The sequence below is a fragment of the Ovis aries genome, chromosome 5 (assembly GCF_016772045.2).
Source record: "Ovis aries strain OAR_USU_Benz2616 breed Rambouillet chromosome 5, ARS-UI_Ramb_v3.0, whole genome shotgun sequence".
In the NCBI taxonomy this organism is placed as follows: Eukaryota; Metazoa; Chordata; class Mammalia; order Artiodactyla; family Bovidae; genus Ovis; species Ovis aries.
Window position 1 is genome coordinate 93,786,678 of NC_056058.1, and position 72,089 is coordinate 93,858,766.

Below are 72,089 nucleotides of genomic sequence, written 5' to 3' on the forward strand. Positions count from 1 at the left end.
ATATGCCTGAGATTGCAAACTTCATCCACTTCAAATGCTCTGTCTTCATCTCATGAGAGATAAAGGCATTATTAGTTTAAATCTGGGAAATATAAGCCAGGATTACGGTAACTTAAACAGACCTTTTCAAGGCACTAACAAGAAAATAAACACTTTTCCTGAGGGATTTTAACTATGTGTCTATAGGTAGTACAAAGTTGTTTTGTTTTTTTAAAAAAAAAAAAGTGAAACCTTTGACATTGACAGATGTGTTTGCAAAGCTATGACTCCAGTATTACTAATTTACATGCATATATAAAGTTTTTTAAATTACATACCAAATCTGGAGATTTAAGAAATGCCTGTAAAAGAAAACATTTATTTAAGGTTCTCTGAATATGCCTTTTGTTTATTCAAAATGTCTTCAAGACTTGGGTGTCTGCTGGTAATTAATGATGAACTGAGTAAGCTACAGGATCTAAATCAGTCCTTTTTACCCATCTAATTTGCAGTAAATAATTGCAAAGCTTTGCTTAGAGGTAAATAACATTTTTTATTACCAAAAAGGGTTTTGCACACTGTTGTGTGATTCGTGTCTCTTTAGAAAATGGACTTCTCCAAAAGCAAATGAAAATAGGTGCCTCAGGTGACCAAAACCGAAAACCACTATTTCCATGTTTCATTACTCAAGATACAAGATGCAATTAAAGCAAAGTATTTTACAGTAAAATCTTGGTTTTGTATGTTTTTTAGAAGGAAAACACCTGCGGGGTAGAAATGACCAGTGATTTCTGTTTTTTAGTTCTTAAACCATTAAGTCAGGCAGTATGTATGAAAATGGAATTATAATAGACACATTTATGTCCAGAAAAGACCTTCTATTCCATAGTGTATTAGAACACATTGACATTTTTCATATCCTATTCCTTTATCTTAAGTTTTGCAATATATTAAACTCATAAAAGATTTCAACTCCAACACCATACCTGGTCTTCGCTTAGGCTGATATAAGCAAGTACTTTCCATTTCACAGTAGCTTACATTTAGCAGAGTCTACAGTGCCTGGCAGTAAGCGCCAACAACAAGTTATTTAGGGATTATAAATCAGACCATCTCATCTTCTGTTGGCCCTGTCTCCTCCCGCCTTCAATCTTTCCCAGCATAAGAGTCTTTTCAAATGAGTCCATTCTTCAGTGGTTGGATGGCATCACCAACTCAATGGACATGAGTTTGAGTAAACTCCGGGAACTGGTGATGGACAGGGAGGCCTGGCGTGCTGCAGTCCATGGGGGTCACAAAGAGTCAGACACGACTGAGCAACTGAACTGAACTGAACTGAACTGAGACCAGACCAAATAAGAAACAGGAAGGGGAAGCATCCCCTACCGAAGGATCAATAGTTCTCAGGTTCAACTTTCAATGAAAGGTTTCTCCTAGACCTGAAAGCGCTCTGCTTTTTCAGAAGGGACACTGCTGGTCAGTGGCCTTGAAGAAATAGATGGCACCCTCTAATTAGAATTATATCAGGAGGGCTCTACGGAAGGTGTTTGTGGAGTTTTTGTTTTGTTTTTATATGTTTTTATTTGTTTTTATATAAAGAATATGAGCAGGCTGTATGAAAACCACAAGTCCAGACAGGACTAATGAAAGCCAGGCTTCCACTTCCCCCTGCAGAGTTGAGAGGAGGAAGCATCTTACTAGCACAGAGATGCAGAAGGCTGGTGGGAAAGAGGGCCACCTCCCTGGAGTTGAGCCCTTCGGCTGGAGGCTCAGCCTGAGGCTACCTGCAAGGGAGCCAGGGCAATAAAGACCCTCACGTGCGCTCTCCCCAGCCCCAGCTCTGATCTGCCCTCCTGGGAGTGCAGCTGAAGCTGGAGGACAGGGGAGCCTCGTGATGTGGCCGGACAGGTCAGCCCCTGGGCCAGCAGCTGCTGCTGCTGCTGCTGCTAAGTCGCTTCAGTCGTGTCCAACTCTGTGTGACCCCATAGATGGCAGCCCACCAGGCTCCGCCATCCCTGGGATTCTCCAGGCAAGAACACTGGAGTGGGTTGCCACTGCCTTCTCCAGTGCATGAAAGTGAAAAGTGAAACTGAAGTCACTCAGTCATGTCTGACTCTTAGCGACCCCATGGACTGCAGCCTACCAGGCTCCTCCGTCCATGGGATTTTCCAGGCAAGAGTACTGGAGTGGGGTGCCATTGCCTTCTCCGGGGCAAGCAGCAAGAGGGAGAAAGTTGGATGGAGAGGGGCCGTTCTGGCTCAGTCAGCACTCCAGGGGTTCACGGTTCAGTAGTTATCACTGTTCGCAGCAGCGTACGAATGACAAACGAGGGGGGAGCCGGGGTGTGGAGACCACGGGGCTTCAGTATACAATGTAAGAAGAAAAAGGAGCTTTAGTTCTCCACAGTAGGGAACCCCCCACCTGGGTGTACATTTCGGGGTCACACCTATAATGGAACATGTGGTGGCAGCAACTCCCTGAGGAAAACGTGAAGCAGCCGATCTTCACGAAAAGGAAGGAGTGAAATGAATTGAAGGGGCAAGAAGCATCTTCAGTGGGTGCCAGGCTGGCGCATCTCCACTTTAAAAATATTCACATTCAACAAAAGTTTGCAGATTACACATCACAGGAACCGACCAAGAGCCGAACCATTACAGCAGGTTAAGCTGCTCATTTTGCAGCCACGCTTTGATCTTATCAAAATTCTTATCCATCCAGCGTATGTTCTCCTCGATGGTTTCGATGGTTTGTTGAACACAACGGAGCTGAGACCCGTTTTCCTTCAAAGAGCTGAAGAATTCTTTTACCTTGTGGGGGAAAAATCAGGCTTTTAAAATTTTGTTCAGGTTACACAGATGTAAGTTCAGGCTAGTTAAAACTGAAGCCAGAATTCCAGCATTTGTCAAAATTCTACAGAGAAGGCAGGGCCAGGTGTCTGGATACGATTATGTACATAAACTTGAGCTCTGAAATGAGCTCATGCCTCATGATGTCAAGTGTTGTGTTTTTTTTTTTTTCTCTCTCTGCAGCTTTTTAAAATTTATTCACAGTTTCCAGATTCTAAAAGACTTCGGGGTTTACCATTTTATAATTAAGTTTTAATCTTGTGTATCTATTTTATGTGTCATCTGTGACATACACACTGATGCAAACTTAACATTTTTAAACGTGTCTGAAAAAAGCAGAATGTGCAGAATCTCTTCTTTGCCAAGCCAAACAGCTTCAGCCCCATAAAGTGCAGTCTTTCTCCATGGCCCTGGCCACATATGTTATTATAGAAACGCTGCAGGGAGCGGAGTTCTTAGCAAGTTATGGTGGTAATACCCCAAACCTTGCCAACTTTTTTCTCCTAATCCACAATTGATGCATTGTTCCCTCAAGATAAAATCCACACAGCATTCCCCACGGTTTTAGAGAGATAAGAGTTGCTTGGCTATCGCCTCGAAAATATCTGCTGTTGTTTCCCTTCTGGGTGTTTTATCCCCTTTAAGCTCACAGGAGGAATAGGTTGGCTTGGCAATAGCATTGACCATTATGCTACTCTCTCTCACTGTCAAGGGTTCTTAACCTTTTCCCATAAATTTTCACAGCATTAATCCATCAATTTTTGATTTTGCAGACAGGAAGCAAGTCTCAGCCAAAATGTTTTATTTATTCAGCATGGATTCCAGACAGTTAATTCCTTAAAAATCCATGTCATAATCATAAGTTTGGGGAGAGGAGGCGGGGAAGAATAGCCTTTTGAAAGATCAAATTCCAATTTTAAATGATTCAGGGTTGTTTTAAATTAAATCTCAGTAGAACTTTTCAGTGAGCTGAAGGCATGCCTTCCCACTATAACAACCTAGAGAACACCCCGCTTCACTGTCCTGCCTTAAATTGTAGCTCAACCAACTGTTTTTCTATCAGAATTCAAGATTAATTAATATGCTATTTTAAAAAATCACTCTGGGCAATATCCTGCAATGAACCATCAAGGAAAAGAATATGAAAAAGAAAATGTGTGTGGCTGAGTCACTTTGCTATGCAAGAAAAATTAACATTGTAAATCAACTATACTTCAATAAAATGTAAAAAATAAAAAAATCACTCTAGGCACTCTTCAGTCAAACCACATCAGCGGTTTTACTAATTGGGCAAATTAAATTAGTCCTAAAGAAGCTTACCACGATAGTACTAAAAGATACCTACAAGAGCTCTAAGAAAGCCCGTTGTTAACCCCTGCCCTTCAATTTTTCTGGACTCAGCTTTATCACTCGTATCTTCATCTGCCTTGGGAAATCCAGCATCTCAGCTGAGGACATAGATGATTCACCCTTGCCTCCTTGAGAACATTTGCTGTGCAATAAGCAGCCTGATACATGGGTAGAGTAAATGATTAGCTTCTCCAGGACTCAGATTGCTCGTCTGTAACACTGCAGAGCGATGGTGAGGACGCCATTGTGTAATGTGGGTTAAGTGCAGAACCGAAAGCCCAGAGGGTGTACCAGGGACTCACCCACATCCATTTCTTCATGAACATTGACTCTGATACTTACTCATTCCTCTGGCTTAATTACTGCACAAGACACTGAGGATGAGGCCATGAGTCAGGCAAACACCCTGTCCTCATGGAGCTTACAGTCTGCCAGAGGAGACAAGAAGTGAACTGGGATGACTCTGCACTGCAGTGGAGAAAAATAAGCCCAGGCCATGATCACAACTGGGGAGGAGGTGGCCTGCCTTTGACAAAGTGGTCTGCGGAGGTGATGACACTTGAGCTTGGGCCTCTACAGAATAAAACAAACCTTCCCAGACTAAAGCTGAGGACAGAGCAAGCCAGGAAGAAGAAGGAAAAAGTGCAGAGGCTTCGAGCCGGGAGAAACACCCGGTGGGGCCCAGGAGCAGAGGGAGGCTGAGTATCTAAGACAGTGTTCGGGAATGAGCCAGAGAGGTGGGCCGGGGCCGGGTCATCGCAGACTTACCCACATGGGAAGGAGGGGTTTGAGATGTCAAGAGCAACGGGCAAGAGTTCCAAGAAAACCAACCCAGTCCACCGTGGGTTGGTTTTCAGGATGGAAAATGGTTTGGCACTGGCCAAGCAGCAGGAGGAAGGCCAGTCAGGAGGTCATCACCGTAGACCCAGGTGAGAGATGAGAAAGGCTTGGCCGCGCTAAGAGCAGAGAGGCGCACAGAGAGGATGGACAAGCTGGAAGCAGAGCCAGCAGGACTCAGGAGGAACTGGAGGCGAGGGGAAGGGAGGGCTCAGGCTGGTGCCTGCATTTTAAATGTCAGCAGGACACATTCCATTCTGACGTCAGGCTCTTTCGTTTACATGTCCTGACGCAGGGGTTTTGCACCTGATGCTCCCTCTGCACACAACACCCGCCTCCTAGACGTCTCCATTTCCGTCTGCACCTGCTCACACGTCCACTCGTCACCCCACAGAACAGCATCATCCCTTACCCAGTCACTCACTCTCCTTCCCCTGCCTTATTCATCTTCGGGGCATATAACTACCCGACATAGGCTGACGTGTCCCTGACTGTCTGATTCTCCCGGTAGAATATCAGCTCTGTGAGGGCAGGGACTTTGTATATCCTATTTCATCACTGTAGCCCTGACACCTAAAACCGTAACTGCTGGCGAGTAAGAATGAAATACGTCTTGAATGAATTAATGAGATAATAAATGAATGATCACGCAGTAAATGAAATCTTTTGTTGCTACACATCGTCACAGCCCCTGGCTGGTTCTGCTGTCATCACACAGAGTATGTCTGCCATAGACCTCACTAGAAGCTCAAGCTTGAATTATTGTGTGCAAGTTAATTACAAGCCTGGGTGAAAAACTGAAGAAATAAGGGTTGTCACATTTCTTTTTCATTTTTCAAAGCAGTCTCTATCAAGCTAGATGATGGAACTACACAACTGAACCATTCCTAAAAAGGTGACTATTAGGCTCTCGGCTTTCACCTAAATGCAACAATTTTAAAGCCATGTAAAATGTGTCCTACAACTTTATTATAGAGAACACTGTTAGAGAAGAGCCAGGCTTCCCAGGTGGCTCAGTGGGTAAAGAATCTGCCTGCAATGCAGGAGTTGCAGGAGCTGAGGGCTCGACTCCTGGGTCGGGAAGATCCCCTGGAGCACAGCATGGCAACCCACTCAAGTATTCTTGCCTGGAGAATCCCACGGACAGAGGAGCCTACAGTCCATGGGGTCGCAAAGAGTCAGACACAGCTGAGGTGACAGCGCACACACTTGCACCACAACAAAACGAGCCATTAAGACTGAAAAGTCTGCTTTTGTGGAAAACTTACATGTTCCAAGGGTCTCTCTTGCCTGACAATGACTCATACTGTTTTCTCATCTTTCCTTGGCTGCTAGGAAGCTGTGATAAATGTAGGGTACAACTGCAATAAATTGTCCTCAGCATAAACCCCTCATACAATTACCTCTTTCTGAACATTATGCAGCTCTTTGTTAACATTGTTTTATATATAGACCTTACAAGTGGCCTAAAATCCTTTCTGAAAGTAGATAGTACATAAAGGAAGCAATGGGAAACCCTGAGCTTGAATAGTAGAGAACCTAGTTTCCAGACCGGCCTCTTTCAAAATAACTGGATGATCACTTCAGTCACTTATTCCTCCAATAATCACTTTTAACATCCTAAACAGGGATTAGATGTCTAAAGTAATTTTTTTTAAGCCCTAAAATTTCCAATGGCAGAGCTAAGACATCTATGTTTGGGGAGAGGCACAGCTTTCAATTATTTGTAACTGATTTTTTGCTAAAATCAAAACCACCATACTGAACAAAACACACATCCAGAAAGAATATGCACTCAGTGACAAAATTCATTTCTAACTCAGCAGGCCCTTCAAGTATTTTGCTGACCCCCTATTTATTAGGTAACTTATTAGCTGTCACTTGGTTTAAAAAGAAAGCGTTTTATTTTATTTTTTTTACCTCTTCGAGCCGTGCTCTTGTTGAAAACTGATTTGTTGTTCCCGTTACCATGTAGGCTATGGAACTTGAGCCCAGTTCAAACCTAGAAATAGAAATTGCAAAAATGTGTTATAAAGTATTTGCTCATTCCATATGTACTTTTAAGTGCCTCAACATATGTTATAGCAATCCACCAAACACTAGTTAGGCATGAAAAAGATAAGACATGATCCTTGGCTCCAAGGGGCTAAGATATAGTTGTAAAAAATAAACACGCCAGCCACTGAATAAAAGATAAAGTACCCAAAAGAAAATGACACAAGTAATAAGTGCTACTTACAAGGGCAGATGTAATGTGCAAGTACTAAATAGAAGACTTGGATTGAACTGTGCAGAAGAAGGCTTCATAGAGGTCACAGGGTACAGGAAGAGATTATTCCACGTGGCGTGAAAAACTTGACCACCCAGATCCACTAGTTAGCACTGAATCAGAGTTTCATATTTTCTAAGGATATTTTGGGTACCTCTACCTCCTATCTTCAATCAAAAGAATCCCTTTGGATAACCCCTGGTATCTGACAAACTCGGCTAAAACACAGCGAGGTTCAGGAATTTTTCCCAGTCACAGCACAGTTTTTGGCACGACTTACTTTTGCACAAGTTTGTTCCAGTTTTCCCTCAGAAACTGCCAGGCCAACAGATATCCCACTGGGTTTCTGCCAATAGCTCTAAGAATACCTGGAAACTCTTGAGTTTTTATTACATCTCCCTTAAAACTTTGGTCTAGTAGCCTAGAATGATTAAAAGACGTGTTAGCAATGAAGAGGCCCTGAGAAAGTTCTGAACTTTTTAATACAATGATTTGTGGAAAGAAAAAAAGCTGAGAAACTCACTATAGCTACATAATAATAAAAACTAACATTTATATTTATAACACCCCTTCTCATATAGTCTCTCTTTTTGCTCACAAGTGGCTAAATAAGGATACCAAGTATATATTTCTAAATGTGTTAAAGATACACAAATACACACTCCTCAAAATATTTTTCCTAACACTCGCTGCTCCCTAATTATTTACCATACACATTAGATGTGCGCCCTCCTGCATAAATGTTCCCAGCAGAAAACGTGGTTCCTGGCCAAGAAAACAAAAATAGGTGCCAGAAGGATCTGCTCTCATTTAGCCCCTCTTGGCTACATGACCATGAATGAATTACTCACCACTGAAGCTTTTCTTTATTTTGGCTGATACAGAGAGCAAATTCAATTTGGTTTTTCTCAGTACTGGACAATGATGACTGGTATTTACTATAAAGAAAATCCCATCCTTCGAGGGTCTGGGCCCCCACGGCAAACACTGCCAAGGTCACATCATTGGGCAGGCTGTGGAAAAGAACACAGCAGGAGAGAGGCTGGGATGAGGGAAGTGTGTTTGCATGCAGGAGACTTACTTATGAAGTGATAAACTGGCTCCACAATCAGAGACGTGTGCTTGGAAATATAAACCAAAATAACCTCTTTCCTTCAGTAACATTTTATGAAAGAGGCAAGAAAGAGTAACTGAGTTTGGTTTTAAGTAGCTTTCTCAAAAATACACTGTGAAATGCCACTTCTTTAAATACATCTGTTCCTAACATACTTGAATGATGCCAAGTGACTCAATAGTAGTCACTTTTCAAGACAAAAGAAAAAAAATTCAAACTAGACTTAAGATGAAGTCTATTAACAAAAGTCAGAACCCCAATAGGACCACTGTTTGTAGGCACTTCTGTAAATGGAAGTACGTATATTGTTAGCTTAGTATTTCTTGCATGGGATTTAAGCCACAAATATAAGAGGCCTTGGTCCCTGCCCCGTATCCCTCTGTGTCCCCTCCCCACCTGTCGGGAGCTTGAGAGGCCTGAAAAAGCTCCAGTAAGAGGCACTGCCTCTCTTCCTGCCCAGCACAGCTGTCTCAGTTCTAATAAGGTTTTGTACCCTTGTGTGTGTGTATGTGTGTGTGTGTGTGCGTGCACTCAGTCATGTCTGACTTTGCCAGGCTCCTCTGTCCATGGGATTATCCTGGCAAGAATACTGTAACAGGTTGCCATTTTCTACTCCAGGGGATCTTCCCAACCCAGGGATAGAACCTGTGTCTCTTGCGTCTCCTGCATTGGCAGGCAGGTTCTTTACCACTAGAGCCAGCTGAGAAGCCACCTTTGTATCCTTGAAGTGAAGTCAAAGTTGCTCAGTCGTGTCCGACTCTGCCACCCCATGTCACTCGTGTGAGAGTTGTGTCACACTTGCCACACAGTCCATGGAATTCCCCAAGGCAAGAATCCTGGAGTGGGTAGCCTTTCCCTGCTCCAGGGGATCTCCCCAACCCAGGGATCGAACCCAGGTCTCCTGCATTGCGGGTGGATTCTTCACCAGCTGAGCCACCAGGGAAGCCCAAGAATACAGGAGTGGGTAGCCTATCCCTTCTCCAGCAGATCTTCCCGACCCCAACAGAATCAGGGTCTCCTGCATTGCAGGCGAATTCTTTACCAACTGAGCTATCAAGGAAACTCAAAAGAAAGGATTATCTGGGGCCAAGTGAAAGTCGCACTCAGTTGTGTCCCGACTCTTTGTGACCCCATGGACTATACAGTTCATGGAACTCTCCTGGCCAGAATCCTGGAGTGGGTAACCTTTCCCTTAGCTCCAGGGATCAAACCCCAGTCTCCCACATCACAGGCAGATTCTTTATCAGCTGAGCCACAGGGAAGCCCTTTTGTATCCTTAGCTATACAAAAAACCCCAGTAAATATTCTAATCCCTTTCTAACTGTTCAGATATTTGACTTTTATGCATAGAAGTTTCCTCTTAGTATTTCTTCAAGCAGAAAGTTGAGAGGAGCATAGATAAATCTAAAAGAAAAAACATTATTTTCCCCGAAGAGCACCAGAAGAGTCTTATCTATACTTGTTTCTTGTTTGCCCCCAACATTGAGTCATGATGATAGAAAACAGAAAAGAAACCCCTTACATGAACAAACTAGTTGCTCAAGAAAAACAGACCTGAAGTTTCCCCCGGCTTCCTGCCACTGTCTGAAATAGCCTTCTGCCTTCTGCACGCAGGGCTGGTACTTGCGCACGCAGGCAAGGAGGAGCAGCTGACTCCGCAGCATTCGCTCCGAGACGGAGCCCTCATCTGTCCACGTCTGCTTGTCAATGAGGCCCCTCAGCAGCCTGATGAGAAAGGCCTGCGGGAAAGCCACACGCGTCACCAGTCATCTCGTGGTTTTTAGAACTCAGCACACCCTCGGGTGATGGGGATTGCTTCTTAAAGCTTAGGCCAACTCAGATTTTCAAAACCATGCGGTTCGGTTTCTATTTAATTATAAAAGGGGTCAAAAGCAAGAAATGATGAATGATTCGAGTATTTCCCTAACCATCTTATATACTTTGTCTACTTAAAATCAGGATGAGCTGCCACTTTCAAACCTCACTAAAAGAGACAGTCAATGTGACATTTTGAGAGCAAACTATACAACAAGACTTCATGACATTTTGCCAAAAGTAACGACTAAGTACCTGAGTACCTGAGTCCCAGAAAATCTTAAGAGCAACCACCACAACACAGAAGTAAAATGACATAAAGAATTAGCCACACGAGGAAATGGATAAGTGTCTAACAGTGCCATGCCTGTTTTCAGTGCCAAAATAAAACCAAAATCTTCACGGGTCAACTCAAATATGGAGATAATTGCAATTTTCTTCAAAATATATCAAGACATGTATAAAATATACACCATGGTAAGAAATCTTTTCCACACCCGCACCAAAGCAAACCAGTTATCTAAAACTATTCAATTTATTCCAGCCTTTTACCTTGAATTGAGTTTCCACTTCATTCATCTCTCTCTTCTCCATTAACTTATACATCGGTATCAGCTCATTCAAACCTTGAAACACTGGCATGATTTCAGTTTCATGCTTCAGGTACAAGGTTAAATCCAAGGCTTTCTCAATTGATAGCTTTCCAATGCTGGTCAAGAGACACTGGGGTTAGCAGTTTGAAAGAAAAATCCAGAAAATCAACTATTTGCTTCAAAAGTTATTTTAACAAGCTTCCAGCAAAATATTCAGTCAGATATAGACAACTCCTTACAGATAATGGCCTTTATACTCATAGCTTTCCTGTCACGTATAACATAACACGTGGCATGTTTGCACCGTGAAGGAACTTTCTCGAATAGTAGAGCTAACTACATACAACATATAATATAATGTAATATATTACATTAATATATTACATTATATTATATACCCACATATAATAGTAGAGCTCTACTGGTTGTGGTTAAGAGCAATGGCAGCAGGTCAGCATCTGTCCCTCTAGGAAACATCGAACCTTGCTGGACTGCCAGAGTGAAACGGGAACTGTGATCAAAGATCCCTCAGGAAGCTTCACCAGAGAGCGTGCCACTCAGTCACCAGTATGAGTCCCTGGAGTTAATACATCCTCATCTCCATTTCAAAAAGAAACTGAATATAAGAACAGACTTTTGGACTCTGTGGGAGAAGGCGAGGGTGGGATGATTTGAGAGAATAGCACTGAAACATGTATACGATCATATGTGAAACAGATGGCCAGTCCAGGTTCGATGCATGATACAGGGTGCTCAGCGATGGTGCACTGGGATGACCCAGAGGGATGGGACGGGGAGGGAGGTGGGAGAGGGGTTCGGGATGAGGGACACATATACACCCATGGCTGACTCATGTCAATGTATGGCAAAACCACTACAATACTGTAAAATAATTAGCTTCCAATTAAAATAAATTTTTAAAAATTTTTTACAAATTTAAAAAAACAACAACAAAACAAAAAGAAACTGAATATAGATCTAAAAAATTCGTCATTATAATGAGAGTTGGTCTTAAAAGCCTCAGGGAAAGGGTACGTGCGCACGTAAGTAAACACAGTGATTTAAGAGGTCGCACAGAGTCGGACACGACTGAAGCGACTTAGCAGCAGCAGCACTGTGGAGAGGAATATATTCAGGCAGGCAGAAATGGCTTCATAAGCAACCCCTATCTTTATCCCCCACTGCTTTCTGTCACCTTGAGAGGCCCCCCCAAAGGAAGAACTCAACATTTTAGAGCAGAGAGACATGGAGCTGAGAATTACAGTATTCTCTCCCACTTGGGGGATTCCTCTTGGACGTCACTTCTACCTAAAGAGTGAAGAAGTTTGAGTTTTAGGCATGGGGAAGATTTCCTGAAAAGCCAATGTTATGGGGCAAAAAAAAAGTGAACATTATCCTCTCCCACTCAAAGGTCATTTGGTTGGACCATGTCCTCTGAGCTGCATGCCAAAAAGATGCTGTGACGTCCAGGCATCCAGTTTGGGTAGCATGGCGATGGGACAGGGGAACCGCTCTCCTTTAGTCCAAGAAATGTAATGACGACAGCTCGGGTCTGGGTGACCTCAGTCTTCTAAGAAGCCTTCACCCAGCAGGGAGAAACCTGATCTGTTACATACAGCAAGGCCAGGAAAAGCTGCTGGGCTAGGCTTTAAGGGCCAGGCAAGAGGCTTCTCCGGGATGTTGGTCTCCTGGTTTTCTACACTTCTGCTTCCATCTGATCCAAGTAGTTAATGAAAAAGATTAAAATACAGATTCCTTTCTTTACCTCGGTCCTCAGCAGACACAGATAAGAGGTTAATCCTGAGGCTAAAAGCAACCCTGAATTGTTAGGAGAACTTGGGAGAAAACATCCTTCAATTTCTTACTGGCAATCAATCGATTTCATCTTTAGAAATCAGAGATTTGAATGATAACAGCAGCTTTCAGGAATAAACCAAGACTGTGAGGGGGGCTTGCATTACCTGACGAGCTGAAATGCATTGTTAATGAGACTGGCCCGATCATTACTGCTGATTGCCGTGTGTGTTCCTTTTAAAAGGCCAGTCAGAGAGTCCCATCCATCATCCTCATAGTGCACAATGTAATAGCCATTCATTCCGACATTAAATTTGATCCATTCCACCTCTTCTGGGAGGATGAGCACATCTAGAGCAAATAAAGTAAATCACAGCTCCGTTTTCTCTCTTGACTGGTAAAAGCTTTTCTGATCAGAGACTAAAGGCAGGCTTAATACTCAACAACTTTAATACTGAAATGAGTTTCATATCGAACGCACTGCTTGTAGAAACCAGAAAAGGCATCCCAATAGACAAAAGCCAATACTAGTTTAAGAGACGAATTTTGTGAGATCTATAGACTCATGAGAATGTAAATGTTTCAGGCCACATGTATGATACAACCCATCAAAGTTAAGGGCTTCCCTGGTGGCTCAGAGGTTAAAGTGTCTGCCTCTAATACAGGAAACCTGGGTTCGATCCCTGGGTTGAGAAGATCCCCTGGAGAAGGAAATGGCAACCCACTCCAGTATTCTTGCCTGGAGAATCCCATGGACGGAGGAGCCTGGTGGGCTACAGTCCATGGGGTCGCAAAGAGTCGGACACGACTGAGCGACTTCACTTAACTTATCAACGTTAAAGGCGGGGGCGATTTTCCCAAGTGTCTCTCGTCCTCAGCATTATATAACTCACCTGTTTTACTTCCTACCTGGCAAGATATTGGCCTTCTTTTTTGCAATCAGACAGTATTTTCAAACCTATATTCTTCACTAGAAATTGAAAGTCAGGGATCTGCTGAAGATGAAGTCTGACCCAATCGTTTTTGTTTTACCCAAGATAAATACCCAGGAAAACTGATTATCTAAATCCTATACATTTAAACAGTTTCTTCTTGAAGTAAGCTAGTTAGGTCCACAATAAATTACCTGTTCTTGTCTTCAGCAAAAAGCGCTGGACTGCGTCTGATTTGCTGGTAATGAATGTCAGTGGGATGTGCCACAGGAGCCTAAGAGAAAGGAAGACAGTTCACTTGCTGATTCAATGCAAGCAGTTCCTAAATCACCCACCATGTGCCAGGCACTGGCTTGTTTAAAGAAAGAGGGTATCCGAAACAGCTAGAGTTAATAGCTCAAAACATCCCAGCCCATTTCCAGCTTTGTGGGAGCTGCCAGTTTGGGTTTGATTCATTTTTCTTGGACTCCTTGAATAGAGCCAGGAATCTGGGCTCAAGGAAGCCCTGATAGTCTCATAGGGATCTCAGGGGGTGTGACTGTAAAAGTGAGACCACTAGATGTGGAGGAGTTGACAGCCTGTGCCTTCTACTAAATCATATACTCAGAAGAGCACAGCATCACTTCCATGGAATTCCTGCCAAGGATGCACAAGCTGAATCTGACTGTGAAAAAATAAAACCAGCAGAAAACCCAAATCAAAGGACATTCTTTAAAACAGCTATCCTCTACTCTTCAAAAATATCAAGGTCAAGAAAGACAGACTGAGGAGCTGGTTCAGAAATCAAAGAACTAAGGAGATATGACAAGTAATACAATCTGATCCTATATTAAATCCTGAACCAGGTTTTTTCTTTTTTTTTTTCTTTTGCTATAAAGACATGATTAGGACCACTGAGTAAAGTTGAATAAGGTTGATACATTTGATAATAGTATTGTATCATGTTCATTTCACAATATTGATAAAGGTTCTGTGATTATATAAATCAATTTTCTTCTTTTCAGAAAATACTACTTATGACAAATAGATGGGGAAATAGTGAAAACAGTAACCGATTTTATTTTCATAGACTGCAGACAGTGACTGCAGCCAGGAAGTTAAAAGACGCTTGCTCCTTGAAAGAAAAGCTATAACAAACCTAAACAGCATATTAAAAAGCAGAGACATCACTTTGCCAACAAAGATCCGTGTAGTAAAAGCTATGATTTTTCCAGTAGTCATGTACGGATGTGAGAGTTGAACCATAAAGAGGCTGAGTGCCGAAGAATTAATGCTTTTGAACTGTGGTGTTGGAGAAGACTCTTGAGAGTCCCTTGGACAGCAAGGGGATCAAACCAGTCAATCCTAAAGGAAATCAACCCTGAATATTCATTGGAAGGACTGATGCTAAAGCTGAAACTCCAACAATTTGGCCACCTGATGCTAAGAGCTAATTCACTGAAAAATACCCTGATGCTGGGAAAGATTGAAGGCAAAAGGAGAAGGGGGCAGCAGAGGATGAGATGGTTGGATGGCATCACCGACTCAATGGACATGAGTTTAGCAAACTCCAGTAGACAGTGAGGGCCAGGGAAGCACGGCGTGCTGCAGTTTATGAGGTCACAGGGCTGGACACGACTTAGCAACTGAACAACATACTGAAGTATTTCAGGTGAAGAGGAATCATGCCTCCAACTTACTCTCAAACAGTTAAAAATAAGTTTGCCATATATACAGAGAGAAATAAAGATCATACTTTTGGAATTGTTTGATATTTTAGGTTATATATAGACATATAAAATAAATGTGGTGAAGAATTAACACATATCTGGGCCAAGATTATACAGGAATTCTTTGCTCTCCTTATAACTTCTCCAGAGGTCTGAAATTATCTCAAAAAAAAAAAAAGATTTTTTTTAACAGTGTCCATCCAGAGACTGAGTGACTTCACTTTCACTTTTCACTTTCATGCATTGGAGAAGGAAATGGCAACCCACTCCAGTGTTCTTGCCTGGAGAATCCCAGGGACGGGGGAGCCTGGTGGGCTGCCATCTATGGGGTCGCACAGAGTCGGACACGACTGAAGCGACTTAGCAGCAGCAGCGTCAGTCAAGTTGCAGTGTCTCATTTCCAGCGATGCCCTCTGTAGTGTTAAGCTGACAAACAGGTTTGGGGATCCAAATCAGACTGGCAAAGAAGAGAATCAAGTCTCTTGCATTTCCCGGAAATCACCTGAATGTTTATGTCCTCAGCTCCAACCCTACCGACAGGCACTGTTGTAATTTAGCGACAAATGCTCAGAGCTGACTTCAATCCAGTAACTGAAAATTACCATCATGTCTAACTACAAACCATGAGAATGTTTAAGTAATTATAGATCATCTTTATCCTTTTGAAAAGATGGTGGTGTGTAAGTCAGCTTCATAGGGTATTTAGGTTTGATTAATGTGTTTTGCAACAAAGGGAAGGGCACCAGTTCAAGAACAAGGGTTCATCCTACCAGGCAGACGTCACTACCGAGGCAACAGATGAGTTTCTGCCTGTGAACCTTACCCAGTTTCTGGGGCATCAGCCACGCCTTTCACATAGTACTCTTGCTTCACGTGGGCGTTTCTGCCTCTCACGGTGATGGTTATCAGGGGAAAACCCTTCTGCAGCGTCCAGGTGTTCATCATGGTTTTCACATCAAGGCCTTCCCGTCGCCAGTGCTGGTTTATGCGAAAAAGGCAGATACGTGAACTACTTGGACCCACCTCTAAGAAGAGAACCCAAGCTTGAGCTTGCAGGGGCTGCAGCCAGTGAAGCTCTCCTCTGTCCCTTCCGCTGCTCCCAGCCCGCAGCCCGCTCCCTTCCCCTGCTGGCTCCAGCCATAGCATATCCACCAGAGCACCAACTAGTCGCTTTTCATTCTCTCCCTTTCTTCTGTCTTAAAAACAGGTATCACAGCTGGATCTCCTGGGCAGACCTTGGGTTTGGCATTGGGCACAAAAGCAGGCATGTGTATGAAGGCAGGGAGAGAAAGGACACAAAGTGGCCAGGTGTGCAACACCTCCGTAAGGATGCTGTCTATCCAACAAGCAAGGTGGGGGGAAAAGGGCTGTATTGAGAGCCCGTACTTCCCAAGTGATAAAACCAACATGGCCCACAACCCAACAGCCAGCCATTAACTCAAACGAGCATTTACTCTTTGATACTAAAAAAGCTTTCAAATAATATTTAAGAGCTAATGAAAGGATAAAACATTCCACAGGACACATCTAGAAACTATGGAATAAATCTGTCTCTAAAAGCAAAACAGCCAAGAAAATAAAAATCGAGTGGATATAATTCTGTTGAATCTCCAGGCTCACACTAAGTTACCTGTGAAAATATTCCACAAGGCCAGATAAACAGAGACTCAGGCTGCTTTGTGATTCAGGTGTTATGAATTCTTTATAGCTTAGCAGTTAGAGACATGAGTTAGATCTCAATTCAAATCCCTGCTCTGCAATTTACTAATCATATGCCTTTGGATTTCATTTCCCCAGCTGTAAAAATAGGGGTAATAGCATTTGCTCATAGGCTTATTGTGAAGAATAAAGCAGATTATACACATAAGTGCTTCACACGTGCCTGACACATCGTAAGTGCCTGAGAATGCTCACGCCATCTTTTTTTTTTTTTTTTTTTTTCACAAATGAAGGGCTATGGAAACAATTGACACAGCCTGATGGATATAGTTCTAATCTATCACAGAAGCACATCATAAATCTACTGCTTTCCAGAGAGTGAAGCTGAAGAAATTAATATCAGTGAGATAATGTTACCAAAGATGGCTGGAAAACTTCCTTGTATAGAGAGACTTAAGAAAAATTGTAAAAGGCTGTCACTCTGGTATAGTTTAAATGCAGCCTTATCTACAGAGAGACTGATAAGATCCAGGATCTCAGAAAGCTTGGCACAGAGTTATCCTTCAAAGGAAAGGGAGTAAAAGAATGGGCTTTGGGGTAATGCGTACAGATGTGAAAACTTACCGCGGTTGAAGATGAATGTTCACCTCTAGAACAAAATCCATCCATGTGTTGCGTGTCATCTGTAGGGCAAATCTAAAAACCAAAAATAAACACATCACTCAGTCCTCTGGGGGAAAAAAAAAAAACCACTCGTGATTCTTCTCAGAGGGATTAATGTGGTACAGAACAAAAACAAAATAAGGCAATAAGCCTACCAACCCCAAACACAGAGATACGTGAAAACATACTCACGCTTGCCATGCTATTCCACAGGTCCTCGTTTTTCGTGTTTTTATAGCTATACTTCTGCAGATACTTTACAATGCCACTTTTAAATGCGTCGGCACCAAGATAGTCCCTTAGCATATTCAGAATACAAGCTCCCTGAAAAGACCACATAAATAATTGTTAGCTGTCGTCCACCTCCGTCTCACCTACCGTCACTGTGTTGGAGCCATTCGTTAAGATGCGTAACATTTTTAGCGTCTGATCACTTGCAGAACAGTTAGAAACACCGGGTTACACCTGGACCGATTGAGGCAGGGGATCAATGTGACTCTTCATGCTTTAGTCACCAGGACTGCTATTTTACGTCAGCATTCAAACTTCCCCATCATCTGCCAGCTTCCATGATTCACAGGCGAGTGGGCGATGGTGCAGAATAAACCCGGGACTTTGGACCACCACGCGGCTCTCCCGCCGCCCCTCTGGGGCAGGAGTGGGGAGAGATGGAATCAAAGGTGAGAACAGGTGAGAAATGGCGGAGCCCACTGGGCAAGAATTGGCAGCCTTGAGCACAGAAAACTGGCCCAGCAAGAGCAAGGTGAGAAAGGGGGCAAGAGAACTCCTAGACACTCTGCACTCCCGCAATAAGAGCTTCCCCCTCTTCGCCCACTCTCCTAGATCACGGACCACAAACTCGAATACCTCCAGTGGTCAGACAGGTGACAAACGAGGGACGGGAGTCCAAGGATAAGAAAAATGCTTTCACGTTCTTTGTCTCCCCCTGAACTTTTCATACAACTAACCACCAAGAACTTTTCCTCCTTCCTCTTTCCCTCTCGCTCAAAACCACCCTGAGTTTTCTAGGAAATCATGAGTCCCCCTTCCTAGGAAACCCTTCCTACTTCACTTCCTGAAAGGCCTCAATTCATCTTTCAGACATAACTCAAAATCTCCTTTTCCAAGAGAATGTCTTAGGTCCCCTCATGGTAGAGACAGTCTCCCTCTCTCTGGTTCTAGGAGACAGTAGTCACTAGATGGGCAGAGCCTGGGTCCCTGAAGGTCTGCATTGGTGCATATCCCTGCCAAGAGATGAGGATTTGTGAGGTATAATTTATGGAGGTATAATTGATAGATAACATTAGCTTCAGGTGTACAATACTTGCATGTACCACACAAGGATCCCCGCAGTACACCTCGTTAACACCCATCACGACAGTTACAATTTTTTTCTTGTGAGGAGGACTTCTAAGATTTCCCCTTAGCAACTTTCAAACACACAATACAATGCTATTAACTACAGCTCCATGCTGTACATTATATCCCTATGATGTATTTTATAACTGCAAGATTTTACTTTTTGACATCTTCACCTATTCCCTAAGCCCCTGGCAACCACCAACCTATGAACTCACTCTTTGTGTGTTTTTGCTTTTAGATTTAACCTATAAGTGGGGCCATATAGGATTTGTCTGAATTCATTTAGCAGAATGCCCTCAAGATGCATCCATGTAGTTACAAGCGCCAAGCTTTCCTTTTTCTATGACTGAATATTCTACCATGGAATGGACACTTGAGGAAACAACCATCTGGCCTATTGCAAATAAGGTTGCCAGGAACACGGGGTGCATGTCTCTCCTTTAGCTACTGTTTTTGTTTTCTCTGAAAACCTCAAAGCGGAATTGCTGGCTATGATATCTCTATTTTGTAATATCTTGTTTTCTATCCTGTCTTTCATGGTGGCCAGATCCATTTACATCCCCACCACAGTGCACATGGGCTGCCCCTCTCCACATCGTCTCAGCACTTGCTATTCGTCTTTTTGAGACTAGCCATTCTAAGGTGTGGAGCCGTGTCTCATTGTGTTTTGACTTGCATTTCCCCAAGGATTAGCGACGTTGAGCACTTTATAATGTACCTATCGGTCATCTGTTTGTCTTTGGAAAAGTTTCTATTCAGTTCTTTTAAAATCAGATTGTTTTTACTCAGCCATTACAAAGAATGAAATAGTGCCATCTGCAGCAACATGGATGGGCCTGGAGATTATATCATACTAACTGGAGTAAATCAGATAGAGCTAGACAAATGTCATATGATATTGCTTAAATCTGGAATCTAAAACAAATGATACGAATGAACGTATTGACAGACTCAACAGAGAACAAACTTATGGTTACCAGGAGGGAAGGGTGGTGGGGAGGGAGAGATCGGGAGTTTGGGATTGACATGTACACAATGCTATATTTAAAATGCCTTTCCATGAAAAGAATTTAAATTTAAAAATAAAGTATAAAAAATAAAAATAAAATCAGATTGTTTAGTAATCAAGTTGACGCGTTCTTTATATACTGTGGACACTAATCCCTTGTCGGACGCCTGGTTTTCAGATATTCTCCCGTTCAGTAGGCTGCCTCTTACTCTGCTTTTGTTGTGCACATGGTTTTTAATCTCGTGTGATTCCACTTGTTGATTTTTTGCCTTCGTTGCTTATGCACTTATGTTTTGGGTGTCACATATTAAAAAAAAAAAAAAAACACAAAAATCACTGCGAAGACACGTCAAGAAGCTTTTTCTCTCTATTTTCCATTTAGGAGTTTTATGGTTTCTGATCCTAACATTTAAGTCTTTAATCCATTTCAGTTCGTTTCTGTGAGTCGTGTAAGACAGTGGTGCAGTTTTCTTCCTTCGTATATGGTGTCAGAAGAACTAAATGATCGTTTATTTAAGAGACTCCATTTACCATCGTGTATTCTTGGGTCGTTTCTCGTAAGTTAACCTTGTATTCCTGAGCTGACTTCTGGGCTCTATTCTATTGCGTTGATCTATGTGTGAGTTTATAGGTCTGTTTTTGTCTGCTTTTATCTACTCTGCACTATTGATGGAAACATGCAAACATGAAATACTTTTCCCTTTGTTACACATAAAGCAGCCAAGCTTTATGATAAATAACACATTCTCTGCCTCAGTGAGGATAATGGAAATGGTTGGGGATGGAAGGGAAAGTTGAAAAGCAGAATCCTCATCTCGTAAACTAGCGATGACTTACCTCCAGTCCACATTGCTAAGGGAAATAGAAGCCTGGTATAACCAGAATTCTATCTCCTTCAAAGAGAAGCCAGTAATATGGATTTTTATATAAAATCTCCCAGCTATTATACATTGGCAACAATTTCCAGTTCTTTTATTAAACACATTTTGCATGATAACTGTTTCTGAAGGCACCCAAAGCTACAAAAGGGCATGTGTTTTTGCCTGATACAAAGCTAAAGCTCAATCAAGATCTATTTGCTGAAGGATAAATAAAAAGTTTCTGTAGACTGTGAATATTCACTTACAAAGGTAAATGAAGAACTGACAACAGTATAATCTTTAGGACTTTAAGCCATACTTAAAGTTAGGCCTTAAAAAAGTTGACTCTGGGCAGCCTGAGTGAGAAGAGAAAGCCTTCAATCCAGGTCGGTCCTATTGAAGGGAAAGTCCCCCACAGCCCTAGCTATAGCCTCTCCACTCCAGTAAGTTTAGTGTGCAAACTGTATCCTTATAATACATTTTTACCTTGTCATAAGAAACTTCATCAAACATCTCCCGAATCTGAGCAGGATTCTCCACGGGTGTGGACACGGGGTGTGAGGAGTTTAATGCATCCACCTCCATTGCATTGAAACACTTACCAAAGAAATACTCTTCCTATTAAGATCAAAAGACAACATCACCAGTGATTCACATTTAGATCAAAAACTATGAAATGAGGCTGGCTGCAAGTGGGATAACAGGTTTACACTCCAAATTTCTGATGTGACCTATTATATATTTATAGAATTTACAAAATTAAACAGAATTATCTTCTAAGAGACAGGAAACAGTGATTTTAGATCAATATTGAAAATTTGTTTAAATATTTATCACCTTCGAATAAAGAACATTCCTATTAAAAATGAAAACATTATGCCTACAGCCCAATAGTACCCAAATATGAAACTAAAATATATAATGATTTCAGTATCTCCAGTCTTCATCTATACTATCTTTTTGTAAATTAATTCATTTATTTTACTTGGAGGCTAATTACTTTACAATATTAGAGTGGTTTTAAAACAAAGAAATTTAGCTTTAACCATGTAGTGAAAGAAAAAGCAATGGAGAACAAATTCCAACTATAATCTGATTAGGGCATATTACACAATAAAACAATAAGCATACATGATCACTTTTATTATTAAAGACTATATGGAAACAGGAAAATACTTATTATGATCCACTATACTGTAATCAACCCACTCCAGCATTCTTGCCTGGAAAATCCCATGGATGGAGGAGCCTGGTAAGCTACAGCCCATGAGGTTGCAAAGAATTGGATACGACTGAGCGACTTTGCTTTCACTAGATTAGGGCAATTATTTGATGATTGCCTAGTTTCACTTTCTTTTCACATATAAGTTATGTATATAGGAAGATGAATATGTACAAATGAAAATTAAAATATGGTAAAGGATTGTTTTTACCTAATGTTTCTAATTATACTGCATTTGATTTTCACAAGTTAAACACATGACTTTTGAAATCATCATGTAGAGATTCCAAACCAGTAAGTTTGTGACCCATGAGTCTAGGTTCTTATACAATCAAATGTGCAATTATCTTAAAACTCATTTGATTTGGCAAGTAGGACCCTATTTAAATAACATCAATCTGTACGTAATACTTCTCCAGTGAGCAGCCTGAAGGAGGGAAAGCGATACAGAACAGACAAGTCGTCATTATTTCTGTTTCTTTGACACTCAGGGAGGACAATTTAGTACTAACTTCATAACTCATAGATTTGGAAATAAGCAGCTGAGTGTGGAAATAAGTCTTTGTGAGATATCTTCAAAGTACACTAGCATTTTGGAAACCTGATCCATATTTAAACTCCCAGGGAGGTTATCAATCTTTCTATAAATTCCATAATCAAGCATTGGTAAATATAATATTTTCCAGCAACAGATTAACCTAAAATGTAGAAAAAAAAAAAAGTAAGTAAATACAACTTACAACTTTCAGTTCTGGATGAGTCACACTGACTGACACGAACTCCATGAACTTGGCAAATCCCTCATTTAGCCAAAGATCATTCCACCATTCCATAGTGACGAGGTTCCCAAACCACTGAAAGGAAAATATTACTCAGTTTATCCACAGATTTCTATGGCAACTGGATTACCTACACGGCCATAAACGTCCAACATTCAGAAGGAAATATATTCTGTATGTGTAATGTCAGTATATGAATGTTAACATATTTATAAAGCTAATATTTTTTTCAAAGTAAAAAGAAAAACTTTTCAATATGTATTTTAAAACATGGTACCTAATGTTTTAAAGACATACATTTTCCTCTGGGAGAAAAAGACAAAGTAAAAATGAATCCATAGAATTCATATATCGATATGAATAGCCTATGTCCCAGAAGAGCAATAAAAGCATAGTTTATACTGTTTTGAAAAGTGTGATTGAGCTCATATACCTGGTGGGCGAGTTCGTGAGACACAATCATCGTGATGCCGAGCTTACTTGAGGCGGAAGACTTCTCAGCATCAAACAGTAGAGAAGATTCCCTGTACGTTGTCAGTCCCCAGTTTTCCATTGCACCAGACTGGAAGTCAGGAATCGCAGCAAGATCTTGGGAAGGAAGCAAAAAACATCTTTCGGTCTTAACCTACACATGGCCCAAACACACCAACTCTCAGAATGGATGGATGCAGGGATCAAAGAGAAACTGAGTGACCCCCACAGAATCTTGGGTTCTGGACTGAAGAACCTTTCACAGTGAAGAAAAAGGGCTCAGTGGCTCATTCAGAGTTACTCTGCTGCTGCATGATAAAGTCACACTTGGCTTTCAGACCTCTTGACTCCATTTCTAATTCTCTGACAAGGTGTTTGGGGACTGGACAATCTTAAAAATTGTCTCAATAATCCACTCTAGCTGGGATCCCCAAGACTCCCACACACTAAAGACTCAAACACATAATAGTTTTAAGGGCTCATGTAAGAAAGAAAATGCAGATTTTCTTATGCTCTATCAAGGAATTCATTGAAAAAATTTATTGAGTACTCTATGTTCCTACCAAATGTATGCCAATCATGGGAAAAAATGCAGCCTCTGTCCTTTGCTATCTGCCCACTAATAGAGTTGTGTTTGTCTTTAAAATCAGAAGGCAAAAGTTTCCCCATGCTGCATGCCTCAAAAACCTGCTGGGGTTTTAATGACTTGAGAGGCTGCTGAGCTGATGGGGGAAGATGCCAGTTAGGAAGACATAATCTACTGCTGAGGTCATTAAATGCCAGTTTGAAACATCTGTGCAAGATCTATACCTTGTTTGGGTAACGGATATGGGATGTTGAAATAATCCTCATAAAATTCTAGAAGAGTCACCGCGGCATCCAGTGCATAATCTGCCTGATTTATCTTGTCTGGAACGGCATATACAGAAACCTGAAGAGGAAGACACAAGGAAGTTATCCAAATGCCATCGTGGCTTTTCTAGAAGGCTGACATTAACAGCTTCCTAGTGTGGGACATGGAAAAGGCAATGGTATCCCACTCCAGCACTCTTGCCTGGAAAATCCCATGGACGGAGAAGCCTGGTAGGCTGCAGTCCATGGGGTCGCTAAGAGTCAGACTCGACTGGATGACTTCACTTTCACTTTTCACTTTCATGCACTGGAGAAGGAAATGGCAACCCACTCCAGTGTTCTTGCCTGGAGAATCCCAAGGACGGGGGAGCCTGGTGGGCTGGTGTCTATGGGGTCGCACAGAGTTGGAAACGACTGAAGCGACTTAGCAGCAGCAGCAGCAGTGTGGGACATGGTTGCCAGTATTAAAGTTAACAATTGCAGGCTGCTATTTCTTATATTAATGCTGATTGTTTTCATCAATCCCCCTACTGAAAACAACAGATGATGAGTAACAAATATAAAAATGTCTTCCTAAATGTTTACATGAGATAGTGCAAAGGTAAAGACAACTTAGTTTTCCCAAACTGAAATGACCGCAGGACCCTGGGAAGTCAGCAGAGGGTCACTGGAGCCAGCTTTTGCCCTGAAGACACTAGCCCAATACAAATGGACTTGAGCTGAGGTCTTCATAGCACTGGAGAGCTCAACAGGGAAAGGAGACAAAATCCAGAACCTGCTCAAGGTGGGTAAGAGGTGTCCCCTGCTACATCCCAAAGGACCAAGCCCTTACTGGAAGTCTAAACTAGAAAGAATCACCAAATTCCTCCAGGAGACTGCAAGGGGGGAAAAATGCATTATTCAAACCCTGGTGATGTATGAGGAATAGTGAGAGAATGTCCTCAGAGAATTTATTGCTAAAAGCTAAACTTCATGCCGTCTAACAGCTGAACTCACAATAAACCTAGGTGGTCCAAAAACCTGAAGCCATAATTTAAAGTGATTCCCAAGGCTGCAAAGTCTCCAGGTCACTTGACAGGAGCAAAATACAAATTCTCTCTGGAAAAATTCACCTTCAACTCAGGTAAGAAAAGCTCACAGACACAATTCACAGTGCACAGCACAAGGGAACAAGACACCGTGAACGAGAGCCTCAGAAACAACAAATCACAGCACCAGCCACACCAAGACTTCATATATGACAACTTCTAGACACGATATAAAGTGTGAGTTCAATGTGTTAAAGAAAGAAAACAGCTCAAACTATTGGCACACAAAAGCGGTCTGGGGACCTAATCCCAATGTAGATACATGTGGGAGGGGGCGATTCCCTCACATCTCCAAGCAACATTCCAACACCACCTGGGTACCCTACAATTCAGTTCCATGCTGACCCTCCTGGCGTGAGAGCATCATTCTACAGGATTCAGTCTTACAAGCCTGCTCCCTAACCAGATTTCAGATGCCAATCAAAAGTGCAAGTTATCACCCGTGCTTCTGACTTAGCAGCTATTGGCTGGAGGTTCCCAGCCCCCTTCTTGAGTTTAATTTGCTAGAGCAGCTCACAAAACTCAAGAGTAACATTTTACTCGACAAGATTCCCAGTCCATTATAAACAAACATAACTCAGGAACGAACAGCCACATGGGAGAGGTGCCTTAGGACAAGGTATGGAAAAAGGGAGTGTAACGACCATGCCCTCTCCTACAAACCACTTTCCCTACACCTCCACTGGTTCACCAACCCAGAAGCTCACAGGAGTCACCCTTTGAGTTTTTATGGCATTTTCACTACACAGGCATAAATGATTGACCTTTGGTGACGAAACAGTCTCCAGTCCCAATTCTCCCATCACATGGTTGGTTCCCAGTCAACCAGCCTTAGTTAGGTTACCTAGAAAATTTTTATTAACATAACAAAAGATAATACTCATGGTTCTCAACACATAGGACATTCTAAGAGTTTTAGTAGCTCTGAGCCTTCATCAAGGATGAAGACCAAATAACATATTTATTATTATGAATTATAATATCACAGTATGAAAGACACATAAAAATAACCATTCAAAAAGGATTCACTGAAGTGGGCAAATCAGTGAGTGGGTGTTTTTACTGTTAATTTCACTGCTGAACTTAGATTGCTTCCTACAGCCAAGTCTCAAGCCTTAGCTTCACATCCCCAGGTAAACAGAGATATCTCCACAACGATAAGAAGACCCTTTATTCAGGACCTTATTCAGGCCCTACAGAAGACAAGGCAATTCAGAAGAGAAATCCTAACTATCCCAGGCGTCAGTTAAAACTAGCACAAATAAATGAGGTCATTTTAAATAAAATGTCCCCTGCCTCCTCTTTGAAAATCTTCTTCGCATTCAGGGCCGCAGCGTACAGTTGTGTAGGTTGTTCACTACACAATGAGACCCACCCAGTGGCAAGAGCTCCTCCAAACAAGACCTCTTCCCATGACACTCCAGTACTCCCTGACCCAGATGCTCTCCCCAGAGCCATTTAATACTCCAAGCTGTCTTCTCTTACTTCCTTCCCACAGCTAGAAATCCCCAGCTCGGAGAGTCAGTGACATTCACTTCCAAACTGCAGAAAGTTATAGACAGAAGAAGCAAGCTGAGAAACCACTGCAGAATCTGATCCAACTTATACATTTTACAGACTGTAAGCTCATCTCCAAAGGTAGCAGAAAGCCAGTTACTGGCGGAGCCAGCACCATGACCCAGGCCAGGCCACGTCTCCCCACATGTTTCTGCTATTAGAACCCCACTGCAAACATGAGCATCTGTGACAGTGGGAAGGCCCACCAACTAGTTTGTCCGAGAATGAGGGGCATTTGCAGGATGTGGGACTTCCAGTTATAAAACTAGGACCGCCCCAGGCAGACCAGGGCAAGCAGGTCACCCTACGTGACAATCACAAGTTCACCTTGACTCCGCTCTTGGTCATCTTGCTGACAGACTTAAAATCCGAAACAATGAAGGCCACCAGGTAGGTGCTCATCTTCACGGTGACGTCAAAGTGGTCTTCTATGAGTCCTTCAGCCACAATCACAGATTTAACCTAAAATCAGGATAACTGAGATCATCAAAGAATCCAACTACCCAAGACACTGAAAACATTTTATACAGAGAAATAGTCCTAAGTCTCAGACATACTGAAAGTATATGACATGACATTTGTATAGTTATTTAAGAATATCTCTTTCAGAGACTTCCCTGGTGGACCAGCAGTTGGGACTCTGCCTTCCAATCCAGGGAATGTGAGTTTATTCCCCGGTTGGGAAGGTAAGATCCCATACGTCTCACAACCAAGAACCAAAACATAAAATGGGAGCAAAACTGTAACAAAATCGATAAAGACTTTTCAAAAAACGTATCTCTTTCTTAAGTAATTTAGATAGGAAAGCCAAACCATTCTCCTCCATGTTTTTATTGAGATATAATTCATATACCATAAAATTCACTGTTTTAAAGTATACCGTTCAGTGTTTTCTTTTCTTAATTATATTCACAGTTATATAACCATCACCACTTAAATCTCTTCTAAATAAGCTAGACGATTACAAACTGACTCCTATTGGCACATGAGGATTGGTAACGTGGCTGGGAAAAAGCAAAACCGAGACTGCCGATTCTGCCAGGATGTAGCCCACATAATACAAAGTGCGAGAAAAATCTGGAAATGCAGTGTCTAACTGGGTGCATGTGTCACCATGGATAACCTAAAAGAGCTTCTGCTTTCTTAAACAATTCAAAGAAACCCATGCCTGGGCCTGACCCTGCAAAGTCTCCTCCAGACTGATCTGCTTCACTGAAGTCAGGTTTTGCCATGTAATCAGGGAGCAGCCTTGCAGAGTGGGGCTGGAGCCACAGAGGCGCAGGCTAAGAGGTCGGCTTCCCGAGAAGAAAGTCTACTACCTCAGCCAACAGAAAGCAGTGGGCAGGATCCTGGAGAAAAGACCAGTCTGAACTAGTCTGAGAACATCCACATTAATGATGCATTTTTCCTGTGACCCCATTTCCACCTCTGTTTCTACGCCCTTGTCCTCTGTGATACCCACCAGTCACAAGCTATGGTTGTCTGCTCGGCAGCCTTTGGGCATTCATACCCTGACTCTGACAGCCAACTTAGGTTTATTCTTGAAGGGCCAGAAATACCTTTCTTTTTAAAATGTCTTCAGCTTACCCCTGACAAAAATTTCTGTTCTTCAAGTTGTGCTCATTAATAGGAAAGTAAGCTAATTAAACGAATTCAAATTTAGATGTGATTAACTCCTGCCCCAAACACTTGGGTGTTCCAAAGGTATATTTTCTTCTCTAGTCTCCAAAAAGACCCTTTGAAACCCCGCTGTCCTTCCCCTCAACCCCATGTCTGAAGCTTAAGTTCAGGCGCCTCTGTTAGATTTCTGCCAAGAGGAGGGATGGCCCATCCAAGAGCAAGATTACATTAGTGATTTTCGGATCTTCAACAAGTAGGTCCCGGACATTCACGGATTTGGACTCCAGCATCTTTGTGGAGCCTCTGGGCTTTGCCCTTCCCCCTGCACACCTATGAAATCTCTACCAGTCTTGTTTAGTGGGTCAGTCTGTCCCTCACTTCCAAACCACCCCTGTTCCTTTATTCCTCTTAAGCTGTAATTCTCTAATTAGAGAAGTCACTCCTACCCCAGGCAGCAATACCATAATATTTGGGGAGGGAATTATAATTTGAAAAAGCATTTTCTCCATCTCAAATTTGTATTAGGAAAACAGCATAACTGTTTCTCATCTTTCTATATACAGGTGTGTTGGGGAAAGAGACAAAAGTTCTTGTCTGGTAAGGATTCACAAGTCTGCCTTTTATACAGGCTTCTGGTGCAGAATGTCAGAATCTCTTTTAGGGGGTCCTTAAGGGATTCAGTGAGCAATATAGAGTTCAAAAGGTTGGGAAATACTACACTGGAGGTTGGTTCATGGCTCTCTGAGTCCCTTCATGTGAAGATACTGCCTCCCCCCCCCAGCATAGGGATGAGGTATGATACCCTTCCGGACTCTGGGTAAAGCCTCTTCCAGCCTGAGTCTCATCCATGGTGAGCTTCTCTGAACAAAGGATGTATGTGCTTTAGCAGTTGGTATGTATCAGCGATAGACTGACAGCTCAGCTTCTGTGTTTCCAATGCTACCGGAATCACAGGGTAATGGATCTCACTGAGTAATTTTATTCATTCGGCAAGGTCATCTTCTCCTTTCCGCTTTTAAAAATCAGAGGGGCTTCAGCCTAACAGATGCAGAGTATTATATTTAGAATAGATAAACAACAGGTCCTATTTTATAGCACAGGGAACTATATTCAATATCCTGTAATAAACCATAATGGAAAACAAAAAAGTAGAATAAAAAAATAAAACTAAGAGGGAACACTGTCCACACGTGCTCTGGAACTGGAAAATAATGACCTTTAAAGGCAACCTGAGGTAGCTACCTTCACTACCATTATATCCTCAAAAGATTACTTTTTAAATTTCCATCTGCCCAACTTCATGCCAGTTAGTTTTAATACAAGTTGTATAGCTAATACTACTAATATAGTATACAGAAATTATAGGAAATAACTAAATCATAGGAATATGACCTTATTTGAAAGAGCGTTTCCTTTAAAAATCCTTTTAAAAGAGCAGATGAGAAAAGCGTAAGTGCCTTATGAAAGGCACTCTGACTTGAACCTGACCTGAATTTCCTATACGGTCTCTCTTGTCAACATGGATGACCTGCAGTGTCACTCTTACCTAAATTTTGCATGGTTTTAGGGACAATTGTTTTTTCCTTTGACCATAAATAAATTGCTGCTTGAACCAGAAGCATAGGTTGGAAGTGAAAAAGAAAAATTAGCTATCTGTCAGGCAATAAAACAAACAAAACAGGTAGCCTGAATGTTAACTATCAATGGGGAGATGCAAGCCACAGGGAATGAATGGACTTCTCATCAGAGATACACAATTTAGACTCACCAATGGCATATTGGAGATGGCGAGGTGTCTTGGTTCCCTTCTGATCTTGATTAAAAAACTCGCCTTGAAAGCAGGTTCATCAAAGCATGGAAAGGCCATTCTGGCTGCAGTCGGTTCGAACTGTGTTGATGCAAGTACCCTAAAATTCCGTAAAGGGAAATAAAATCACAGCATGAAGTACCAGGGACTGGTACATTCCTGATGAATCTCACCACCAAAAAATCTTTTATATGACAAAAGCTATCATAAACTAAAAGACAAGTAAAAAGAACAGGGAAAATTGATCAAAAGGTATTTAACAAAGTGTTAACATAACCTGAACAAATAATGAGCTCTTAAAAATAAGTAAAAATTCACCCACCAACCAAGCAGAATAGCAGGCAGAGGTCATAAACAGGCAACTCACAAAAGAAGAACATACAAATAGTTAATAAACACATCAAAAGCTGCACAGCTTCATTAATAATCAATGTAACAAATGAAAGGGGGAAATCTGTTGGTATTTTGGCTTTAAAAGGATTGCCACTACACAGTATTAGTGAGAAATATGGCAAGGCATATCAAAAGTTTGTTGACCCCCTAACTTAGCAATTATACTTCCAGGCATTTATTCTAAAGAAATGACTTACAAAGATGCTTGTCCAAGTATTGCTGAAGCTAAAAAGTTGGAAACAACCTAATTTCCATTCATAGGGGGATTAGTTAAATAAATCAACACAGAAACATGTATTTTAATAAAGTTGTTAAAATGATGTAAAGTGACAGTCACCATGTAAAATACATGTCAACATATATTTTTAATAAAAAAGCTCCCTCATGAAACATAAAATACAACACAGTTCTATTTACATAAAATGACATGTACGTATATCCAGAAGAAAGTCTAAAGGATGTTTCCCTAAAACAGAAGCAATAGTTATCTCTAGGGGTTATAATGGGGATACATTTTATCTTTTCAAAAATTCTTGTCTGTAGTATTTGACTTTTTTAACCTCAAAAAATAATATGGAATCAGAAAAGTAAGTATAAGCTACTTATACTTACTAAATCTAAAAAATTTTGATTTTAAAATTTAGCATAAAATCTCCCAAAATATATTGTTTTTAAAAACAGAACTAAAACAAGCAGGAGAGGATCCCTAAAAAGGTTTCAACTGAGACAAAAATATTTCCTCTAATAGGCTGTTACAAGTTGAATTGAGTCTTCCCAAAAGATATTTTGAAGTCTTATTACCTAATATCAGTGAGACTTTATTTAGAAATAGGGTCTTTACAGATGCAGTCAAGTACAGATAAGGCCATCGGGTCAAGCCTTAGTTCAATATAACTGGTGTCCTTAAAACAAGAGGGAAACCTGGAGAAAGGCTATGTGACAGGCAGGCAGAGACCCCACTGATGTAGCTGCAACTCAAAGAATGTCAAAGACTGATGGCACCACAAGCTAGGAAGAGGCAAAGAATGAGGCCATTCAGAGACCTAGAGAGCACAGGCCTCCTGACGCCTTGATCCTGGACTTCTAGCCTCCAGTTCAGTTCAGCTCAGTTCAGTTCAGTCGCTCAGTCGTGTCCGACTCTTGGCGACCTCATGAATCACAGCATGCTAGGCCTCCCAGTCCATCACCAACTCCCGGAGTTCACTCAGACTCACGTCCATCGAGTCCGTGATACCATCCAGCCATCTCATCCTCTGTTGTCCCCTTCTCCTCCTGCCCCCAATCCCTCCCAGCATCAGAGTCTTTTCCAATGAGTCAACTCTTCGCATGAGGTGGCCAAAGTACTGGAGCTTCAGCTTTAGCATCATTCCTTCCAAAGAACACCCGGGGCTGATCTCCTTCGTAATGGACTGATTGGATCTCCTTGCAGAACAGTGAGATATTAAATTTCTACTATTTTAAGTCACACCGTTTATGTACTTTGTTAAAGCAGCGCTTGGAAACTGGTACCTAGGCCAAGAGAATTTAAAACATTTATTCTATCCCAGAAGTCTAATTAAATAAACAAATAGGTATTTACTGTGATAGAGCTGGAGGAAAGAAAATTGGTTCAAATAGAATGAAAAATGAGATTAAAAAAAAAAAAAGAAAAAGCCTATAAGCCATTTTAAATATGCAAAGACATGCAAAGCAAAACGCAAAGAAAGAATTCAACAATCAAGGGAGCTTTAAAGGACAAGCCACCTGAAATAAATTTAGTGTGGGTAGCTCTCAAACCTTAAAAAAAAAGAGACAAAAATTACCTCACTTCTCCTTCTTTGGTTCTGTAGGTACTTTTATAAAATCCATGGAAACTCTCAGAAAGATTGCCAGTGTAGTCGATGACAATGGTGTATGGGAGGCCGACGACCAGCGGCTTGGAAGCCAGAAGCGCAATTTGCTCCTGAGGTGGGTTTTCCAGGACTCTCAGTGGCTCTTCAGCTTGCCTCTCTCCACCTCCCTTCCTCAGGGTGGCCTTGGATACTTGTAGGTGGTGACTGTGCAGGATGATGGTACTGGTGGGCTCGCTGGCTGTGATTTCTATCTGTGTGGTTCCCCCGAAAGTCAGAGTGGTGAGATTTGCATGAATCATGAGATCGTAATGAGCTGGGATGATGTGCTCTGGAAGCCGCATTTTATTCCAAGGAAACGGTGCCCCGTTGCTAGCTTTTGGAAATGTTGGTTCCCTGCTCTGACATGAGGATGGAGTTGCCACGGTTAAGAGAATCAACAGTGTCGAAAGCAGCAAGGGCCTGGTTGCAAGTGGCCATTTGACGGATGGAGATATCATCTTGCTTGAAATGGCTAGAGATACAAATGTACAAAAGAAAAAAAAATCACTAAAATATTATCAAGAGAGCATAATTTCAGAATGCATCCACCCAGAATTAACAGATATAGACAGAAACTTAAAAAAATACTACGTCTTTCCCTGAAAGTAAAATTATCTTTCCTATGTTAATGAGTCACAAGAAGAGAGAAGTTTATGGTTAACAACAATTATTAACATCTACTAAAAAGCATCATTTAGCTTTCAAAGTTTAAATTAACTCTATCAGTCAGGATCCTCCATTGAAAGCAAGAACCAGCTCTGGCTGAAGATCCTTAAATGGATCACAGAATTGACAGGTCATTTGGGAAACCAGGCTCATAAAACAAGCAAAGATGGGCAACTAGAACTATATTAGACCAATATGTGATGAGATGACCACTCCCTGCCCACACTAGACCTTAGAGGAAGCCACCCCAATGCGTAGATGTTGATGTGAAGTCATCAAAGGAGGAGGTCTCTACTACCCTGCAACTTTCTGTTGTTTCAGCAAAAGTGAGGTGTCCATACCACCAGCAGGCAGGTACACAAAGCAGGCATCTGGCCTTACTGCTGCTCAGCAGGAGAAAGGCCTTGTTTCCCACTAAGCTTACAAAGCAGAGTCCTTAAAACACAGGAAGGAAGGAAGGAAATACATGCTCAGTAGCAAGCGGGAGTGGGAATGCAACAGTAAGCCTTAATAATATAATCAATCTGATTTCGTTATTGATCATCTGGTGAGGTCCATGTGTAGAGTCATCTCCTGTGTTGTTGGAAGAGGGTGTTTGTTATGACCAGTGCATTTTCTTGGCAAAACTCTGTTAGCCTTTGACCTACTTTGTTTGGTACTGAGGCCAAATTCACCTGTTACTCTAGCTATCTCTTGACTTCCTACTTTTACATTCCAGTCCCCTATAATGAAAAGGACATCTTTTGGGGGTGTTGGTTCTAGAATGTCTTGTAGATCTTTGTAGAAGCGTTCAACTTCAGCTTCTTCAGCATTATTGGTCGGGGCATAGACTTGGATTACTGTGATATGGAATGGTTTGCCTTGGAAATGAACAGCAATCATTCTATCATTTTTGAGATTGCGTCCAAGTACTGCATTTCAGTGGAGAAGGCAATGGCACCCCACTCCAGTACTCTTGCCTGGAAAATCCCATGGATGGAGGAGCCTGGTAGGCTGCAGTCCATGAGGTCGCTAAGAGTCGGACCAGACTGAGCGACTTCACTTTCACTTTTCACTTTCATGCATTGGAGAAGGAAATGGCAACCCACTCCAGTGTTCTTGCCTAGAGAATCCCGGGGCGGGGGGAGCCTGGTGGGCTGCCGTCTCTGGGGTCACAGAGAGTCAGACACGACTGAAGCGACTTAGCAGCAGCAGCAGCACTGCATTTCAGACTCTTCTGTTGACTATGAGGGCTACTCCATTTCTTCTACGGGATTCTGGCCACAGTAGTAGATATAATGCTCATCTGAGTTAAATTCACCCATTCCAGTCCGTTTCAGTTTGCTGGTTACTAAAATGTCAGTGTTCACTCTTGCCATCTCCTGTTTGACCACTTCCAATTTACCTTGATTCATGGACCTAACATTCCAGGTTCCTATCCAATATTGCTCTTTACAGCATCGGACTTTACTTCCATCACGTCACATGCACACCTAGCGAGGTGTTGTTTTTGCTTTGACTCTGTCTCTTCATTCTTTCTGGAGTTATTTCTTTACCAATCTCCAGCAACATAATGGGCACCTACCGACCTGGGGAGTTCATCTTTCAGTGTTCTATCTTTTGGCCTTTTCATACTGTTCATGGTGTTCTTAAGGCAAGAATACTGAAGTGGTTTTCCATTCCTTCTCCAGTGGACCACATTTTGTCAGACCTCTCCACCATGACCCATCTGTCTTGGGTGGCCCTACAAGGCATGGTTCATAGCTTCATTGAGTTAGACAAGGCTGTGGTCCATGTGATCAGTTTGTTTTCTGTGATTGTGGTTTTCGGTCTGTCTGCCCTCTGATGGAGAAGGATAAGAGGCTTATGGAAGCTTCCTGATGGGAGAGACTGACTGAGGGGGAAACTGGGTCTTGTTCTGATGGGTGGGGCCATGCTCAGTAAATCTTTAATCCAATTTTCTGTTAATGGATGGGGAAGCTCAATACAGTCAGCAAAAACAAGACCAGGAATGTGAAGTCAAGTGGGCCTTAGGAAGCATCTCTATGAACAAAGCTAGTAGAGGTGATGGAATTCCCATTGAGCTATTTTAAATCCTAAAAGATGATGCTGTGAAAGTGCTGCACTCAATATGCCAGCAAATTTGGACAACTTAGCAGTGGCCACAGGATTGAAAAAGGTTAGTTTTCATTCCAATCCCAAAGAAAGGCAACGCCAAAGAATGCTCAAACTACTAAACAATTGCACTCATCCCACATGCTAGCAAGGTAATGCTCAAAATTCTCCTAGCTAGGCTTCAACAGTACATGAACCGTGAACTTCCAGATGTTCAAGCTGGTTTTAGAAAAGGCAGAGGAACCAGAGATCAAATTGCCAACATCCGTTGGATCATCGAAATACAAGAGAGTTCCAGAAAAACATCTACTTCTGCTTTATTGACTCTGCCAAAGCCTTTGACTATGTAGATCACAACAAACTCTGGAAAATTCTTCAAGAGATGGCAATACCAGATCACCTTACCTGCTTCCTGAGAAATCTGTATGCAGGTCAAGAAGCAACAGTTATAACTGGACATGGAACAATGATTCCAAATTGGGAAAGGAGTACACTGAGGCTGTATATTGTCACCCTGCTTATTTAACTTATATGCAGAGTACATCATGAGAAACACTGAGCTGGATGAAGCACAAGCTGGAATCAAGATTGCTGGGAGAAACATCAATAACCTCAGATATGCAGATGACACCACCCTTACGGCAGAAAGTGAAGAGGAGCTAAAAAGCCTCTTGATGAAAGTGAAAGAGGAGAGTGAAAAAGTTGGCTTAAAGCTCAACATTCAGAAAACTAAGATCATGGCATGTGGTCTCATCACTTCATGGGAAATAGCTGGCAAAACAAAGTTTTTAAAAGTATCTTTTGGGGAGCTTCAAAATCACTGCAGATGGTGATTGCAGCCATGAAATTAAAAGATGCTTGCTCCTTGAGAGAAAAGTTATGACCAACTTAGCATATTAAAAAGCATTACTTTGCCAACAAAGTTTCATCTAGCCAAAGCTATGGTTTTTCCAGTAGTCATCTATGGATGTGAGAGTTGGACTATAAAGAAAGCTGAGCACCAAAGAATTGATGTTTTTGACTGTGGTGTTGGAGAAGACTCTTGAGAGTCCCTTGGACTGCAAGGAGATCCAACCAGTCCATTCTAAAAGAGATCAGACCACAATGAGGTACCACTTCACACCAGTCAGAATGGCTGCGATCCAAAAATCTGCAAGCAATAAATGCTGGAGAGGGTGTGGAGAAAAGGGAACCCTCCTACATTGTTGGTGGGAATGCAAACTAGTACAGCCACTTTGGAGAACAGTGTGGAGATTCCTTAAAAAATTGCAAATAGAACTACCTTATGACCCAGCAATCCCACTGCTGGGCATACACACCAGGAAACCAGAATTGAAAGAGACACATGTACCCCAATGTTCATTGCAGCACTGTTTATAATAGCCAGGACATGGAAACAACCTAGATGTCCATCAGCAGATGAATGGATAAGAAAGCTGTGGCACATATACACAATGGAGTATTACTCAGCCGTTAAAAAGAATTCATTTGAATCAGTCCTGATGAGATGGATGAAACTGGAGCCGATTATACAGAGTGAAGTAAGCCAGAAAGAAAAACACCAATACAGTATACTAACACATATATATGGAATTTAGGAAGATGGCAATGACGACCCTGTATGCAAGACAGGGAAAGAGACACAGATGTGTATAACGGACTTTTGGACTCAGAGGGAGAGGGAGAGGGTGGGATGATTTGGGAGAATGACATTCTAACATGTATACTATCATGTGAAATGAATCGCCAGTCTATGTCTGACGCAGGATGCAGCATGCTTGGGGCTGGTGCATGGGGATGACCCAGAAAGATGTTATGGGGAGGGAGGTGGGAGGGGGGTTCATGTTTGGGAAAGCATGTAAGAATTAAAGATTTTAAAATTTAAAAAATGAAAAACTAAAAAAAAAAAAAAAAGAGAGAGATCAGTCCTGGGTGTTCACTGAAAGGACTAATGCTAAAGCTGAAACTCCAATACTTTGGCCACCTCATGCAAAGGGTTGATTCCTTGGAAAAGACCCTGATGATGGGAGGGATTGGGGGCAGGAGGAGAAGGGGACGACAGAGAATGAGATGGCTGGATGGCATCACTGACTTGTACGTGAGTTTGAGTAGACTCTGGGAGTTGGTGATTGACAAGGAGGCCTGGCGTGCTGCGATTCATGGGGTCACAAAGAGTAGGACACGACTAAGCGGTTGAACTGGAACTGGAGAAGTAGGGACTGAGGGACAGGATGTATCAGAATGGCTGCCAGGTTTCTAGAATGGACATCTGGATGGTGGTAGGTTTTCTTTATTGAAATGGAGAAGGCCGGAGGTGGAAAAATTTTTAAAGGGAGGAGAGGGAACCAAGACTTTATTTTTTAATATGTTTATTTGTGATGTCTATGAGATGTCCAAGGGGAAATATCAAGAAGGCAGTTAAATATACACAGACTGAGACATAAGGGCTTTAAAGGAATTTCCTGTTCTTGACTGTACTCCTTTAAGGTTTTAAGAAGTATCTTCCTTCGACATCTGATCTTACTAAATGTTCTTTGACAATCAATGGTGTGGATTAAAGTGCCGCAGTAACAGAGTTCCTAACTTTATTTCACAGACAGAAAGATTTCAAGATACTAACTGCCTTTGGTGATTCTGACTTCTCCCACTCACACAGGAAGTCAGGGCAACTGGTCCTGGGCTGTCTCCTCCTTCCCTTTTTGGGACACCATGGAATGTCAAATCCATCATCAAGAGGTAACAAACAGGCCTTCTTCCAAAGGCTCTGAGCAATGAAATTAACAAGCACTGATGACAGCTAGTTACCGGTAGTAAATACTTCTAAAATGTTGATTCAGTTTTTTAACATATTAGAACTTTTCTATTTAGGCCCACCTGAAAATGTGCTGCCTATCAGTACCACTACAACTCCGTGCAAAAAGAGACAAGCTGGCCAATTTTTCAGTTTTTTTTTTTTTTAAGTTGTTGACTCCATCCTGATTGTGAGCAAACACTTCAGGGATTTAGTAGAAACCAGAGCACTTCTTTCTGAACCTGGCCTCACAAAGAACCTCCAAAAAAAAGGTAAGGAAGTGTCTGCATTTTCTCCTTCCTCCCGAAATTAACTTGCAGGCCCACCAGGCTAGTAAGACACCAAGAGGGAATTTTAACTTGCTCCAACAGGAGGGCCTTTAAACTCAGTAAACTCCAGGCTGAGCCACAGCAAAGGGAGGACAGACAACTATTGGCAAGAAGTGCAGAAGAAGGGACAGACTTGAATTGATCTGCTGCTGGTAAGTTGCTTCAGTCATTTCAGACTCTGTGTAACCCCACAGATGGCCTCCTACCAGGCTCCTCTGTCCCTGGGATTCTCCAGGCAAGAACACTGGAATGGGTTGCCATTTCCTTCTCCAATGCATGAAAGTGAAAAGTGAAAGTAAAGTCCCTCAGTTGTGTCCAACTCTTAGCGACCTCATGGACTGCAGCCTACCAGGCTCCTCCGTCCATGGGATTTTCCAGGTAAGAGTACTAGAGTGGGGTGCCATTGCCTTCTCCACGCTTAACTGTCCTTGCGCCGACATCCCTGCGCCTGCAACTCACCGAACTCAGGTTCGTTTTTCCAACTACTATCGGCCAGGTGCTCTCTTTGGCCAATCCCCAACCCTTCTCCCCCGCCATCCACCCACCACCTCACTTGGCCCTCCTCTGGAGTCCAGAAGGCGAGGCTGGCAGGAACCCAGCTTCAAGGAGAAGCGCAGAGGACGGTTCCTGCCTGCCTGCCGGGAACTGGCGGGGCTTAGGGGAGCTCTGCGCCCCTGGCCAGCCCCCGGTGCAGAAAGAGGCAAGGCCACTGTTGAGCCTGAGCCAACCCCACCACCCTCCCCGCGGACACGATCCCCAGCCTCGCGACCCACCCCGCACCCCCCGGGCCCCACTTCGCCGCTGCACCGCCCCCCCCCGCCCCCCCAGCGCTGATTCCCTTCCTCCCCGGGTCCCTGGACCGCCACACACCTCTCGGCACGGAAAGGATGCCCTGGCCTCGCTCTTCCCCAAAACACTCAGCCTCCCCCCACAGCGGGACGTACTGGGGTCTCTCTCACTCAGTACCTGGGACTCGGGGACCACGCCGCTGTCACCTGCCCTGGCCGCCCCGGGACCGGGACCAAAAGTGAAAGCGAAAGTGAAGCCGGAGTGGCAAGCACAGGCGCGCGGGGCGCTGGGCCGAGCCCTGCAGGCGCAGGGGAGCCCCCATCGAGGGGGTGGCTAGCTGGGGCAGGGGAAACCCGGCAGGACGAGCAGACCCCCATGTTCCCAGGACAGTTCAGTTCAGTTGCTCGGTCTTGTCCGACTCTTTGCCACCCCAGGGACCGCAGCAAGCTAGGCCTTCCTGTGCATCACCAATTCCTGGAGTTTACCCAAACTCATGTGCATAGAGTCGGTGATGCCATCCCAAGACAGGGACTCACAAAACAATAAGGCGAACGGGGCAGAGGGAACCAGCGGGCAGAAGCACCCCTTTAGGGATGCAAATTATTTTCCCTGCATTTCTCTGGAGATGGGGGGGGGGGTCCCCCATAGATTAGCCTTTGGGGCAGCGGAGGTTTGGGGACATAAGGAGAGGGCTGGTACTCTTTGAGGGCACTTGGGTGGAGCCGAGCTCCCCTCTTTCCCCCCGCCCCTGCCCCGCCTGAACCAGCTCACAGCGCCGTTGGACTCAAGGCATGTCCATCATCTCACCTCCGCAAATGAGCCGAGAGCCCCGGGCTCGCCTCAGAACGAAGCAGGAACCCAGAACTGCTCTGCAAAATGCTGGCTTGTTCAGCGTTTCTTTGCAGAGACGTTGGGCTGCAGACGCGGAAGAGGAAGAAGAGAGAAACAGGCGCAGAACTACCCCACCCATACAAGCGGCCCTCGGACCCCGCGGAGACGCTCCACCCACATTATAAGTTTCTCCCTGGGCTTCCACATGGCTCCGTGGTGAAGCGTCTGCCTGCTATTGCAGGAGACATGTGTGCAAGCCTTTATCTCAGAAGATCCCAGATGCCTCAGAGCAGCAGAGACTGTGCGCCCCAGCTACTGAGCCTGTGCTCTGGGCCCAAGAGCTGCAACTACGACCCCAGGCACCCCGGCTACTGAAGCCATTGCGCCCCAGAGCCCCGGCCTTGCTCTGCAGCAAAGGAAGTCTGTGCATTGCAACTAGACAGTAGCTCCCACTTGCTGCCACTGGATGAAAGCTCATGCAAGAACAAACAGTCAACCCAGCCAGTAAAATAAATCTTAATAAAGAACTTACCAAAGTTCCTTAAAAATAAAGAACTCAGTAAAATTCCCCCTACTTTTTCAAATCGAATGACCATTTCTGTGCTCCCCTTGGAACATTAAGACTGGATGAAATGTCCCAAGAAGCCCACCTTTAAACAATTGAGAGTAAATGGGGTAACAGGCCAAGAAGACACAAATGTTCCTACTCACCGAATGCTGCCCTGGCCTCTCTCAGATCTTTTTCTCAGTAAATACAGGCTTTCTCTTCTCACTTCCTTCTCTGCTGCCTTGTCTTTGAAACCCTGGGGTTCTAAGTTACTTGAAGAGCATTTCTCAACTTCTTTTCCCCCTCAATCTTATGCCTCCTTTTAAAAAATACAATTTTTTTTCTTCTGCATAGTCTCTCCAGTCAAGGTTATTTTGTAATATAAAATTAACGCCCTGTCCCCGAGCCCAACCAGAGAGGGACCAAGAGAAGTATTTTCACTAAAATTCAACCATAAAACCAACTCTGGGATCAGGTAATTTCTGCCTGTTTCCCACGATCACATTGTACTCATGGTTCCCAGGCCTCTGGGTGTCAGGGAATGATTCCAGTTTGCTCAGATGAGAGCTACTGGTCCAGTAAACTCTTGCATTTCTTTGTTTTCATATTTGTATTTTGGCACTTGGTATTTCCCTTCAGTTTCTAATAAGCTTAGTTTCTTTGAAAAGATTTCTTGATGGTCAGAATGGAAGGAAGTGAAGGCACCAAACAGGTGGGAAAGAAAGTGAAAGTTGCTCAGTTGTGACAGACTCTCTGCAACCCCATGGACCATGGAATTCTCCAGGCCAGAATATTGGAGTGGGTAGCCTTTCCCTTCTGCAGGGGACCTTCCCAACCCAGGGATCGAACCCAGGTCTCCTGCATTGCAGGCGGATTCTTTACCAGCTGAGCCACCGGGGAAGCCCAGAGGGTGCTCTAAATGACCAGTTAAGGCAGGGAGAGGGGAATTCTTTTACCCATACTGGGCAGAAGGGAACTGAAATGTCAGTAAGGAGAAAGCTGGCCACCAGACTTCTTTCTCACAGCCGTTCCCTTGCCCAGACTTTAGACTCAGTTACAGTGCTAAGATTCCCTCTTCAGAATCCAAGGACACTACAAATAAAACAATTAAGACAAGGATTTGGCAGCATTCCCTTCCTGTTTCAAAGCTCCAGCAGGGATCTGTGGGATGCAGACCTTGGAGCGAGGACTTTAAACTTGAAGAATTCCCATTTGTAGAGTCCTTGAGATCAAAAGTTAGCAGCCACCAAGCTCAGAAATGGTCTTAGAGGGAAGTGGCCAGAAAGAAGGGGCATCTAGGTTTATTGATTACTTACCAACTGTTAGATATTGTGCTAAATGGATTTGTGTGTATGTATGTATAATTTAATCTTTTCAGCAATCATGTAATGTAGGTACTATGCTTTATAAATTTAGAAAAGTAAGAGAGATTGGCAACTTGCTAAAAAAAAAAAAAAAAAAAAAAAAAAAAACAACAACCAAAATTTGAACCCTAGGTGTGTCCATTTGAGTCCAAAGAACATGTTTTTTCCACTGACTCACACCCCTTCCTCAGCTAGCTGTTATGTACTCCCCACCCGCTTCACCCTGCCACCGCTTCACTTGGCACTTCTAGCTTGGCTGTCTTCCAAGCAGCCCCTGGGAATTTCCCACCTTGAAAAACCTTCCTGGAGCCTCCCCATTTCCTCTGGTGGATATTCGGTTATGCTGCTCCACCTCCTGGTGGATATTCAGTATATGCTGCTCTATACAGCAGTAGCTTAAGAATCCAAAGCTGTACTCCTCGCTCATGGTGCACCATCTGTAGGCAGGGTCCTCTGCCCTGCACAGCCAGCTGGAGGACCATCATCCTGTTGGTACATTCATCTGAAGCTTTTGGCCTTCTTGATCACCGTGGCAAGGAAGAGTAAGTCCAAAGAATTAGGCATCAGCTTTTCCCCACCTCATTGCTGACTAATATATATCCCTTCCACTCACATTTCATTGACCAGAACTAGCTACATGGTCTTCTGCAAATACAGGGCGAGGTTGGAAAACACTAATATTGTCCTCTACACAGTGTAACAGGGTCAGCGGAGTCTTACCTTTCAAAAGTTCAGCGTCCTTAGTCTCAGACGGAGCCTGGGAGGAGGAGGAAGTCTGTGTCAGGCTTTAGCCACTGCAACACATACAACCATGGCTTCAGTTCAGTTCAGTTACTCAGTTGTGTCCGACTCTTTGGGACCCCATGGACTGCAGCACGCCAGGCCTCCCTGTCCACCATCAACTCCCAGAGTTTACTCAAACTCATGTCCATTTAGTTGGTGATGCCACCCAACCATCTCATCCTCTGTCGTCCCCTTCTCCTCCTGCCCTCAGTCTTTCCCAGCATCAGGGTCTTTTCCAGTGAGTCAGCTCTTCACATCAGGTGGCCAGTGTATTGGCATTTCAGCATCAGTCCTTCCAATGAACATTCAGGACTGATTTCCTTTTGGATGGACTGCTGGATCTCCTTGCAGTGGCTTATTGTTGATCAGTTCTCTTTTGCCAGCTTGGATTCCAGATGTTGATCAAGTAGTGTTCAGTTTTGCTCTGATTAATTGCATCAGTTCTGTCTTCATTCAGTTCAGTTCAGTTCAGTCTCTCAGTTGTGTCCAGCTCTTTGTGACCCCATGGACTGCAGCACGCCAGGCCTCTCTGTCTTCATTAGCTTTTGCAATTAATGTCAGCATTGGGTTCATTTCTTCTCTTTTGCTGCCAGAGTTGCTACCATTTGAACCTGTCACCACTTTCCTTTTCAATGTAAAATCTTACCCATAATCATGATGTCAAAAACAGACAGAGCTGTTCTGATGAAGAGGAACAAACCCGCCCGTTCAGTCCTTGCCAACTGGCTCTCAACTCCATTCCCACATCTACCCCCTCACACACACTGTGAATGCTTAGGTACCTCCATAGGCTCCTATGACCCCAGAACTTAATTTTATAAACACCACCTTAAAAAAGAATAAAACAAACAAGAGCAATGTCCCTCATTCTTGATATTCCTGATATCTTGATATTAACAAAGAGAATGATAGTTTTCTCCCCTACAGGCCAAATCACAAGCCAGGCCTACTCAACAAAATCTATACCATTGTACTGAAAATCAAAAAAAAAGGAAGAAAATATAGATGTTGAGTTAAAAGAAACACTGCTTCAAAGAAGGCCAGTGACCCCACAACAACTAATAAATCCCTCTAAAACATTGTGGTTTGAAAGTATTTACATGTACTCTATCTCACTGAATCCTCAGAGGGTACCTGTATAGGTGGATTCTATTAAGAGTGAACAACAAGAATTCTCAATAAGTGATCAAAACTGCAGTCAGACTGCTAGGACTCGTGGAGAACTTTTTGGGTGACTTGAGGACTGATGACTTGTTTCCCATTCTCCCCACCCTAGACATCTATTTGACAAACTTCTGCCACCTAGAGTAATCTGAGCGTGCCCCTAGTTCCTGCAGCTTGACGGAACCCAGAGACCTCACCCTCTTCTGTCCCTCTTCAGTAAAGGACAGGCCGACCTCACCCCTCTCCAGCCGACAATCTGTATTCCTGCATGTTTTCCCTCTGTTCATTTCAACTAGGAAGTAAGTCATCATTAACACACGTTTTTAAGCTTTGCACTTCTTTCATTACTGTGAGGTTCAACATTACACTGAATATATGTTGATTAGATGTTTTACTTTTTATTTCCTATTTTGAGAATTATATGTTTATGTTTGTTGCCCATTTATCTACTAGAAAGTCATTACTTAGTTACATAAAAATTTTCTATGACACTCAAGAGAAATCCCTGAATTCTATTAAAAATGTAAAATATCACAATCAGTAAGGTTTGTTGTTTCAAAGCAATCCTGCAAGTATGTCTAAACGAATCATGTCAGTTTATTAAAATCCCAGACCTGTACCTGCTTTGTTAAGTTATTTGAGATGTTGGAGTTTGTTTACCAGATATTGTTAACTTGAACATTAAACAAATAGTGGTTCAGGAAAACTGATATTCAGGTTTGATCTTGTTTATGGCTCTTTCTGCCACAACAACTGAACATTTCATCCAAAAGAAAAAGAATACATGTGCTTCTCAGCCATGTAATTAAAAGATGCTTTCTCCTTGGAAGAAAAGCTATGACAAACCTAGACAGCATATTAAGAAGCAGAGACATTACTTTGCCAACAAAAGTCTGCATAGTCAAAGCTATTGTTTTTCCAGTGGTCATGTATGGATGTGAGAGTTGAACCATAAAGAAGGCTGAGCATTGAAGAACTGATGCTTTTAAACTGTGGTGTTGGAGAAGAGTCTTGATAGTCCCTTGGACTGCAAGGAGATCAAACCAGTCTATCCTAAAGGAAATCAACCCTGAAAATTCATTAGAAGTACTGATGCTAAAGTTCCAATAACTTTGCCCACCTAACTCGAAGAGCTGACTCATCAGAAAAGACCCTGATGAAAGAGTGAAGGCAGGAGGAGAAGAGGACGACAGAGGATGAGATGGTTGGATGGCATCACTGACTCAATGGACATGAGTTTGAGCAAGCTTCCAAAATGGTGGAGGACAGGGAAGCCTGCTGTGCCACAGTCCATGGGGTCACAAAGAGTCAGACAGGACTGAGTGACTGAACAACAACACGTTCTTCTCAAGGGCACGTGGAGCATTCTCCAGGACTGATCACATTCTGGACGACATACTGAGCCTCAGTAATTTTTTTAAAAAGTGAAATCATATCAAAAACCGTTTCCAACCACAATACTAAGAGATTAAAAATCACTACAAGAAAAAAACTAAAAAACACAAACACGTGGAGGTTAAACAATATTTTACTTAAAAAGCCAATGGATCACTGAAGAAAGCAAAAAGAACCTAGAAACAAATGAAAATGAACGCATAAGCATGACGACCCAAAATTATGGAATGCAGCAAAAGCAGTCTGAAGAAGGAAGTTTATAGCAATACAACCTTAACTCAGAAAGCTAGAAATCTCTCAAATAAACAACCTATCCTTATACATAAAGCAGTTGGAGAAAGAAGAGCAAACAAAAGCCAAAGCCAGTGGAAGGAAAGAAATAAAGATCCGAGCAGAAATAAATGAAATGATGATAAAGAAAACCACAGAAAAGATCAATACAATTAAAAGCTGATTCTTTAAAAAGACATGCAAAATTGATAAATGTTTAAGCAGACTCATCAAGGGGAAGAAAGGGGGGGAGAGGACTTAAATCAATAAAATTTTGTAGTGGAAAAGGAGAATTTATAGTAGACACCACAAAAATGTACAGGATCATACGAGACTACTACAAGCAACTATATGCCAATAAAATAGACAGCCTAGAAGAAATGGACAAATTCTTAAAAAGGTAGACTCTCCCAAGCATGAAGCAGAAAAGCTAGAAAGTATAAACAGACCAATCACAGGTACTGAAATCAAAACTGTGATTTTAAAACTCCGTAAAACAAAAGCCTGGGACCTAGCAGCTTCACAGGCGAATTCTATCAAACACTTGGAGAAGAGCTAATACCTATCCTTCTGAAACTATTCCCAAAAATTGCAGAGGAAGGAAAATTCCCCAGCTCACTTTATGAGACCACCATCACCCTGATATAGCAAAACCAAACAAAGATACCACAGAAAAAGAAAGTTACAGGCCAATATTACTGATGAAAATATATGTAAAAATCCTCCACAAAATACAAGCAATCTGAAACCAGAAATACATTAAGGATCACACACCATGATCAAGTAGGACTTATCCCAGGAATGCAAGGATTTTTCAGTATCCACAAACCAATCAATGTGATACACCACATCAACAAACTGAAGAATCGAAACCGTATGATCATCTCAACAGATGCAGAAAAAGCTTTTGACAAAATTGTACACCCACTTATGATCAAAGCTCTCCATAAAGTGGTCACAGAAGAATCTACCTCAACATAATAAAGGCCATGTATGACAAACCTATAGCTAACATCATACTCAACAGCAAAAAGCTGAAATCATTTTCTCTAAGATCAAGAATAAAACACAGATGTTCAACCTCACCTCTTTTATTCAGCATATCTTTCAAAGTCCTAGCCATGGCAATCAGAGAAGAAAAAGAAATAAAAGGAATTTAAGTTCGAAAAGAAGTAAAGCTGTCACTGTCTGCAGATGGCATGATACTGAGAGAGTCAGTTCCTAGGCAGGTTGATAAGAAGTCCCGGGTCCCCAAGGAGGAGGAAGGGGTCTGCGGCTCTCAAAGGGGAGATAGGGGTCTAGAATTCTCAAGGTGGAGGAAAGGACAAATATCTCTTTTTTTTTTCTTTTCTGTGTTCCTTAGTCACATAAAATGTTTTTTTTTTTTTCCTAAGCCTAGAACTGATGATTATACAACAAACAACTCAGTTTAAACTCTCTACTAAAGGATTATATAACAACATGTATCCTGCTTGAGGACAGTTTCTTCTTCCTGAAAACCTTCTGGCTAATCCTGTTATCTTAAAATGTAAATTATGGGAGTGGGTCTAGTAAGATCTTTACAACCTTGAGATATTCTTTCGATTTATTGCAATAACTAATTAAAAAATTATATGACTCCCTTGCTTAGACTAGAGAGGGGGGCACTCTCCATCCCCCTTCTGATGTCTACATCAGAAGTTTTCTCAGTCTCTTTTCACTTTACTAAAACTCTGCTATACAAAACCTCTTGAGTGATCAAGCCTGGTCCCTGGTCCTGAAGTTAAATCTTCTTTGGAGATCACGATTCCGACACCATAAGCCATCAATGCTATGCATAGAAGATCCTGAAGATGCTACCAGAAAACTACTAGAGCTCAGCAATGCATTTGGTAAAGTTACAGGATACAAAATTAATATACAGAAATTGTTGTGTTTCTATAAACTAACAACAGAAGATCAGAAAGATAAATTAAGGGGAAAATCCCATTTACTATTGCATCAAAAAGAATAAAATACCTAGGAATAAAGCTACCTAAGGAAGCAAAAGGCCCATAATCTGAAAAGTATAACTTGCTGGTGAAAGAAATAAAAAATGACACAGATAGGATATGCCATGTTCTTAGGTTGGAAGAATCAATATTTTAAAAAATGAATATACTACCCAAGGCAATCTACAGATTCAATGCAATCTCTATCAAATTATCAATGACATTTTTCACAGAACTAGAATTAAAGAAATTGTTAAAATTTGTAGGGAGACAAAAAAGACCCTGAATATCCAAAGTAATTTTAAGAAAAAACAGAGCTGGAAGAATGAGGCTCCCTAACTTTCAACTATACAAATCTATAGTCATCAAAACAATGTGATACTGGCACAAAAAAATAGAAATATATACCAAATGGAATAGGATTAAAAGCCCAGAAGTAATCTACAATCAATTAATGCACCTATGGTCAACTCCTACATCTACAGTCAACTAATCTATAACAAAGGAGGCAAGAATATACAACAGAGAAAAGACAATGACTTCAATAAATGGTGCTGGGAAAACTGGGCAGATACATGTTTAAAAAAATGAAGCTAGAACATTCTTTAATGCCATACACAAAAATAAACTCAAAATGGATTGAAGATCTAAATGTAAGACCAGATACTATAAAACTCCTGGAGAAAAACATAGGCAGAACACTCTTTGATATAAATTGCAGCAACATCTTTTTGGGTACACATCCTAGAGTAACAGAAATGAAAACAAAAATATACAAAATGGGACCTAATTAAAGTCAAAAGCTTTTGCACAGCAAAGGAAACCATAAACCAAACTAAAAGACAACCTACAGAATGGGAGAAACTATTTGCAAACAAAGCAACTAAGCGACTGACAAGGGCTTAATCTCCAAAATTTACAAACACCTCATGCAGCTCAATATCAAAATAAATAAATAAATAAACAATCCAGTCAAAAAGAAATGGGCAGAACACCCAAAGAAACATTTCTCCAAGGAAGACATACAGATGGATGGCCAATAGGCACATGAAAAGATGCTCAACATCACTATTAGAGAAATGCAGGTCAAAACTACAATGAGGTACCACCTCACACCAGTCAGAATGGGCATCATCAAAGTCTATAAACAATAAATGCTGGAGAGGATGTGGAGAAAACAGAATTCTCCTACCCTGTTGGTGGGAATGTAAGTTGATACAGGCACTATGGAGAACATTATGGAGGATCCTTAAGAAACTAAGAGTGGAGCTACCATGTGACCCAGCAATCCCACTCCTTGGCCTATATCTGGAGTAAGCCATGGTTCGAAAGGATATATGTACCCAGTGTTCATAGCACCACTGTTTACAATAGCCAAGACGTGGAAGGAACCTAAATGTCCATTGACAGATAAATGGATAAAGAAGATGTGGTACCTATATACAGTGGAATATTACTCAGCCATTAAAAAGAATGAAATAATGCCATTTGCAGCAACATGGATGGATCTGGAGATTATATCATACTAAGTGAAGTAAGTCAGAAAGACAATTATCATATGATATCTTTTATATGTGAAATCTTTAAAAAATGAACTTATTCACAAAACAGGAACAAATTCATGTTTACCAAAGAGTTGGACAAGACTTAGTGACTGGAAAACAACAAAAAGCTGAGAAAAACAAATGAGTTACCCAGGAGTGAGCATGTTCTTTGCGTATTCCAAAAGAAATAATAAAAATATTGGTTTGAAAACATAGGTTGTTGTTCAGGCATGTCCGACTCTGCAACCCCATAGACTGCAGCTACCCAGCCTTCCCTGTCCATCACCGTCTCCCTGAGCTTGTTCAAACTCATGCCCATTGAGTCGGTGATGCCATCTAAGCATCTCATCCTCTGTCGTCCCCTTCTCTTCCTGCCTTCAATCTTTCCCAGCATCAGGGCCTTTTCCAATGAGTCAGTTCTTCCCATCAGGTGGCCAAAGTATTGGAGCTTCAGCTAATTTCCTTGACGTGATGGGAGTGGATGCCATATCTTAATTTTTTGGATGTTGAGTTTTAAGCTTACTTCTTCATTCTCTTCTTTCACTTACATCAAAAGGCTCTCTGGTTCCTCTTCACTTTCTGTCATAAGGGTGGTATCATTTGCATATCTGAGATTATTGAGATTTCTCTCATCAATCTTGATTCCAACTTGTGCTTCATAGAGCCCGACATTTTGCACGATGTACTCTGCATTTAAATTAAATAAGCAGGGTAACAATATGCAGCCTTGACATACTCCTTTCCCAATTTTCAACCAGTCTGTTGTTCCATGACCAGTTCTGTCGCTTCTTGACCTGCATACGGGTTTCTCAGGAGGCAGGTATCCCCATCTCTTTAAGAATTTTCCTGTTTGTTGTGATGCTCACAGTCAAGGCTTTAATATAGTCAATGAAGCAGAAGTAGATGTCAACTATATATTCTAAAGAACCAGAGTATCATGCTACCAAACAGTTCTCATGTTCTCTCACATGAGAGAGGGGAGAGGAAAATGCCTATTTGCCACATTAATATTACTGTACACTGTACATTTAGGTATTTCTGTCATTGTAATCACAGGATATGACAGCCTATCCCATTGAGGCAAGAAGGATATGTAGCTCTGGGGAGTGATTGATGAGGGAATACTTGATCAGAAACTAAGGAAGGACCTTGACTCCAGAAACGAAAGATTTGATTCTTCATTTTGCTGAAAATGTGAATATCTCCCAAATAAGAAATGAGAAATTAATAGCAGGCTGAAAATGTTCACTGATGGAAAATGAGTCAGCTTCTATCAGAAGAACTTATTCCAAGCTCAGAAGAAAGATGACATCTGAGATTCTAACCACTAAAGAGATCAGAGCTCAATAAAATGATCTGAACAGTAAATGGATTTGATAAAGAAGGTGACCAAAGTTAGAAAGAGCTTATACAGGATAGGGAATGTATTAAAGGTCCAGGAATAACCCAAAGTCAAAGAGTCCGGGCAAGATCTGAGAAGGCCAGGGCAGCTGCAGAGCACTGCAGAGCTGAGTCACTTGGGTCCAGCACCAGAGATTCTGGTTGTTCAGTTGCTAATCTGCTTCAGCGGAAGGGCCACAAGGAGGGGAAGAGTCCAGCGATGAGTGGGTGGCTCAACCAAAGATGTCAAAATGAAACTCGAGTTAAATTAGTGAAAATACTGGGCTCTTCTGTTTCTGTAGCATTGTGTTGGATTTGTTTTCCCTCTCTGAGCTTCCCAGTCCTGGTGGTGGTTTGCTAAACTTTTACAGCATCTATATTAGCCTAGCCGTCCAACAGTCCCCTTTCTAAAGAGTGAAAACTGAAAAATCGTAATACAGTACAATTTTATATTACTCATTTAACCTTTGTAGTGCACTAGTAAATAAAATACCCAAACTACTGAAATTTCTTTTTTTTTTTTCTTTACCTTCCTTCCTTTCAACAGATATTAATTGATGCAGTGAGTAAAGAGAAGCAAAGAAATGCACCAGAATAATTTTAGGGTAGTTGTCTTAGCAAAAGATTCCTTACCTCCACCATGAGAAATTCTGATTCAACCGATCTTGGTTGATATATACATTAAATTCAAGGGAAAGTATAAACTTTCTCTGAGAGAAAAAAAAAATTTTTTTTTTTTTTCGTTTACACTGCTGCCCTGAGGACAAAGGGCATTCTCCATACCTTAGCTGGAAAAGTAGGAGGATTAGTGAACTCCTGAGGGCCAGACCTCAAAAGTTGGCAGCACCAGCTATTTGAGTTCTGGAACCTGGGAGGAACTACTGAAAATAATGCAGATAGAGGAAGAAAGAGGCGAACAGTGTCTGGAGTCTGCTATGGTTGTTGACAACTGTCTAGAGCGTTCCATCAAACTGCCCTTTACCAATGAAGAATGGGAAAGTTTCAAGTTTGGAGATCAAAATATGTGCATTTAATGCTGGGAAAGGGCCAGAGAGGGCATTCTCTTTGTGGGTTTGGTTTCTGAATCCTCAGCTTGTGAAAGAGGCTGTACAGGGAGAAATTAATACATGTGAACTGTTTCAAGAGTTCGAACTTTAGGGAGAAAGATGGCCCCCAGATAGGAGGACTAAACCAGCAAGGAGACTTCTGAAAAACAAAGTGAATGCCTCCCTGATGGGGAGGGGTAGCGGGGGCCGGGAGGGGCAGAGGGCCAGCATAAAGCAGGCCCCCTCACTGGCAAAGTCAGAGCACAAGGGAGCCCTCTGCTGCTGGGCAGGGCCGGGGTGTGAAATAGAATGAGAAGGGTGCCCAGTGGATCTGGAGACGTGAATGGCAGATCTCAGCATAGGTATATTGAATAATGGAGTGTGTCCCTGGGAATCTAACTAACCACAGGTCAGTTAGGGACGGTGATCACCTTACAACTGACCAGTGCATTGAAATCAACCAACAATGCCAACCTCACTTCAAGCTTTGTATCCATGTAATTACAAAGATGAGAAAGAAAAATAAAATTGCCAAAAAGACCAGTGACATTTTAAAATCTAACCTCTATGCTGTATCAGTCAGGTTCAGTCACAGAGAACTGAATCTATTCAAGCTATTTAACCAGAAAAGGATTTATTACAGGCTATTACATAATCACTGGGAAGGCTTAAAACACACACACTGGAAGGAGCTTCCAGAACAAATCCCAAAGCCAGCATGTAGAACTTGGCCACCAACAAAGCTGCTTCCCTTGCCATGACCCAGCTATCTGCTATTCTGGGCAGCAATTACTATAGCTGCTGGCTCCTGAACTATGTCGGGGATGCTACAGCTGTCCCAGCCAAACGAATAACTCAAGCTTTGCCTCTCTCCCCACTTAACTCAGTTCCAGATTCAAGTCTCCTACCAGTGCCCCTGTTTGGCCGAGCCTGATGGACATTCAGAACCTGGAGCAAGGGCCTCTGGGAGATGAAGTTTTTGCTTGCCAGACTCTGCAGTGGAGTAAGGAATCCTGAAAAGGGGCTGGATGAGGTACTGAGTGAACCAGATACAATCTAGACCCCTGACGTTAAACGGTGTTGAGACTGAACAAATGAAAAAGAAAGGAAACAACTATGAGGAAACCTCAGGGAATTTTGAGTGTTTTTATGAACAAAAACATAACTGGGAAATCAATGGTACATTTAGATTATGAGAGGCTTGGGGTACTTTGGAGTGGGATGAGTACTGCTGTGATGTAAGCATATTGTCAAGCAACAGGGCATGATGTGGTATCTCTGAAATGTCTCTAGGCCCTCATTTTTTCCCCCCTTTTGCCCATTCAGCACTGGCTCTTCCCCTCCTTCTGGGAAATACACAGTCATGTGGCTCAGTGTGAGTCAGAGCATCTGCATTCTCTAGCTAGAGTGATTGGTCCAAGGACTGGCACGAGACTCAAGCCAGGGCAATCAGAGGCCTTGCTCAGGCTTATTCTGGCTGAGCTCCAGGAGAAGCCTTGAGCGTCCTGCCCAACCATTCAGAATCCACATCCCAGTCCACGTCTGCTGGTCTCAAGTCAGCGCCACAGGCGCAGTCAATTTCTGAGGTGGCAAAAGTGAAACAATTTGAAGCTGCCTTCTACGATTTCATTAAGTATCTTAAAGGGGTTACTTAACATTCCAAAATGCATTTTTGTATATTTCATGGGAAAAGTGCGTACTCAAATGACGTTTGAGACTGAAGTCTTACGAAAATATGCTATCGTCTAAAAATTACTAGTTTTCCTTAAGCTGTTGATGAAAGCATAAACCATGAATAAGACCACATGAGGGTTTTTTTACAGTGAGTCCTATAAAACTGTGACTATTCCAGAAAAAGAAATTTTCTTTCACTTGTCAAAAAAAAAAAAAAAGACTCATATCCTTTGTGAACAGGAAATTCTGGTTAGTTGCCAGATCAAATGCTCTTTTTTCACTTTTTACCCTGTTAGTTTTTGTGCAGCATTTGATGTCATTTATAACCTCTCCCTTGTGTAACAGGAGGGAAAGAGGCAGGGCACAACTTTTGAAAGAATGACATAGCCCAAGGACGCAATGTAAACTGATTAGAATCACATGGGACCAAGATGGCGGACAAGACTAGACCTTAATCCTCAATCAACAAGTGAAAAGACACACCCAGAGGCGCCATGAGAGCCCTGTTAGATGACCAAGGAGTGGGCAGTGGCCCAAATTCTGGAAATCTCCACTCCTTCCCCAAAATAGTTGGAATAACCCTCCCACTCATTAGCATATGAAATTATCCAGCCTATAAAAACTAACCACTCCAAGTTTCATGACTGTATTCACCCTCTGCGATGACCCACACTCCATCTGTGGAGTGTGCGTCAATCTCTGTACCTGAATAAATCCACGTCTTGCCTATCACTTTGTCTCTCACTGAATTCTTTCTGCGAGGAGACATCAAGAACCTGAGCTTCATTAGGTCCTGAAACCAGGTACTATGAGTTTTGTTGGGGTTTGAGTCCCAGCCACATGGGTACAAGTCCCAAGCAAGGTTTTGGCTGGGTTCGAGTCCCAGCCATGTGGGGTTGAGTCCCAATCGGAGGTAATAGTTTCACTTGCAATCTCTTACCTGCCTTGGTTTTAGAGATACCACTCTTACATTAATAATTTCAAATGTATTTACTTACTTTGATTTCTCTCCTGAACCGTGTATCTCTATTAACACTACTTATTTTGGAAAGTTTTCAACAGACTCCAGAAGAAGCTGCCCTCATCCCTCACAAGCCCATAACCCGCTTCTATCTTCCCTTTTTGATTCCTGACCCCGTTGGTGAATCTATAAGAAAGGCAGGACTCATCATTCAGTCCCACGGACTTGAGGAAAACGCAAGACCAAGTAAAGGGCAAGGCACAGAGGGATTCCTTGTCTTTGACCAGCTACTGATGATCATGTCTTATACCTGGATGAGTGCCGAAGTCAAAGCAGGTAGAACAAGTGTCAGATAGGTAGACCAGGAGAAGGAGTCCAAAATGGCAGTGGCTACAAGACAAGGAAGAAAAACGCCCTCAAAAATAAAGCAAAAGAAGGTCCGAGGACCGGAGTGAGGACCTCAGGTAAAACAAACAACACTCCTGGCTGGCCCACTTTACATAGGACAGGCCCAGGGAGAGATAAACATATACATAGAGGAGCCAGAGCCAGCTCTCTCTCTCCTGTGCGCTGGGGTGCTCTTCTCCTCGTGTCTTTAGATCAACGTGCCCTCATGCCTCAAAGATGGATTTTCCTGCTACCTTCTAAATAAAGTAGAGCTGTAACACTGATTTGTCTAAGAGCTATAACACGGTCCATTCAAGACCCGAGAGCTGTAACACGCCGAGGGGGCTTTACTGTCCGTCACTCCAAATCTTTGTTGTGACAAGACAAAGAATCGAGGAACATACACACGTCTAACCCAGGAGCTCCGTGGAAATTAGGAGATAAAACATACAGCTTACAAAGGAGATCTCAAGGACCTAAACGGACATTTCTCAAAGAAGACATACGGATGAATAACAAACACATGAAAAGATGCTCAACATCCCTTATTATTAGAGAAACGGAAAGCAAAACTGCAATGAGATATCACCTCACACTGGTCAGAACTGCCATCATCAAAACACTACTAACAATAATGCTGGAGAGGATGTGGGGAAAAGAGAACGCCCTTGCATGGTTGTTGGGAATGTAAATCGATACAGCCACCACGGAGGACAGGATAGAAAATCCTTAAAAAAACTAGGAATACAACTACAATATGACCCAACAATCCCACTACTGGGAATATAACCTGAGAAAACCATAATTGAAAAAGACACATGTACCCCATTGTTCACTGCAGCACTATTTACAATAGCTAGGACATGGAAGTAACCTAGATGTCCACCAACAGATGAATGGATAAACAAGTTGTGATACATAAATACAATGGAATACTACTCAGCCATATAGTGGAACGCACTTCAGCCAATATTAATGAGGTGGATGAACATAGAGCCTGTTATACAGAGTGAAGTAAGTCAGAAAGAGAAAAACAAATATTGTATATTAACGTATATATATGAAATCGAGAAAGATGGTACTGATGAACATATTTGCAGGGCAGCAATGAGCTGCAGACAGGGAACAGACTTATGGACACAGGGTGGGGGGGTTAGGTAGGAAGGAGAGGGTGTGATGTATGGACAGAGTAATACAGAAACTTACGTTACCATATGCAAGACAGATAGCCAGTGAGACTTTGCTGTGTGACTCAGGGAACTCAAACCAGGCCTGTGACAGCCTAGAGAGGTGGGAGGGAAGTTCAGAAGGGAGGGGATATATGTATACCTATGACTGATTCATGTTGATGTATGGCAGAAACCAACACAATATTGTAAATCAATAACCCTTTAATTAATTTTTTTAAAGGAGCTTTCAAACAAGAGGAAATCTGATGAGCTTCCCTGGTTCAGTTCAGTCACTCAGTATGATCTTAGTTTTTTTGAATGTTGAGGTTTAAGCCAACTTTTTCACTCTCCTCTTTCACTTTCATCTAGAGGCTCTTTAGTTCCTCCTTGCTTTCTACCATAAGGCTGGGTCATCTGCATATCTGAGGTTATTGATATTTCTCCTGGCAATCTTGATTCCAGCTCATGCTTCATCCAGCCTGGCATTTTGCATGAGGTACTCCACATTTAAATTAAATAAGCAGGGTAACAATATGCAGCCTTGATGTACTCCTTTCTCAATTTTGAATCAGTCTGTTGTTCCATGTCCGGTTCTAATTGTCACTTCTTGACCTGCATACAGATTTCTCAAGAAGCAGGTAAGGTGTTCTGGTATTCCCATCTTTTAAAGAATTTTCCACAGTTTGTTGTGATCCACACAAAGGCTTTGGTGTAGTCAATAAAGCAGAAGTAGATGGTTTTCTAGAACTCTCTTGCTTTTTCTATGACCCAATGGATGTTAACAGTTTGATCTCTGGTTCCTCTACCTTTTCTAAATCCAGCTTGAACATCTGGATGTTCTCGGTTCACGTACTATTGAAACCTTGCTTGGAGAATTTTGAGCATTACTTTGCTAGCGTGTGAGATGAGTGCAACTGTGTGGTAGCTTGAACATTCTTTGGCATTGCCTTTCTTTGGGATTGGAATAAAAACTGACCTTTTCCAGTCCTGGGGCCATGGCTGAGTTTTCCAAATTTGCTGGCATATTGAGTGCAGCACTTTCACAGCATCATCTTTCAGGGTTTGAAACAGCACAGCTGGAATTCCATCCCTTTCACTAGCTTTGTTCATAGTGATGCTTCCTAAGGCCGATTTGACTTCACATTCCAGGATGTCTGGCTCTAGGTGAGTGATCACACTATCGTGGTTATCTAGGTCATTAAAGTCTTTTTTGTATAGTTCTTCTGTGTATTCTTGCCCCCTTTTCTTAATATCTTCTGCTTCTGTTAGGGCCATACCGTTTCTGTACTTTATTGTGCCCATTTTCACATGAAATTTTCCCATGGTATCTCTAATTTTCTTGAGATATCTAGTCTTTCCCATTCTATTGTTTTCCCCTATTTTTTGCACTGATCACTGAGGAGGACTTTCTTAACTTTCCTTGCTGTTCTTTGGAACTCTGCACTCAGATGGGTATATCTTTCATTTCTCCTTTGCCTTTCATTTTCCTTTTCTCAGCTATTTGAAAGGCCTCCTCAGACAACCATTTTGCCTTTTTGCATTTCTTTTCCTTGAGGATGGTCTTGATCACTACCTCCTGTACAATGTCACAAACCGCTCTCTATAGTTCTTCAGACATTCTATCAGATCTAATCCCTTGAATCTGTTTGTCACATCTACTATATAATCATAAGGGATTTGATTTAGGTCACACCTGAATGGCTAGTGGTTTTCCCTACTTCCTTCAATGTAAGTCTGAATTTGGCAATAAGGAGTTCATGATCTGAGCCACAGATGGCTCTCGGTCTTGTTTTTGCTGACTGTATAGAGATTCTCCATCTTTGGCTGCAAAGAACATAATCAATCTGATTTTGGTGTTGACCACCTAGTGATGTCCATGTCTAGAGTCATCACTTGTGTTGTTGGAAGAGGGTGTTTGCTATGACCAGTGCATTCTTTTGGCAAAACTTTTAGCCTTTGCCCTGTTTCATTCTGTACTCCAAGGCCACGCTTGCCTGTTACTCCAGGTATCTCTTGATTTCCTACTTTTGCATTCCAGTCCCCTGTGATGAAAAGGACATCTTTTGTGGGTGTTAGTTCTAGAAGGTCATATAGGTCATCATAGAACTGTTCAACTTCAGCTTCTTTAGCGTTACTGGTTGGGCATAGACTTGGATTACTGTGATATTGAATGGTTTGCCTTGGAAACGAAGAGATCATTCTGTCATTTTTGAGATTATATCCAAGTACTGCATTTTGGACTCTTGTTGACTATAAGGGTTAGTTCATTTCTTCTAAGAGATTCTTGCCCACAGTAGTAGATATAATGGTCATCTGAGTTAAATTCACCCATTCCAGTCCATTTTAGTTCGCTGATTCCTAAAATGTTGATGTTCACTCTTGACATCTCCTGTTTGGCCACTTCCAATTTACCTTGATTCATGGACCTAACATTCCAGGTTCCTGTGCAATAGTGCTCTTTACAGCATCAGACGTTTCTTCCATCACCAGTCACATCTACAACTGGGCATTGTTTTAGCTTTGGCTCCGTCTCTTCATTCTTTCTTTCTGGAGTTATTTCTCCACTGATCTCCAATAGCATATTGTGCACCTACCCACCTGGGGAATTCCTCTTTCAGTGTCCTATCTTTTGCCTTTTCATACTGTTCATGGGGTTCTCAAGGCAAGAATACTGAAGTGGTTTTCCATTCCCATCTCCGGTGGACCATGTTTCGCCAGAACTCTCTACCATGACTGGTCCATCTTGGGTGGCCCTACACGGCATGGCTCATAGTTTCATTGAGTTAGACAAGGCTCTGGTCCATGTGATCAGCTGGTTAGTGTTCTGAGATTATGGTTTTCATTCTGTCTGCCCTCTGGTGGCTTCCCTGGTGGCTCAGTGGTAAAGAATCTGCCTGTCAATGCAGGAGACATGTGCTCGATCCCTGGTCTGGGAAGATCCCACATGCTGTGGAGCAACCAAACCCATAGACCACAGCTAGGAAGTGGCCCCCACTGGCTGCAACTAGAGAAAAGCTCCAGCAGCAACAAAGACCCAGCACAGCCATAAATAAGTAAATAAATATTTTTTTTTAAAGAAATAAACAGTAGGAAATCTGAGCCTGGTAAAAGCATGAATGGACCAGAGGGAGCACATCTCAACAATAAGATCTGGAATATTTCTAGCATTTCCTGTGTGCCAAGCACCATCCAACACTTTATATGAACTGTGTCATTATTCCTCACAACCCTACAGGCTATATACCATTATCATTTCCATTGAGAAAATGGAGGCTCTGAAAGGTTAGCTGTGAGATATATGGCTTGGAAATGACAGAGCCAAGTTAGTGATGGGACAAGGATGAATTCTAGAGATTAAGGGCTTCTGCTTTCTACTTGTCTGCTATCTTGGCATCAGTGAGGGGTAGACTATTTCAAGTGGGGTTAAGATTTTACCCTTGACCTATTCCTCCAAGCTAGGTCAATTAAGTAACATCATCTAGGATCCTTCATTCCTTTGCCAGTCAGCCCCACCAGGTTCTGTCAATATTACTTCCAAAAGTTGTGTTGAATCTTTCGTTTCCATTCCCACAATCTCCAACCATTTCACTTATGTTATTATATAGGTAATATCACCTTCACTAGTATTTTAACTTAGAATCTCTTTGCCTTATTCAGTCTGTTCCCTTTCTGTCTCCTGTCTAAACTGCCACCCTATACAAGCAAGGGTCCCATAAATCTTACCTGGGAAGCCAGAGATTGGCAAGGGATTAAGACAGAACAACTACTGATGGGGAAGGAGGGCAGGGAGTGTAGGAAAGTGGGATTAGGATACAGGAGGATTGGTGGAAAGGGAAAGAGAATAAAAATTATCATCCAGGGAAAAGGTGGGCTCAGACAGCTATAGAAAGTCCAGCGGAGGTATCATTCCAACTAGGACCCTGCACAGATTCAAAAGCCAGGTCTTGGGCAGAGAGGCTATAACTAGTTCAGTAAGATGAACAAGTTGAGAAAGAGTGTGAATTGAAAGTCCTGATTTCTTATCTGAGAATTAAGATTTGCCTGTGGGTGGGAACAGACAGATCCTCTTAAGGACATTGTATTTGTTTCCTATTTTATGTAACAAATTAATCAGCTTGAAACAATATACATCTATTTCAGTTTCTGTTGGTCTAGAGTCCAGGCACAACTTCTCTGGGTCCTATGCTAAACGTCTCACAAGACTGCATTCAAGGTGTCATCCAGGACTGTGGTCTCATCTAAGGCATACAGAAACCTGTATGCAGGTCAGGAAGCAACAGTTAGAACTGGGCATGGAACAACAGACTGGTTCCAAATAGGAAAAGGAGTACGTCAAGGCTGTATATTGTCACCCTGCTTATTTAACTTTTATGCAGAGTACATCATGAGAAACGCTGGACTGGAGGAAGCGCAAGCTGGAATCAAGATTTCCCGGAGAAATATCAAGAACCTCAGATATGCAGATGACACCACCCTTATGGCAGAAAGTGAAGAGGAGCTAAAAACCTCTTGATGAAAGTGAAAAGGAGAGTGAAAAAGCTGGCTTAAAGCTCAACATTCAGAAAACGAAGATCATGGCATCCGGTCCCATCACTTTATGGGAAATAGGGAAACAGTGGAAACAGTGGTTTACTTTATTTTGGGGGGCTCAAAAATCACTGCAGACGGTGATTGCAGCCATGAAATTAAAAGACACTTACTCCTTGGAAGGAAAGTTATGACCAACCTAGATAGCATATTAAAAAGCAGAGACATTACTTTGCCGACAAAGGTCTGTCTAGTCAAGGCTATGGTTTTTCCTGTGGTCATGTATGGATGTGAGAGTTGGACTGTGAAGAAAGCTGAGCACCGAAGAATTGATGCTTTTGAACTGTGGTGTTGGAGAAGACTCTTGAGAGTCCCTTGGACTGCAAGGAGATCCAACCAGTCCATCCTAAAGGAAATCAGTCCTGAATATTCATTGGAAGTACTGATGTTAAAGCTGAAACTCCAATACTTAGGCCACCTGATACTAAGAGCTCACTCATTGGAAAAGACCCTGATGCTGGGAAAGATTGAGGGCAGGAGGAGAAGGGGACAACAGAGGATGAGATGGTTGGATGGCATCACCGACTCAATGGACATGGGTTTGGATGGACTCCAGGAGTTGGTAATGGACAGGGAGGCCTGGCGTTCTGCGGTTTGTGGGGTCACTAAGAGTCGGACATGACTGAGCAACTGAACTGAACTGAACTGATTCACTGAGATGGTTTTTGCCTAAGTTTTATTTGTTTTTTAATGTCTATTTAGGAAAAGTGAAAAAAAGAAGTAAAACTCAAGGCTTTTACCCCAGTCAAAGAAACCCTTTTCATCTCTTTTATACAGGACTTTTAAAAAAAGGATTCCACATGGGTTCCTTTGGGAACCCGTATTTACTGTGATGGAGTAAATATGGCCACTCAGTTCCGCCAGCGGGGTGTTTTTTAAGCATGTGAATTGGCAGGGCGTTTTCCCATTGGCCAGCACGTCATTTCTGAACAATTTTACTGCCGTAGTTTCACATATTCCTGTTACCCACAGGACCCTTGAAAGTATCTGAATTTTTGACCCCTGGCTTGAATGTGTGGTTTTCTTGTCCAGGAAGACCTCCAGCTCACCATGGCCCCTTAAGTTTTTCACCATGATTTTGAGATTAATTGGCCATTAGAGATGGTTCCGTTTCTCTAACTGCAGAAAAAAACGATACCCTGAAGTTGAAATAAACTGGATTATAGAAATGTTTATTAGATATACTTATTGGGGCAGGGTGTAGCCGTAAAAATAACCCTTGCCTCTATTCCCACAAGGTTTAAACACCCGCGGTATTTATGAGGTAGTATTGAAGAGGGGAGGGGACAGAATAAAAAATAGTGTCACAATGTTAACGTTTAAAATTGTATCAAGTGTTTTGGGATCTGAGACCTCCCTCTAAACCCTAGCTCTAATTCACACCTTCCAAAATAGAGCTTTCCTGTGTTTTTGCTTAGATTTTAATAAAGCCCAGGAACAGGAAGATAGTTTTGAATGAAACTGCAAAGACTTGGAGTAGTTCTAGGGAGTCCTTTAATTCATGGCCACAAGGGATAAGTGCTTTTTTGTATCCTTTTAAAAGTCAATTGGCTATAGAAAACAAGTGATTAGGAAGTTAAAAATAAAACTGAAATGCTTCCCTCTGTTTTAAGGAAAGAAAATACAAAGACATTCTCTGGAATTGGCTGCTTTTCATCTTTTAATAGCAGTTTCCATTTCCTTTTCCCCTCCACCTCACCTTTCCCCCTGCCTCCTCTTCCCTCCATGCTCCTCACCCCTGCAAAAACAAAAACCAAAAAACAAACAAACAGAAAAAAAAAAAAAAAAACCCCTGAAGGTTTCAAATGCTTATTTAAAGAACACTAGACCTCTGTATTGGTTAACTCAATGAAGGTAACAGAAAAGTAGTGGGTTCTGAAACAGTAACCATTATTTTTTCTACTGGGCCAGTTTAAAGTCAACTTTATTAGGTTTTAGAATTATTTTCCAATAAGACTTTTTAATTCACAGACTAACCTATTTAAAGCTACTGTGATAAATTAGGTCTATTAGAAATGACCCACACTCAACTTGTAAATTATTTTAAATTTCAGCCTGAAATTCTCCAGGCTTTTAAATAAAAATAGAAATTTCCTATTAAGCACACACAGAACCCTTGAAACTACAGGCACCATCTCTCCTCCCTTTTGTGATGTCCAACTCCAAGTACCTTTCAATTTTCTACCTCTTACAGGATCGAGCCTTTATAGCTTTTTTTGTTATTGAGATATAATCGACGTATGAATTTGTGTAAGTTAAGGTGTGTAGCATGTTGATTTGATATATTTATGTATTAAAAATGATTAACAACATAGCATCAGCTAACACTTCCATCCCATCATATAATTACCATTTACATGTCTTTTATTTCTTTATCATGCTTGATTTCTGTAGCTCAGATTACCAGCTGAATAAGATTAGTGAGAGTGGGCATCCTTGCTTTATTCCTGATCTTAGAGGAAAAGCACTCAACCGTTCACATTGAGTATGACATAGGTTTGTTATTTGTGGCCTGTATTATTTTGGGGTATGTTCCTTCTATAACCAACTTGTTCAGGGTTTTTGTCCTAAAAAGGGTGTTGCTGCTGCTGCTAAGTCGCTTCAGTCATCTCCGACTATGTGCGACCCCATAGACGGCAGCCCACCAGGCTCCCCCGTCCCTGGGATTCTCCAGGCAAGAACGCTGGAGTGGGGTGCCATTTCCTTCTCTAACGCAGGAAAGTGAAAAGTGAAAGTGAAGTCACTCAGTCATGTCCGACTCTTAGCAACCCCATGGACTGCAGCCCACCAGGCTCCTCCACCCATGGGATTTTCCAGGCAAGAGTACTGGAGTAGGGTGCCATTGCCTTCTCCTAAAAAGGGTGTTACATTTTCTCAAATACTTTTTTCTTGTTATTGAGATAATCTAATTTATAGGTCTTTTATGGATCATTTGTTGTTTAGTTGCTAAGTTATATCTGCCTCTTTTGCCACCCCAGGGACTGTAGCCAACCAGGCTACTCTGTCTGTGGGATTTTCCAGGCAAGAACACTGGAGTGCACTGCCCTTTCCTTCTCCAGGGAATTTTCCTGATACATGGATCGAATCTGTGGCTTCTGCACTGCAGGCAGATTTTTCACCATTGAGCCACCTGGGACATAACTACAAAATAAATATTGATACATTTTTAAAGTTTATAATCAACTATTTAATTTAAATGGATAAAAATAAAAATAAATGGATTACTAATAATATAAAAGGCTCTAGACTCAGTATTAAATGTATTTTAGTAATAATAATAAGCATTTATTGGACACATTAGGTGTTAGTCTTTTAGATATTAAATTCTCAGTTATAAACATTACTTACATGTTACACTTCAGCAACTCTAGATACCTGATAGGGAAAAGCCAATACGCTTCAAAATAATCTAGATTTTAAGAAATTACTCACTCACTGCAGTCAAAATTAACTTTGTATTCTTCTTCCTGGCATTTTAGTTCTGCTTTTTGATTACTTTAAACAAACTCTGCAGTTCCCTAGGAGCTCATCCCAAATAACTTACACATGTGTACAGATACTATTGCCCTATTAGAAGATTACTTGTTTTTTTCACATACTAAATAAAATACACAGGATTTTCAGAATTCAGTATGAGTTTCTGTAAACCATTGTTTCCTACAGCATTAGCATTACTGGCATGCTGACCTGTTTTAAATTGTACTAAATCCAAGAATGCCGTTAATGGAGAAGGAATTGAAACCATCATTTTCCCCATAGCAACAAATGAACTAGCCATTTTTCTATATACATTAAGACTTCCTGATTGAATTTTTCCCATTACTGTGATCTTTTTATACATTCTAATCCAACAACACTAACCATTTTAGATTCTATGAACACAGACATTGTTATCTATAAAAAAAAGTTTCCTGGCTGACATAATAATCAGCTGAATATTGAATTAAAGAAAACACTAGGAAGCAGGATTAAGAAACTGCAACATGTGGTTTAGTTTCCATGAGGGCAAATTGCCTTATAAATTAATGATGATTCACTCTTTTATTTTTCATGATTTTTATACGTATTTTTTGAATGACTAATATATGCCCGAGCACAAAAGGCAAAGAGTACAAAATGGTACACATGGGAAAGTAAGTCACTCTATCAGTGGGAATGCTGTTCTCCATTAGTGAGTACATAAAACATGTTTGGATAGCAAGTTGACATTAACTAGTAGCGTTGAAAGTGTGGAATTTCTACCTCTACTAATGACGAGGGAAAACAGACCAGTTCTCCCAATGATGACTAAAAACACTTGACAATTCTTAAAAGGAATCTTTTAAAAATTTACCAAACAGCTAATGAGATGTCAAAGAAAGACATTTGGGGTCACTTTGAAAGAAATTTTGAAAAAGTTGGAGTCCAGGGTCATCCAAAGTTGGGGACCCTGGGAAACCCTATCCCACTGTGGGATGAGACACTGGAAGGCTGCTCCCCCTTGCCCCCAAGAATAAGGATAAACTTGGAAGGAAAGGAATCATCACACCAACTGCAGACCAGTTCCAGGTCCTTAAGGAGGCCCTGAAGTTGGATGACAATTCTGATACTTGACAGAAGGAAATGAAAATATTCTCTGGAGGAAAATAACATCATCCTAGGCCCCAACTTTTCTCTAGAGAAGAAAATGAGCACCATCCAGCTATGTAACTTCAGAAAACTGTAGCAATATGTACCAGGGGACATGCAAAGGATATCCACGGCAGTACAGGGATGACTAAAAACTGGAAACAATCCAAATGTTCATCAACAAGATGAGATATTCATGTAATTGCAAAATATAAAGCAGTGAAAATAATAACTACTGCTGCATGCATCAGTACAGATAAACCTCATGAATATAATATTCAGCAGAAAAATTATGTAGCAGATTACATATAGTGTGATATTAATAATACAAAATTCTAAAGCAAGCGGTATTAATCACATGTTGTTCAGGAATATATAATGTAGTCAAACTTAAAAGCAAGGCAACAATCAAAAATTCAGGGTAGTGTTGACTACTGGTGCAGGGTGTTTCAGCCATATTAATCATGTTCTCTTCAGAGATATTCTCAATGGAATTCTCAATGGAAACAGTACAGATTTTATTTGCGGGGGGGGCTCCAGAATCACTACAGATGGTGACTGCAGCCATGAAATTGAAAGACGCTTACTCATTGGAAGAAAAGCTATGACAAACTTCAATTCAGTTCAGTTCAGTCACTCAGTCACGTCTGACTCTTTGCCACCCCATGAATAGCAGCACGCCAGGCCTCCCTGTCCACCAACTTCTGGAGTTCACTCAAACTCATGTCCTTTGAGTCGGTGATGCCATCCAGCTATCTAATCCTGTGTTGGCCCCTTCTCCTCCTGCCGCCAATCCCTCCCAGCACCAGGGTCTTTTCCAATGAGTCAACTCTTTGCATGAGCTGGCCCAAGTCCTAGAGTTTCAGCTTTAGCATCATTCCTTCCAAAGAAATTTCAGGGCTGATCTTTTTTTTTTTAATTTTTTTTTTTTTTACTTTATTTTACTTTACAATACTGTATTGGTTTTGCCATACATTGACATGAATCCACCACGGGTGTACATGCTTTCCCAAACATGAACCCCCTCCCACCTCCCTCCCCATAATATCTCTCTGGGTCATCACCGTGCACCAGCCCCAAGCATGCTGTATCCTGCGTCGGACATAGACTGGCGATTCGATTCTTACATGATAGTATACATGTTACAATGCCATTCTCCCAAATCATCCCACCAGGGCTGATCTTTAGAATGGACTGATTGGATCTCCTTGCAGTCCAAGGGATTCTCAATAGCCTTCTCCAACACCACAGTTCAAAAGCATCAATTCTTCAGCGCTCAGCTTTCTTCACAGTCCAACTCTCACATCCATACATGACCACTGGAAAAACCATAGCCTTGATTAGATGGACCTTTGTTGGCAAAGTAATATCTCTGCTTATTAATACGCTGTCTAGGTTGGTCATAACATTCCTTCCAAGGAGTAAGCGTCTTTTAATTTCATGGCTGCAATCACCATCTGTAGTGATTTTGGAGCCTCCCAAAATAAAGTCTGACACTGTTTCCACTGTTTTCCCATCTATTTCCCAGGAAGTGATGGGACCAGATGCCATAATCTTCGTTTTCTGAATGTTGAGCTTTAAGCCAACTTTTTCACTCTCCTCTTTCACTTTCATCAAGAGGCTTTTTGGTTACTCTTCACTTTCTGCCATAAGGGTGGTGTCATCTGCATATCTGAGGTTATTGATATTTCTCCGGGAAATCTTGATTCCAGATTGTGCTTCCTCCAGCCCAGCATTTCTCATGATGTACTCTGCATATAAGTTAAATAAGCAGGGTGACAATATACAGCCTTGACGTACTCCTTTTCCTATTTGGAACCAGTGTATTGTTCCATGCCCAGTTCTAACTGTTGCTTCCTGATCTGCATATAGGTTTCTCAAGAGGCAGGTCAGGTGGTCTGGTATTCCCATCTCTCTAAGAATTTTCCACAGTTTATTGTGATCCACACAGTCAAAGGCTTTGGCCTAGTCAATAAAGAAGAAATAAATGTTTTTCTGGAACTCTCTTGCTTTTTCCATGATCTAGTGGATATTGGCAATTTGATCTCTGGTTCCTCTGCCTTTTCTAAAACCAGCTTGAACATCAGGGAGTTCACGGTTCACATATTGCTGAAGCCTTGCTTGGAGAATTTTGAGCATTATTTTACTAGCGTGTGAGATGGAAGTAATTGTGTGGTAGTTTGAGCATGTTTTGGCATTGCCTTTCTTTGGCATTGGAATGAAAACTGACCTTTTCCAGTCCTGTGGCCACTGCTGAGTTTTCCAAATTTGTTGGCATATTGAGTGCAACACTTTCACAGCATCATCTTTCAGGATTTGAAATAGCTCAACTGGAATGCCATCACCTCCACTAGCTTTGTTTGTAGTGAAGCTTTCTAAGGCCCACTTGACTTTACATTCCAGGATGTCTGGCTCTAGATGAGTGATCACACCTCCGTGATTATCCGGGTCATGAAGATCCTTTTTGTACAGTTCTTCCGTGTATTCTTGCCATCTCTTCTTAATATCTTCTGGTTCCGTTAGGTCCATACCATTTCTGTCCTTTATTGAGCCCATCTTTGAATGAAATGTTCCCTTGGTATCTCTGATTTTCTTGAAGAGATCTCTAGTCTTTCCCATGCTGTTCTTTTCCTCTATTTCTTTGCATTGATCGCTGAGGAAGGCTTTCTTATCTCTTCTTGCTATTCTTTGGAACTCTGCATTCAGATGCTTATCTTTCCTTTCCTCCTTTGCTTTTCACTTCTCTTCTTTTCACAGCTATTTGTAAGGCCTCCCCAGACAGCCATTTTGCTTTTTTGCATTTCTTTTCCATGGGGATGGTCTTGATCCCTGTCTCCTGTACAATGTCACGAACCTTCGTCCATAGTTCATCAGGCACTCTGTCTATCAGATTTAGTGCCTTAAATATATTTCTCACTTCCACTGTATAATCATAAGGGATTTGATTTAGGTTATACCTGAATGGTCTAGTGGTTTTCCCTCCTTTCTTCAATTTAAGTCTGAATTTGGTAATAAGGAGTTCATGATCTGAGCCACAGTCAGCTCCTGGTCTTGTTTTTGCTGACTGTATAGAGCTTCTCCAGCTTTGGCTGCAAAGGATATAATCAATCTGATTTTGGTGTTGACCATCTGATGATGTCCATGTGTAGAGTCTTCTCTTGTGTTGTTGGAAGCAGGTGTTTGCTATGACCAGTGCGTTCTCTTGGCAAAACTCTATTAGCCTTTGCCCTGCTTCATTCTGTATTCCAGGGCCAAATTTGCCTGTTACTCAAGGTGTTTCTTGACTTCCTACTTTTGCATTCCTGGCCCCTATAATGAAAAGGACATCTTTTTTGGGTGTTAGTTCTAAAAGATCTTGTAGGTCTTCATAGAACCGTTCAACTTCAGCTTCTTCAGCAACAGTTTCTGTCATAAGGGTGGTGTCATCTGCATATCTGAGGTTATTGATATTTCTCCCAGCAATCTTGATTCCAGGTTATGTTTCTTCCAGTCCAGCATTTCTCATGATGTACTCTGCATAAAAGTTAAATAAGCAGGGTGCCAATATATAGCCTTGACGTACTCCTTTTCCTATTTGGAACCAGTCTGTTGTTCCATGTCCAGTTCTGACTGTTGCTTCCTGACCTGCATACAGATTTCTCAAGAGGCAGGTCAGGTGGTCTGGTATTCACCTCTCTTTCAGAATTTTCCCCAGTTTATCATGATCCACACAGTCAAAGGCTTTGGCATAGTCAATAAAGCAGAAATAGATGTTTTTCTGGAACTCTCTTGCTTTTTCCATGATCCAGCGGATGTTGGCAATTTGATCTCTGGTTCCATGAATATAGACACAAATATTCTCAACAAAATAATAGTCATCAAAATCCAACCATACATTAAAAACGTCATACAGCATGACTAAGTGGGATTCACCTAGGGATGCAAGAAGTTTTCAATATTTCCAATGAAATTCCACATGAACAAAATGAAAAATTAAAAAAATATATATCTCAAAAGATTTTGATAAATTTTATGATAAAAACCCTCCAGAAAGTGAACATAGAAGGAACATATATCAACATAAGACAGGCCATCTATGACAAACCTACAACTGACATCATACTCAACAATGAAAAGCTGAAAGCATTTCATCTAAGATTAGGAACAAGACAAGGATGTCCATTCTTGCCACTTTTATTCAACATAGTTTTGGAAGTCTTAGCTACAGCAATCAGAGAAGAGAAAGAAGTAAAGGGAATCCAAAGTTGAAAAAGAAGTTACACAGTCACTACTTGTTGATGACATAGTACTATACCTAGGAGGTCCTAAATATGCTACCTGAAAACTACTAAAACTCCATGAATTTGGCAAAGTTGCAGGTTACAAAATTAATACACAGAAATCTATTACATCTCTATACTTAGTGTTAGTCAATGAAAAATCAGAAAGAAATTCATGAAACTATTCAACTTGCCATCCCATCAAAAAAATAAAATATCTAGGAATAAACCTACCAAAACTGTATTCTGAAAATTATATCTCACATGATAGTAAAGTAATGCTAAAAATTCTCCAAGCCAGGCTTCAGCAATACATGAACCGTGAACTTCCAGATGCTCAAGCTGGTCTTAGGAAAGGCAGAGGAACCAGAGGTCAAATTGCCAACATCGACTGGATCATTGAAAAAGCAAGAGAGTTCCGGAAAAACATCTATTTCTGCTTTATTGACTATGCCAAAACCTTTGACTGTGTGGATCACAATAACCTACCTCTTGAGAAAACTATATGCAGGTCAAGAAGCAACAGTCAGAACTGGACATGGAACAACAGACTGGTTCCAAATAGGAAAAGGAGTACATCAAGGCTGTATATTGTCACCCTGCTTATTTAACTTATATGCAGAGTACATCATGAGAAACGCTGGGCTGGAAGAAGCACAAGCTGGAATCAGGATTGCTGGGAGAAATATCAATAACCTTAGATATGCAGATGACACCATCCTTATGGCAGAAAGGGAAGAGGAACTAAAGAGCCTCTTGATGAAAGTGAAAGAGGAGAGTGAAAAAGTTGGCTTAAAGCTCAACATTCAGAAAACGAAGATCATGGCATCTGGTCCCATCACTTCATGGGAAATAGATGGGGAAACAGTGTCAGACTTTATTTTGGGGAGGCTCCAAAATCACTGCAGATGGTGATTGCAGCCATGAAATTAAAAGACGCTTACTCCTTGGAAGGAAAGTTATGACCAACCTAGATAGCATATTAAAAAGCAGAGATATTACTTTGCCAACAAAGGTCTCTCTAGTTAAGGCTATGGTTTTTCCAGTAGTCATGTATGGATGTGAGAGTTGGACTGTGAAGAAGGCTGAGGGCCGAAAAATTGATGCTTTTGAACTGTGGTGTTGGAGAAGATTCTTGAGAGTCCCTTGGACTGCAAAGAGATCCAACCAGTCCATCCTAAGTGAGACCAGTCCTGGGTGTTCATTGGAAGGACTGATGCTGAAGCTGAAACTCCAATACTCTGGCCACCTCATGCGAAGAGCTGACTCATTGGAAAAGACCCTGATGTTGGGAGGGATTGGGGGCAGGAGGAGAAGGGGACAACAGAGGATGAGATGGCTGGATGGCATCACCGACTCGATGCACATGAGTTTGGGTGAACTCCGGGAGTTGGTGATAGACATGAGGGCCTGGTGTGCTGCAATTCATGGGGTGGTAAAGAGTCAGACACGACTGAGCAACTGAACTGAACTGAACTGAATGAAAGAAATCAAAGAAGACACAATCATATGGAAAGATATAAAGTATCCTTGGATTAGAAGAATCAATCACTAAGCTACCTAAGGCAGTCTACAGATTCAATGAAATTCCTATCAAATTATCCATGACGTTTTTCACAGGACTAGAACAACAACAAAAAAATCTCAGAATTTGCATGCAGACATGAAGGACCCTAAATAAAAAGGAAACCAAACACAATCCTAAAGAAAGTCATCAAATCATAAGAGAAAAAAAAGAGCAAAGTAAGAAAAAAGGTCTACTGAAACAAATCCAAAACTATTGATGAAATGGGAATAAGAACATACATATTGATAATTACCTTCAATGTAAACGTACAAAATTCTCTGACCAAAACGCATAGTCTGGCTGAATGAAAAAGAAGACCCAGATATGTGTTATTTATTAGAGGCTCAATTCAAATCTAGAGACACAGACAGACTGAAAGTGAGGGGATGAACACTGAAGACAACGATGGACACTCCATAGTGATCAAGGGATCAATCCAAGAAGAAGATATAACAATTTTAAATATATATGCACTCAACACAAGAGCACCTCAATATATAAGGCAAATATTAACAGATATAAAAAGAAACTAACAGTAACACAATAATAGTGGGGGACTTTAACACACCATTTGTATCAATGGACAGATTATCCACATAGAAAATCAATAAGCACTACTGGGATTTAAATGACACATTAGAATACATAAACTTAGTTGATATCTATAGAACTTTCCATCCAACAGCAGAATACATACTGTTTTTAAGTGGATATGAAACATTCTCCAAGATAGATCACATGCTGGGCCACACAGCAGGCCTTGGCAAATTTTGGTTCAGTCGCTCAGTCATGTCCAACTCTTTGTGACCCCATGGACTGCAGCACCCCAGGATTCCCTGTCCATCACCAACTCCAGAGTCTATCTAAACCATGTCCATTGAGTTGGTGATGCCATCTAACCATCTCATTCCTCTGTCGTCCCCTTCTTCTCCTGCCCTCAATCTTTCCCAGCATCAGGGTCTTTTCTAATGAGTCAGCTCTTTGCACCAGGTGGCCAAAATTTTGGAGTTTCAGCTTCAACATCAGTCCTTCCAATGAATTTTCAGGACTGATTTCCTTTAGGATAGACTGGTTGGATCTCCTTGCAGTCCAAGGGACTCTCAAGAGTCTTCTCCAACACCATAGTTCAAAAGCATTAATCCTTTGGTGCTCAGCTTTCTTTATAGTCTAACTTTCAAATCCATACATGACTAATAGAAAAACCATAGCTTTGACTAGATGGACCTTTGTTGGTAAAGTAATATCTCTGCTTTTTAATATGCTATCTAGGTTGGTCATAACTTTTCTTCCAAAGAGTAGGCGTCTTTTAATTTCATGGCTTCAGTCACCATCTGCAGTGATTTTGGAGCCCCCCAAAATAAAGTCTGTCACGATTTCCATTGTTTCCCCATTCTCAGTAAATTTAGGAAAATTGAAATCACCTTTTCTTACCATAACAATATGAAATTAGAAATCTTCTACAA

General features: G+C 41.8%; 1 protein-coding gene and 1 long non-coding RNA gene across 5 annotated transcripts; one reads left to right on the top strand and one right to left on the bottom strand.

The window, feature by feature from the left end:
* Positions 1-512: 512 nt before the first annotated feature.
* ERAP1 (endoplasmic reticulum aminopeptidase 1) lies at positions 513-40,707 on the bottom strand. 4 transcript variants are annotated; one of them, XM_042250779.1, is made up of 19 exons: positions 40,663-40,707; positions 32,383-32,923; positions 30,149-30,287; positions 27,088-27,222; positions 24,074-24,194; positions 23,226-23,380; positions 22,754-22,867; positions 21,278-21,409; positions 17,753-17,884; positions 17,522-17,593; positions 16,062-16,216; positions 13,724-13,803; positions 12,765-12,948; positions 10,763-10,919; positions 9,950-10,134; positions 8,133-8,294; positions 7,562-7,702; positions 6,933-7,014; positions 513-2,786 (listed from the first exon to the last, which is right to left on the bottom strand). In XM_042250779.1, the coding sequence occupies exons 2-19, from the start codon at positions 32,907-32,909 to the stop codon at positions 2,631-2,633; spliced, it is 2,829 nt and encodes a 942-aa protein (XP_042106713.1). In that variant the 5' UTR covers positions 32,910-32,923; positions 40,663-40,707; the 3' UTR covers positions 513-2,630. The 4 variants fall into 4 exon arrangements, with proteins under 4 accessions (XP_042106713.1, XP_012034380.3, XP_004009139.2 ...); XM_012178990.4 differs by lacking the exon at positions 40,663-40,707 and adding an exon at positions 39,928-40,037; XM_004009090.5 differs by lacking the exon at positions 40,663-40,707 and adding an exon at positions 39,298-39,360.
* Positions 38,195-53,820, top strand: LOC121819684 (uncharacterized). Its single transcript, XR_006060041.2, has 3 exons — positions 38,195-38,274; positions 38,374-38,709; positions 52,302-53,820. It is a non-coding gene; the product is annotated as an uncharacterized LOC121819684 (long non-coding RNA).
* Positions 53,821-72,089: the final 18,269 nt, after the last annotated feature.

Bases quoted from the DNA above. Each gene is read 5' to 3' on its own strand.
- ERAP1 (XM_042250779.1), bottom strand. From the start codon at position 32,909: ATGATATCTCCATCCGTCAAATGGCCACTTGCAACCAGGCCCTTGCTG. The intron at 22,868-23,225 runs GTATATGAGCTC...TTTTCCTTTCAG, and splicing joins CTCACGAACTCGCCCACCAG to TGGTTTGGGAACCTCGTCAC. The intron at 7,703-8,132 runs GTGAGTAATTCA...TAATCATTCTAG, and splicing joins AATAAAGAAAAGCTTCAGTG to GCTACTAGACCAAAGTTTTA.